Source organism: Pholis gunnellus (assembly GCF_910591455.1).
Source record: "Pholis gunnellus genome assembly, chromosome: 10".
In the NCBI taxonomy this organism is placed as follows: Eukaryota; Metazoa; Chordata; class Actinopteri; order Perciformes; family Pholidae; genus Pholis; species Pholis gunnellus.
Window position 1 is genome coordinate 23,002,625 of NC_136537.1, and position 72,089 is coordinate 23,074,713.

At 42.8% G+C, this 72,089-nt stretch overlaps 1 protein-coding gene across 2 annotated transcripts; it reads right to left on the bottom strand.

Moving 5' to 3' along the window:
- Positions 1 to 13,522: 13,522 nt before the first annotated feature.
- Positions 13,523 to 48,054, bottom strand: ankrd50 (ankyrin repeat domain 50). Of its 2 annotated transcripts, XM_079167720.1 has the most exons (5): positions 47,865 to 48,054; positions 45,374 to 46,499; positions 33,130 to 33,362; positions 15,521 to 19,065; positions 13,523 to 15,258 (listed from the first exon to the last, which is right to left on the bottom strand). In XM_079167720.1, the coding sequence occupies exons 2-4, from the start codon at positions 45,877 to 45,879 to the stop codon at positions 15,524 to 15,526; spliced, it is 4,281 nt and encodes a 1,426-aa protein (XP_079023846.1). In that variant the 5' UTR covers positions 45,880 to 46,499; positions 47,865 to 48,054; the 3' UTR covers positions 13,523 to 15,258; positions 15,521 to 15,523. The 2 variants fall into 2 exon arrangements, with proteins under 2 accessions (XP_079023846.1, XP_079023845.1); XM_079167719.1 differs by having other exon boundaries at positions 13,523 to 19,065.
- Positions 48,055 to 72,089: the final 24,035 nt, after the last annotated feature.

The following is a 72,089-nucleotide window of genomic DNA, read 5'->3' on the forward strand; positions in this document are numbered from 1 at the left end:
CATAGCTTTTTTTACCTTCTGGAGCAAGAAGAGTCCCAAGTCAAAGGTGTTTGTGGTTAGAAAACAGAGAGACATGTGGTAAAACCAAGAAGAGGTGGACTATGGATTACGAGTATGTTGCATGATACTTAGAAGTGTAGTTAACCAAATGAACTACATTGCCCCTCTGCCGGGAAAAGTACAAATGCAATCAAAATCAACTTGAAGTGGTTCAGAACAGCAATAAAAGTCCTGCCCCTTTTCACAGGGAAACATAACTTTTGAAAAATGCAAAAAAAAGGTTGATAAACTTTCACTGGACCTGAATGGTATTCGGTGTCATCATAGTTTAGTGACTTCCTGTGGTAGCTCAAGGCCAATCTGATGCGCTTGTCTCAAAGGATTCAGTACGACATACTTAACTTGCTGTAGAGTCCATATTTTCTTGCACCTGCTGCTGCTGCCAAGGTTCCTCATGCTAGGAAACACAAGGTGCAATGAATCAAACAAGGACACATTGGGCGACGGACATGAAGCTCCTGCACAGGTCATTGAGTTGAATAAATGAGGTGGGTGAGTGATCGCGGTCCAGTGGGTTTTCTATGCACAGCAAGCAAGCCACGATTGAATGAGCGTGATAGTGAGTCGCTTTCTCTATCCATCGGTTACTCTGTAATGTAAAAAATATATATGATAACACTGAAGAGGGTTTGTTTGCTGAAAACGGACTAAATATTAATCAAAATGCCCTTAAAAAATAAATAAATAAATATATACATATCTCAATAAAAGCACATTACTTGCACAAACAACTGCAGATTGATTCATATTAAACATGAGCTGATCAGAGCAGAGAATGTGTAGGTCATTTTCATTTAGCATTTTCCCTCTAAACGTGTAAATACTGGAATTGCAACTGAAATGTACAGCTTCTTTCCCCCTCTATTCATTGTCCAGTGTTGACATTTCATTGACCCATGTCTCATTAAGAATTCTCTGTCTTTCACCATTCATGCAGGCTGAGCAGTAAATTGCTGCAGGGGCGTTGATGTGCAAGAAGAGACGGCCGTCTTAATGGGGGACATGAGTGGGTGGTCTGCTCTCCGAGGGCCTTCTGCAGCCCCTTACCTTGCTGTAATGACTCATTCTGTTCAGCTTAGTCACCCTGCTCTCTGCTGATGTTTGCATGGTATTGAAAACATGTTGCAAAATTGCTTCTCTTTTCTATGCCTTTTATCATCAGTCATTTCTCACTATCAGCCAGGAAGATTATGCCGTCCAGAGATGTTATTCTGGCTTTTTGGTAAAAGTTACACCTGATGTTTGAAGACACAGTTCTCATTACGGTCATTGGCCTTTGATCTGAGAGCTGGTGTCGTCTGAAACCACGGGCCCTATTCACTGAAGAGGCCATGGTATTGGATTTTTCTTCTTGCCATGCCCTGAGTCAGTTCTTCCTCTTTGCAACCGGTCCCTTGACCTTTGTCAGTGTCAGTCCTGTCCAGATGCTGCTCGGTTTACTCCTGTGTTGACAGAGCTTGCAGCCAAAACAACCTAAGAAGGTCTAAATGAGAGGCAACACATAGTACATGTCAGGATGAGGTTGATTGTTTGTGTCTTCCAATTTGAACCACGAGGCTGTGATCAGAAAGATTGCATTTTGCAGGTTGAAAACTCAAGGCTCATCACACTGCCTTTCTTTGTTGAAGACACCCGATCATACATTGGATTCTTTTGTAGTTTATTGCATCTTTTTTTCACTTTTGCTAGACAACCATCGAATAAGGGCTAAGATTAGCTAAACACAAACCAACAAATGAAGCTCTAGCGTAAGTTCAGACAGGAAGACTAAACTCTCGCATGCCTAAGCCCATCACTCCTCATACATGCACACTCATTATTTCCTTGCTGCCGTTGTTTGGGGCTGTCGATCATGATATCAACTGTCTAGATCAGCTGGTCTCTCTAGCCAATCGCACAACGACACAATGACATCGTTAGCCAATCATCTTGCTGCTGTCTCTCTTTAAATACGACTGTCTCTCTACCTTCAGTACGTTCATGCTGCTGTTACGTAACCCTCCACCTCCCCATCTCCGCCCAATCTTCACAGATTCATCAGCTTCATCAACTCATCGTTCTATCAGCCTCATCTATCCACTATGCTGCTGTAATCCTGTAAATGTCCCCACTGCGGGACTAATAAAGGATTATCTTATCTTATCTTATCAGCCACCATCACCACCAGTGTCTGGACTCCACGGGGGGATTTATATTGTTGCCGCTCAGGGCAATCACAACTCGATCACAAATCTCCTCGTCGAGTTCAAGCTCCAAATAATTTCTGTGTAACTCATTAACGCATCATCTGTCATAATAAATGTTAACTTGTCATTCACTTGTCTCTCCTGATTGAACTGTAAGCTAAACAGTTGAATTCATGAGAACCACTTACTCAAAATCTAAAGTACCGCACTAATTTGCCTCCTGCTGTAATGTGTTCAGATCATGGTGACTACGGTTAGTAAAGTCATAAAGCTCTGGTATCCAGGAAAACAAAAAAGATTTGGCGCTCCTGCAAAAAGGCGAGGCGCTCAGCAACGCAAAAGCAGCGAGCAAAACGCTTCACTCTCATTGAAACAATTACAAAAAGCCGCCCCAGGCAACTAAAACGAGCTCTGTCTGATCAGGCCCTCGACTGTCCCAAAAACAACAACGAGTGTTTTCTAACCCTTTTAACCTTTAGACGAGCACGCTGCAATTTTCTTGATCAAATATAGCCTTTTCTAGTTTCATAAAGTCTGATGTTTGTCACGTGTGTTTCACTGTCCTGTGTGTGTTTTTTGTGACCTTACACTGGACTTATTGTGTTTCTGTATCACATGCTGGTCTGTGCCTGCAGCAGACCAACCCTGACAGACAGATGTGTATTTATATGTTTAACAGTTTCATAGATACGGTGTTCCCCATTTTGAATTAAGTTACAGTCAAATACCCGCTATGTCACGAAACCCATGACACTGTTGTTCTATGCAGATAAACACTGTTTACACAGGCGCACTGATGAAAATAGCAACGGCCTCTTTTTGCGTAGCATACAATTATACAGCGACTTTGTTGGATATGCTTGTTGTTTACTACGCTATGTCTGAAGGCCACGACAAACACAGGGTTCAGCAAAGGCTTTGCAGAGCAACAGTTAAAGGGTCATCTTTGGTTGAGGACTGAAGCTTTGTTAGTTTAGAAACTGCCGCTGAGACAAAGTTGATGTGCACCTGTAAAGTGTGTCCATCTCATCCAGACTGTGAACCCATCAGCTCTGTTCTATATTAATACTCTATTAGTATAATATGCACCTGTAAAGTCATTTCTCTTCTCCTTTTTTTCAATAAAGAAGATATATTAAATTGCTCTATACATGGGAGACCTTTTGGTAGACGGTGTGCATGCATCTCCCTCCCTTGCATAATATCTCGAATAGCAAAACTATAATAAAATTAACACCGCCGACAAAATCAGCTTGCAAAGTTTGTGGAGAAATGAAGCCTCAAGCTATTTAATAAAGCTGTGCTGCGTATTAATTATGGGTTTGCTTTTCTCTCAGGAAAACCTCAGCGGTATTTTTAGTAACTCAGTACTATCAACTTAATATATTCTTGACTTGGAAAAAGGAATAAGAGCCTAAAGTATTTCTGTTACTAATTTGCATTCCAGTTTAAAAATACCATATGAGTGGCCACTCTCGCAGGGATGAAGATTTTCAGGCTATTCTTCTGGAGGCGTCCTTCGGTTTTAGGGATACCGGGGCTTGGCATCCATTCCACGGGACACCTTGGTGTCTCCTCTTCCAAAACCGCTCTGACTGCACATCATTGCCATGAACAGATAGGAAATGAAGGGCAGGATCTTGCCTGTAGTTTCATTTATATGTTAATCTTTTTGTGGTCCTTGGTTAGAATTTGAGTGATTCCAGCATATGGTTTGGTAATGTGTTCAGCTGGACACATTCAGACAGCAGTGGAAAGCCTTTACATCCTCGTAGCATAGAGGCAATCTATCATGTGCTAGGTTTGGCAGCGTGTCGGCCCTCCAGACCCCATAACCGTTCCATTTATATAGAAGACTACCTGTAAGATATCTGTAGAATATAGAACGGCCGCGCAGTTGAGGTTAACTTTTGCCATAAATCCAGAAGACAAAGTAGGCATTTGCCTGTGAGTGATTGACTAGACTCTCTCTCCATGCAGTGACTTGAAAACTGTCAATGGCAAATGTGGGGGAGAAAAGAGGAAACAAGAGATTTTTCATGGGCCGTTAATGCAAACGCATGCCTGTTGAAAGCCACGGAGAGAGTGGCTTGATGGATGGAAGCTAATGTGTGACAGGAAGGGAGGAAAAAATGCCTTGGATGTTTGGCTGCTTTGAAAATGTAGCATATTTAACCCCCTTTGATATACAATATAATAATCTAGCACTTAACACTAAAATGTCAATAATTCATGTCATCATGACAATACATTTGTATGAGTCATTGCTGTTATTCTTTTTTTATTGCTTCATCTGTATTTTTAATGCAGTAGCATTTAAAATGCTTTGTTGGTTTATTCATAATATTTCTTTTGATATTCCTTAATATTCTATTTATCTATTGACGTCTGTGTGACAGCTGCTTCAGCATACAAGAAGCAGATTTAAAACACAGACAAAACAACTCTAAGTTAGCCATGCTATTGGCTCTGTGGGGCTGTACTTGTTTTGAGCTAAATGCTAACATCAGCATGCTTACATGGTTAGTGGACTTCTACTTGTACAGCGCTTTATAGTCTTCCGACCACTCAAAGTGCTTTGACACTACATGTCATCATTCACCATTCACACCCATTCATACACTGATGGCAGCTGCACATCCGGACTACCTAATCATTCACACCCATTCATACACTGATGGCACAGGCTACGGGAGTCATTTGGGGTTAAATGTCTTGCCCAAAGGACACAGATCGAATCGAACCGCTGACCCTTTGTTTGAAGGACGATCCACTTTGAGCCGCAGTCACCCCCGCTCACAATGACAATGCTAACATGCTGATGTTTAGCAGGTATAATGTTTACCATGTTCCCTATCTTAGTTTAGCCTGTTAGCATGCTAACATTAGCACGAAACACAAAGTGCATTTGAGGTTGACGGGAATGTCATTCATTTTTGCTGGTATTTGGTAATAAACCAAAGATGAAAAGTCAGAGGATCACCAAAGTAATTACAATTCAGCCCGAGGGGGACATGCATGTCTGGACCGCATTTCATGGCAATCCAATACTTGTTGAGATATTTTAGTCTGCACCAAAGTGCTGGAGTGACTGACATAATGTCATTGCCATTCCTAGAGCCACACCACTAGCATCGCTAAAATGAAATGGAAAATGAATCCGTACAATTCACCCCGAAATATTTCGTACTATTTGTAAGATTGTTTCTGCATATGGAAGCATCCAACAGGGGAGGAACTCTCAGCTCCCCACCTGGCGTGCTAGCAGATCCGTCCATCCTGCTCCCTCACCACTTCTTCTTGGTCAGTCATCGACAGACCCAACCCTGGCTGGCTGCCATGGTTCCTAACGAGGTCAGACTCCTGCCTGCTCGGCTGCCCCTGATCAGCAATATGTGTGTCATTATGTGTGTGTGAGTGTGTGTGTGTGTGTGTTTGTGTCTATGGGAGAGAAAAGGCGGAAAAGCAAGCCGGACAAAGAGAGACTCACAGAAAGACAGAGTGAGTGTGGGAGAGAAAGAAGGGATAAAGAAAGTGTGCAAGAGTGTATGTGTCTGTGCCGGTGGAGCTCTCTCTGTGCCATAGGTATTGACCTGGAATAGAATTAGTGCTAATGAGGAAGGGGAGGGAGGGTGACATATGTGAGGGGATGTGCAGGGTTGCCAGGTCAGGCCTAATTCACATTTAGGGGAGTCCTGATTGGAAAAGTCATGCACTGGTTGTGCTGAATAGCAGCTACTTCCAGGGTTTGGTGGTGCACACAAAAGCTTGGCCAGTGATTTGAATGTTGGTAAGTGAATGTCTACGGCAAAAATGGACAACAAAATGACCTACATGAAATATTAAGGGGTCATCAAAGATGCTGGGCACATGGATATGTGTACTAAATTCCACGGCAATCGCTGGAGGCAGCAAAAAATCAGGTCAGGATTTATAATATGGCGCATGCTAAATTACATCAGAATCCTCTTTTTGTGTAAACTGTTGTCCGGCACTGTAAGCACCAGCTAGCTGCAAGATTTGTCTGCCTTTTAGTCCAGTTGGCATATGGTGGGTTTATCAGAGCTTGTTTGAGGTTGATTAGATCGGTGACATTGAGCCAAATCGGGTCATTTTCGCGCCATAAAATCAACACAATGAGTTGAAAGACACTAAAATGTTCCGTAGAGAGCTGAAGGGAACTGCAGAGTCCGAAAGTGGCGTAAGGTATTTAAAACAAGTCCCGGTGCACACTATTATGACGGGCTCTAGTGCACGCTAGTTACCACACCCCTAGTGTATATATCATACCATCAATGCGTTTGATTTTACAGTTGAATGAGTTACTTATGTAATTGTATTGAGAATAATATATGGGCCCCCTTCACGGGCGCTGCCTGAACTGCCTATGTTTACGCCCCAAGTTTTGACCTGTTGGTGGCGTTAGATGAAAAGACAACCAGAGTCACTAGAGGCACATAATATCTGTGCCATATTTAATCTATATATATATTTAATATTAGTTGAGCTATTTCACACCAAAGTGTTGGAAAGATGATGGGCTGGCCATAGTTACCATCCCCGGAGAAAATGTGCTAGCGTGGCTAATCTCGCTGGCTACAACAACAGTCTTTCCCAGTGCAGGAGATTTTCCCTCACAGTGTGATTTCCTTCTATTTTATTGCATCATTGAAGTGTTAGATAACCAAAATGTGTATATTTTTCCCAAAGCTGCCACCTCGAATCTGATACCGTAAATCCCAGCTCTGTGGTGCTATATTGTGAAAGATGATATCTGCTAAGGACTTGAGACTGCTGATTAACATCTGCTGCAAAAGTCAAATCAGGTCAAATCTGCTAAGCACTCTTGACTAAACAAATTGAAATCCTGGCAGGAGCAAAGAGATTGCAAAATTGAAGCCAATTTCTTTGTGTGCACATGTGCAAAACACTGTTGAACAGCATCCATCTGTGATATAATGTAGCGTCCTATAGTCTTAGCCTGCCGCGTCATTTTAATATTCCTCCCCCTGCTCTGTGCGACAGTGAAACTCTGAGAATGTCTTTGTTACGTTCCCCACGGTTCTCCATCTGTCCCCGGGCCCCGTTACACCCAAGACTTTGATTTGGTCGACGAACGGTGTGTGTGCAACAGCAGCAGCAGCCGAGCAGGGTTTTGTCCTGAGATGAACTCTGCAGCAGCCGTGGTGAGGGCTGCTCGCTGCTGACGGAGGGAAGGAACAGAGGGAGAGGGAGCCAAAGGCAGGGGAGGGCGGAAAACAGACAAAGAGAGAAAAGAGCAACAGAGAAGGCGGACATGACAAATAAGAGCAAAAAGAAAAGTCTAAAAAGAGACGGAGAGAGAGAGAGAGAAAAATGAAAAGACGAAGGGAATAAACCCACTGTAACAGAATGAGTGAGTGGCTTTAAAAGAGAGAGAAAGAGCCACGGAGAGGCAGAGCGAGAGGAAAACGAGCAAAGAGAATGACAGGAAAATGAATAAAATATGGAAAAGGGGGGTCAAAGGGAGGATGACAAAGCCAAGAAAACGGAAAGGGACAGGAAAAGCAAGAGAGGGGAAAAAGGCAAAAAAGGCAAAGAAGCAGAGTGGACGGGCTACGGGAAAAGTCAATGACAGCAGGAAAGAGAGATAAATCAAAACACAGAGATAGAGGATGAGAGGGAAAAAAACAAGATAGAGAGTGAAAAACAAAGACTGTCAACAGGGGAGGCAGAGAGTGACAGGAAGAAACTCAAATAGACTGGAAGCAAGTGAAAAAGACATGAAAAATAAAGGAAACCGAGCCAAAAAGAGAGACGGAGCCAGGTAGCGAGAGAGAGAGAGCAAACCTTTGCCAACCCTGTGAAATTTCCTCAACTCCCGGCTATAATAGCTCTGCATAATAAGCCGATTTAGCAGCTCAGTACCAATAAAACACCCAGGTGGTGCTCACTTTTCTCAGCTTGATGAGCCAACGCTGTGTTGCAAGAGAGTCTGCTCCTCATTGTTCTGTTTGTGCTCAGCTACAGTAAGGACGAAAGGAGCTGTACGGGGGTTCACAAGGCGTCAATGATCATTCCCTCCCGCTTAAATAAAAATTAACATTGTGCTGCTGTGTTTATTGATCTGTCTGGGCGTCTGGTGCTGAAACCACATGTTGGTGGAATTGTGTTATATATGTGATCCATGTAATCATGAATGATGAGGTGTAAATAAAGCAAAAGCCCACACAAGGCGGACGGGAGGTGGACCGGTCCGACAAACAGCGATCTTCCAGTCGGAGACCGCTGTCCGTTCGAATCGAGAAGTCTTGTAATTCTATTTGTCGCGTAAGTGATGTCACTTCCGTAGTTATTTTAACTCAAACGACAATATTTTCCTGATCCTAACCAAGTAGTTGTGTTGCCTAAACCTAAATAAGTTGTGTCCTGTGAAGATGGAAGTTTATTTTGAAAAGACCGTATGCATGTTAACTGAAGTGTTGAAGTGTTAACTCACTCTCTATTTTCGACCATGATACCCATAGAAATATTTTCCAAGTTCTCATCCGTTGTCCCTGCATTGATGTGTTATCTCTGGGTGCAGTATATGTCAAAAATATTTACAAAGAAAGACTAGTGATACATCAAAATGTATCTTTTCTTGTTTTTGCTTGTGGATCATAGTTGCTATTGTTGATTTAAAATATTGAAAGAATGTGGGAGATAGAATTTGCTCATTTTCCCCTCTGCACTAGGTGATCTAAGGACGGAGGTGTGGGTGGAGGCCAACACTCGTAGTGCTGTGAGTCTTTAGAGACTCATGTTCTCTGAGCGACGCCCATTTTTGAACGGTGCCATCAACCAGTCTGATCCAAATCCCTCTCCAAATGTTACCTCGCCCACATATTCTGTTTCACTCAGATATATACGTCACTTTATGGAAGCAGCTACAGATGCTCTGCTGTTTCACTGTCACGAGAAGCAGACGCTGTATCGCGGTGCCTTTCCTGGCGTACCTTGACAAACCATGGAAAATCATGATGGAGAATAACTTGGAACACGATCTCCCTCTGTCATTAAAACATTGACACAGACTGATTGTAACTGTTTTGGTTTTTCAGTTTTCTTCTTCATCTTTCTTTTAATGTTATATATTGAGTACATTTAGTTTGCAATGTTGCTTTTTTTTAATCTTATAACTGCATCTTGTTATATGATGATTATTATTTAAAAAAAACCTAGTAAACAGGACACTTCTTATAAAGAGAGTTTGCTCCCCTGTATATGTTCAAAGCTTGCAATTCCCAGCTGCTTCTCACAGCAAGCCTCATAGCTCCAATAGGGGTTAATGGGAAGATTATATGCTCCATGGGTTGGGAAAGTTCTCTGTGCTCTTGGGATTATAAAACCTTTACAAAAACAGTGAGGGGCTTCAAAACTGGATTGTATTAAAGCTTTAAACAAAGCTGTTTTTCTCAGCATTCTCGAAAATCTTTTTTTTTTGCAGATACAAGGATTGCATCTGAAAGTGACTGTGATGGAAAGAAAGCATGTATACTGAGTTGTCTGGGTCACAGACATGCTGCTTTTGTCTGACACCAGAATATCTCGGGTCTGTGGAGCTACAGCCCTCTCATTGTGCAGAGCTGTAGTCCATTTGTTGTCCTCCGCCTCAGCCATAATGATTAATGATGCAGAATATGATGGTGCGATATATAGCTAACTCACCCACGCTCAAAAGAGCTTTTTTTTCCCAGTGTTGTGTCTCCCCAGAGACGGGCATTTTGACTTTGGATGTTACTGTCGGGTGTTCTCCTGTTCAGTGTTTAGTGAAAGTGGAACACCTGTGTGCATGTCGGGCCACTGTGTTGAACTTCAAAGAAAGAAAACAGGTTTTCCACAGAGAGTCGATGAAAGCTTTTCATCCACGCTGCTTGATGAGTGACTGGGGATTATGTAAACAGGCAACAAAGAGGAATACAGTATGTGTAATCTCTCATTCTCCAGTTTTGTTGGCCATGAGTAAATCCATTGTTGTCGAGCAGAGACTGCTTTCATAGCTGCCTGTTTCCAAGCACTGGCATTGTTTTTCTTACTCAACTTTTGAGTTGATGCTACCCGGCAACAGATAGGAGAGTATGAAAAAAAGACCTTTTCATACAAATTTGGACTCATAAAAGTGCATTCAGTCCTTTTGATGGATCTAAGAGCTGTTTATGAAAACGGATGAGCACAAACAATTCTGTTACGCCATGTTATAAGTGCTTGGTTCCTGAAGGGCTCATGCTGTACTACACGGACACATATGCAGACTAAAATGGCCTTGTTCAACTCAACAATCTCCGTTAGAACTGTTGCCAGTATAGAGTGTACAATTCAGCAGGCTGCTCCGTTACGCCAGCATCTAAAACCAACTTTTTTTATTACTACTTGTTGGCATTGTGGGAGTCCAAAAGTTTATTGGAGCAATAACTAAGATGTATACTGCCCTATAGCATAAAGCAATCATCATGTGTCTGCAGGCGGATGACGGGGCTTCTGATCAATACCAATGACTCAAATGACTTCAGGAGGGTCAGAGATTTCTGGCTTTTAAAATCACTTTGGAGGTTGTTGGAACTGAAGCGAAGGTTATAAATGTAACTGTGGTTCTATGAATTATGTCTGGTGTAGAGATCATCATCGTTTGTTTCGGAAAGAAGTGTGCAGACATGCTTATACAGCCTCTCGTGAATAAGAATCAAGAATCAAGGGTTTACAAAATTTTCATTTTTCATCACCATTCAGTAGTTTGAGTTAGCCAAAGCAAGCTAGTGGGTATTTTCCAAAGCTATGGTATTTTTAGCAGGAAAATTCCTACTGTGTAGTTCTGCACTGTGTTCCCTTACTGAGCTGTGGTGGAGGGATATGACGTAGTAGTGACATTTAGACAAAATGCAAAGATAGCCAACACAGACCACAGTAATCTGTATTAGCATCATAGGACAGTTTAGTCATGAAGGCTTATCATTTCAGCTCTTTGCCCGTTAATACAGAGATTACCTTGATTAATAGTTTTTCTACTTTTTCCGCCAGTAAAAAAGTAATAACAAGTCATAGTATAGCACAGGGGTCCCTAATAGTCGGACCGTGGTCCGGACCCAGACGCCGTTGTATCCGGACCCAGGACCTAAAACCGATAGATAGTTGAGAATTATTACATTTTGACGGAGCGCTTCTATTTTAACCGGCGCAGCTTTTCCAGCCTTTACGGCACTTGTTCAGCGGCGCAGGAAACACACCGACCAATGCGGTGTAAATCACATCACGTGATGCAGCGGTTTTCCCGAAAATCCCCAAAAACAGAGCAACATTTCTGGGGTTGGGGAATGGGGCTTCGGCGTGAAGAAAGCGAAAAAAACACTTACATTTGGGCCCAGATTGACCAATCATACTTTAATCCAGCCCTTATTTTATTTGAAATGAGAAGAACATTTATTTATGTATTTCTATATATTATTTATAATCCATCCAGTTAAATTTGAAAACTGAGAATAATAATTGTTAAAATATAATTGATGTGTACTTTCTTTATTTGATTTGACAGTTGTTGACTACACAGAGACATTGTTACTACTACTAGGCTTCTTGTATATATATATATATATGGCACTAAATACCGCAAGTTAGATATTATTTTCATGTTCCTTTTTTTAATTGAAATTGTTCAATTACTTTTATTTTTCTTGTCTTGCATTTTCCGCCGACTAAAAACAGAATTTGTAGAAAACCTTCACAGAAATCTCACACAGCTCGTTAACAGGGCGGTATCGCTGTCTTGTGACAACATCTGTATTATTGTTATGATCTTAACTGAAACCCAACAGAGAGGGTTGGAAGCAAGACGGCAGGCCCACAGCCTTGCCAAACTGCAGATATCTTTTGAATGTTTGCATTCTTGGAAAGGCCTTTCTTCCCATGGGGAGCTGGGAAAAATGTCCCACACAAGGACACAGCAATCCACAATTTCTTTTCATTTGATTAGTACCGTGAGCCAATTTAGAGCAATGTATATGCATGTTTTAAGTACAACCAAACAAGCAACTGGTTTCACTCACTAGCTCCTGCTAGCTAGACCTAAAAAAGTCCTGAGAAAAATCTTTTGCTAAAGTGTTGTTTTTTCAATGAAAACCTGCACGCACACGGCTGTTGATGGCACATACTGTAGATGAAGGCCATTTTGTTTAAAGTTGTGTCTGGAAGGAGTCGGCCACTACTGTCTCCATGTTGTGTATATTGCGTGGGAGCTTGTTAGCACTGTATCCAAAACAAGGGCATGGGTGGAGAAGAACCAGATGTGGCCATTGGCAGCTGGTTCACGAGGACATCCTCCAAGCTTGGACAGTACATACTACATGACATCAGCACCAGATGGTTTAGTCATTGAACACCCACCCTCTCAAACCATACAGCCGTGCTGAAAGTCTAAAAATCTAAATCTTACACTTTAGATCCTCTTTGGCAGATTTGTTAATGAGGTGTTTGCTGAAGGCAATTAAGCCTAATTTGTCAGTGTAACAACTTTGTCCAATCCTCACTCTTTGGGCCAAAAGCTAGAATGCTGCTCATTCATCATCGTTAAATACATTTAAAATACAGCTGAGGTTTGTTTCTGAAATTCCACGCATTTATTTTGAATTTAAATGACGTACAAGATACGTTTAATAATAAAAGCCAAGGAGTTACAGTAATGGATATAAATCACTTGGCACACGTGTCTGATCCACTTCAGCTTCATCCATGTGTTGTGATGCCTGCGGTGTACATTTTTTGGCCCTCCGCCACCAAATCACCAACAGTGAGGAAAGTATTAACAGCATAGCCTGTGGTTTTGCAGCCAAAAACACAGAGGGGAAAAAAACACTGAAGAAAAAAGGGCCCTTGGATCCATAGAACACAAGAGGTATCTGAGATAGGAATGGATGAGGAAATAATTAGTCACTGCAGATTTGTCAATTTCTTGTCGAGGCATTTCTCCCCTCAATAACACACTTTTGCGGTCCTTTTTATTATCCATCTTCAAAGTGCAATGGCATATCCGTGCTAACACAAGCTCTCCTGTTCCAGACATATCAATAAGTCGGCCTTGAATTTCAGAATATTTGGCACTTTGAGTAGGAAGGACAGTGAGAAGTGGCCTCCAGTATAACTTCAGATACCAGACATTCATTTATGTCTTCCTGAGAATGCTTTACAGGGCCGTAACATGAACTCATTGCATTCCTCAGTCCTGTGTATTTTGTTGAATAAATTAGCAAAAGATTTTTCAGCAGTAAAGCAAATATGTTTATTAAGCACTTTAATATACATCAGAAAATTCCACTTCATATAATACAGGAATTATTTTAAAATGAAAGTTGAATGTACATGTTAAGCTATTTACAATCCAATCACTGACAGTCAAATCAAAAGATGACAGACAACACACAGTCGAGAAAACGAGATAACTGCTCAATAAGACTGTACAGTATGTTTTCCAACACTGTTCCTAGACCCGATCCTGCCTTGAATCCTTCTGTTGACCCTTCATGGCATACGTTTGAGCTATTGTTGCACTGAAGAGCTGAGAGCTTTCACTAGGGCTTAGAAGTGTTTGTGCATGCGATAGGTTTCTACTCCCCCGATCCCAGTTCTCGGCGAAAAATAGCTCACTGTTGACAATATGAAAAGCCTGCAAAAATATGACACAGCCTGTAAACGCTAACACAGCTCCACACAGTTCATGAGAAACAGATGTTTCAGTTCCCTCAGCGTCACAGTCGAGCACCTCCTCCCCTCCGTCTCCCGCGGGGTTAAGTCCTGTTGAACCGATAGTCAGCTTCTCACAGGGAGGAGGTGGGACAGCGGAATGTTTCAACTTTGGCTTCACAACTCTGCATTTCAAACATCATTCACAGCTATGAGTTGTCTTAATGGCGGAACCCTTTTTGAGCCGTATTGTGCCATGCCCCTGAAAATCCAGCAGGAATCACTGGAAATGAACCACATGACCAGAAGGAAACAAAGCTTGGATTTTGTTTCTTGCATTGCAGGAGGTTATACATGTAACTCTGCGGACAGATGCATTTTTTTTTTTTTAAATTACTGCTTAGACTTGAAATCGCTACATTTAGCACCAAACTTTTGCTGACGGTACACAATGGGTTATTTAAATAGTTTTTATGAACACACAAAATAATAACAAGCAACTGAGAAATCCCATAGGGACAAAATGAACTTCTTTTTTTTACATTTTCAATGAACCTCCCTCTTTCTTGGATATTTAGAATAATACACAAATGCACAAAACCAACAAAATTGGAAGTCCAAAATAACTGCAGGCAACTTCTGAACACAGCACCATGGTAGAGCGTAATGCAACACAAAATGCAGCAACAGTGGCTTTTTCCAAAAATAAATATGCTTGTATATACTTGTGAAGTAAATTGCCATAGCTATTAACATATTACACACAACATAGGCTGAGCACATTGATCCAAGGTTAACACAGATTATTTGGGGTCTCTAGAAAGGCAGACTATCAATGCGCTTAAATTCATACCATGGCGTCAGTTACTGTTATGTCCTCTGGTCTTGTGACAATGTACTCAGTGGTGCATTGCTGTCAGTGTGAGAAAGTAGACAGAACAAACATAATATAAAATAATAAAAAAGGCATTGGTATGTTTCTCTCAAACAATGACTTTGATAAAACATGGATGGGATACAAAGTGAATAGAACAAATGCATGTCTGTCATTTTACTCTTTTAAAAGTGCATACACTGTTTATTAAATAGCATAACATTAAATTAAAATGATAGTTTGCATGAATACATGAAGGAGGCTGTAACAGATGTAGGCACATCGATGTATCAGTTCACATAAGCCTTAGGCAGCAATCAACAATCGTCCCTAGGTATTATTTTGAGGTCTCCCACTGATGGAAATAATCTAGTCATTTGTATGCAGATGAAATCAGTTGCTTTGGCACATTCCCTCCACTGTCTGCACGACGAATAGCATTCAAGACATCTGAAACAGGAACAATTTGGATTAATGTGTTGTTTGGGAGGAAAACCGGTCTACTCATCCAGATGGAGGCATTCTTCATGCAAGTCTGACTAAATCCAACTGATGACATTTTGTGTTGAGCGCAGTCAGTATAAGCCACTGTAAATGAAGAGGTCTTGCTTATGTGCCGTCACCCTGACCTGAATTTCAACTTTCAGACAAATGCTTGATGCATTTCAACGAGAGCACACACTGGAGGACTGTTTTGGAACGTATCTCTTACCAGCTATAATGGAGTCTCCTTTTTGTAGTTAAACCCAGGGTCTGATCCTTCAATCTGCAGTTTGAGGGCTTGTTTAAGGCTTAGCTCTGTTTCCCCTATGGGATAGTTCTCTAGCACATCCTGGTGGCCTCTGCTCTGTCCAGTCCGAGGAACTGATACCCTACTCAGGAAAACCTGATTACCCTGTAGATGATAGTTGGGGTTGGTCATAATGCCATTCCTCTTCTTCTCAGCAAGGCTCTGCTGCTGGATGAAGAATTGCTCTTGGCTTTGCCCCCTTTCCTGCTGAATTGAACCACCAATCACAATCTTGCAATGGGGATCCTTCACTGAAATGTTCGCGACTGATTTGTTGAGAGCAATCCTCTTGTCAAACTGTGTCATCTCGTACTCCAGAACTTGACCGTGGGTTGATCCACTGTTCTTGACTTTCTTCTTGTCTCCCAGAACTCCTTTACCATTTGATGTCCCATTTCCGGTCTTACTTCCCTTTGATGACTTGAGACCAGATTTTAACAGAGTCCAGTCAAAGTCATTGGATGGAGATGATGGCTGCTGACTGATAGACTTGGTCGTGGAGGAGGGGGACACAATAGACTGTCTGCTCCGGCTGCGAGGCAATGAGTGCTGCTGGATTTGTTCTGTGAATGTCAGTCCGTGGAAACTGTCGATGGGCACAGTCTGGGCTGTGGCTGTGGATGATGTGGTTCTCAAGGACGAGTTCTTTGAACTCTTGAGGGAATTATTTGAAAGGGAGGACTTCTGTCTGTCAACTGTTGAATCAGGAGACTCTGACGGTGAACTGAAAGCATGGACAGGTCCGTTGGGTAGACCACGTCCAGACGACTGCATATCTCCTGCACCGGTGCTGCCAGAGCTACTGGATTTAATGGTGAGGGACTGCATTTTACCAGTCACTGTCAATGGGTTTTTCTCTTCCATGGTGTGTACTGGGGAGGGATTGCAGCCATTTAAAGTTGTACCCCCATACTTTTCCAGAAGCTTTATGATCATTGAATGGCCACCTTTTGCAGCCACTCGCATTGCTGTGCGTCCAAACTGATCAGCGTGGTTGGGGTCAGCACCGTTTTCAAGAAGTATTTGCACAACATCGATGTGACCCTCTTGTGCAGCTATGCCTAGTGCTGTTGCTCCCTGGTTACACGTATGATCCACATGTGTGCCGTTCTCTATCAGAAACTGCACAACTTTCGTGTGTCCTTGCCACGCAGCAGACTGGAGGGCAGATCGCTTCTCATTGTCACAGGCATTCACATCAGCATGATAGTTGATCAGCAGCCTCACCATTTCAACATGCCCTTGCCAGCAGGACACGTGGAGTGCAGTTCTGCCCTCGGTGTCACAAGATTCCACATTCGCTCCGTTTTCAAGAAAATACTCTGCCATGGCCAGCTGATTTTCAAGTGCCAATATGTAGAGTGTTGGGCGTCCGTCTGCGTCTTTGCAATCTATATCAGCACCGTGGCTCAGCAGCAGCTCAACAATGTCCCTGTGGCCTTCCAGTGCAGCCACCCTGAGAGAATTCCTCCCATCATATCCCCTCTCGTCAATGCATGACTTGTTTTCCAGAAGAATTTGCACACAGTCATAATGTCCCTCTTGTGCAGACAATATCAGCGGTATTCTCCCATCATTATCAACCTCTGTACAACGAGCACCTTGCTCAATAAGGGCGTCGCACACTTGGCGGTGGCCCTCAAAAGAAGCCATGTGTAGCGGGGTCCAGCCTGCATCGTCCCTGTGGTTCTCGTCCAGACCTCTGTCCAGCAGAGTTCTGACCACCTCTACGTTACCCTGAGCAGATGCAATGCTCAGCACAGTTCTTCCCTCGCTGTCGATGCTATCAACAGCAGCCCCCCAAAAGAGTAGTGTGTTGACAACAGAGGCATGGCCCATTGATGCAGCAGCAAGAAGAGGAGTGCGACCATTGTTGTCCGTGTGATCCACGTCAGCCCCACCTTCCAAAAGCAGATCAACTACATCGACATGTCCTTCATAGCCAGCCACAAGGAGAGGAGTCATGCAGTCTTTATCACAGTGGTCCACCTCTGCTCCCCTTTCAATCAGAAGGCTCACGACAGAAGCATGGCCTTTACTTGCAGGGACACAGAGAGCAGCGACTGAGAGGGCAGTCCTTCCATCCACATCTTCATGATTAACTTCGGCCCCGTGGTCCAAGAGGTGCTCAACGATCTCTCTGTGTCCCATGTATGCTGCGGCGATGAGCGCTGTTCTTCCTTCATTGTCTGCTTTGTTGACCTCAGCCCCATGCTGAAGGAGGTTCAACACGATGTCTTCATGACCTCCCCAAGCAGCAGCTCTCAAAGCAGTTCTACCATCAGCATCAGCACAGTCCACTTTGGCACCGGCATAGAGCAGAGCAGATACTACCTCTGAATGTCCACCCCAAGCTGCTGAGCGCAGGGCTGTCCATCCATCATGATCTGTGTGGTTTATGTTGGCCTCACAACCAATTAAGCAGTTGACCACTTTGGTGTGGCCCTGCCTTGCAGCAAGAGTAAGTGCCGTTTGTCCATGGTTGTCTTCTAGCTCCATGTTTGCCCCTCTAGATATGAGCAAGTTGACCACGTCAAGGTTTCCACTGTATGCAGCGTTGGCCAGCAGAGTTCTCACACTGGAGTCACACTGGTTCACAGATGCCCCGTTGTCTAGTAATGTCCTTATTGAGTCCTCTCTTTCCAGGGCCTGTTGTACAATACACGACGCATGGTCGTCCTCATTGTTTACATGAGCTCCAGCTTTGACCAGAAGTTGAAGGACCTCCTGTTCTCTTGGTATGGAGGTGGTCAGAGAGTCTTTAGCAGGAGTTCCATTCCAAACCATCCAAAGAGCCAGATTAAATGGCTCAATCTGCAGATTGGAATTGACAAGGTGCAGTGCAAATTCCTGCACTTCGAGTGGTTTGAGCTGCTTTGCCCGGCAAGTATAACTCATCGCCAACATCCTATGTCCCTCTGCTGCATTGCACAAGTACTTCTGGGTGCAATGCTTGACATCTAGTAGCCACTCTGCAAAACTGTAGTGAAATAGGATTTTAGTACTCCCAAGGCCATCGACCAACAACTTGGAGAGAATGTCCATCTTTTTCTGAAACTCTTCCATAGTCAATGTCATGTTTTTGGTCCAGACTGCATGGTACAGTTCCTTGACCGTAAGCGTCCTGCACGTTGCCAGGATTACATTAAGGATTGGCTGGACTTTGGCAAACTGTTTTCTGACAAATAGTCTCTGGCAGAGCCACAGGTAGAGGCCATTGAGGGTGCCAGGGATGTCACGGATCTCGCGAAGCATGATAAAGTTCTCCACCACGCCATCCAGCACACGCTCCAGGTAGAGGAAGCAGCCACTGCTCTTGATGTGGAGTTGGTTGAGCATCTCGGCGGTCTCCTTGGTCAGGTGCTGCCTCAGGGCCTCCTCCTGGTCCAGCCTGTGGAGGATGTACTGTTGCACATCCTTGACGATGTAGGCCTTGCGCAGATCATCGAGGCTGATTTTGCGGAATCCTGTAAGAGAAGAAATGGACATTAGCTGAGTCTGATAATAAATGGATAATATGTCAGGGTGATCTAGAGGATTTAAAAAGACACTTCGTGGACAGTATTTGAAATGATTTAGTGGCAGCGACAGTGGAAATCATAGTTCACTAGTAGTGTTGCTTTCCCCACAGTGCCGCTTGAGTCATTATATTATTTCTGACCTTGAGATCATACCCAGTATTTATCCACTGATCGTTCACCTTTGGATAATTAGGTTAAGCCTACCCTTAATTCCCTATGGCATAGGATTATTAACAGTAAAGCCATGTTGTTAAAGAAAAACCTTTCGGAGGAATTGAGTGCATAACCCCTCTGGCTGCTGGAAGCAGCCATGATCAGCAGGAGTCCACGATCAGTTAAGTCCTTAAAGAACTAAGGAACAAAAATCATGGACATTAGTGCACCAAATTGTGTCTGATGCAGAGGCCATTGTGGCTGCATAATTTGTGTGCCTGGGTGAGAATAAAAACAGCAATAATGTCAGTAAAAATATGACTGAAATAATGACTACATAATACTAAAATATACCAGTGCTGTTGTTTATCCTTCTACGGCAACAATCAAATGTATTCTTCCCGATCAAAAGAAAAACTTTTAGGGAAAGTACCAGTCTTAGCGGAAAGACTGGTGACTCAAATATTAAATAGTAACTTTGACTAAAAAAACAGTTCTTTCAACACTTATCTTGGGGTGATTGTGATCTAACTCGTTCATTGACTTTTGAGGTTATCAGCACTTCATCAGCAGGAAGTAGGGGCTGAACATGTACAATAATCAAAATGGAGGAGAGCATTGGAGACATTTTCATGCCTGGAGTACATCAGTGGTCTGTAAAACATCTCTCCAGTGCCTCACTTATTATCGTTCTACATGCTCCCAGCACAGACCTTTAGAAATTATCACAGTGGGTGTTAATGAGTGATCTTTAATGGAAATTCCTCTCTGAGACGGGAAGAAATGGCTCCTTAATGGCCTTGGCTAATAGGCATAAAGTGAAGTTTCCTCCATGTTAAAACAATCTGCTCATGATCCGTGCAGCCAGCAGCTAGAGGGCAGGGAGAGCATCTTTGCATACATATATTTACAGTTCCCATGGTTCTTGGGGTTACTGGGACAGGAAAAAAATGTCACCAGAGGCTCCGTCAGTGTTATTGACATACTGTATTTCACAATGACTAACAGGCCTCCTACTGTGGGAAAAGCAGTTGCATTTTTACCCTAAAAAGGTGCACTTTGCTGGGCAGAACATGGACTTATTAACATTAACCTTTTCAAAGTAAGGCAAGTAAATCTCATTACTGATTACATATTTCATGTACTGACAGGAAACTATTCCCAAAAGATTTTGTTGAAAAGAATCTATCAAATTGAGCACCTGCACTTTAATCTTTAACGGTTCACTGTGTTGATTATATAACACAACTTTTCCCCGGATATAATATGAATCAGACTCTGGTCACCAAGCCTGAGGCAGTGCTCTCTTCATCCGACCGCTATTGTATGTGTAGAAAAGACTGTGAAATGCCACTCCACATAGAGCCGATGCAAACCACACCTGGAAGCCAGATAACAGACCTGATGAGTTCAACGAGCGTTCCCAAGCAGGAACTGACAGTTTGGACAACAGACCCTGGTAAACAGAAGGAGCGGTGGGGTCTCTTTATCCTCCGCCTCAGAGTTTGTTTAAGATAAGCACGCCCTCACAAAAATCTTCTTTTACCTTGTCCTTGAGGCCTTTGTTATGTTTCAAACTGGGATAAAGCAGATTCAATTAAAGGCAATGACACCTCAGATACTGACTGTGTATTGAATCCTGTGATACAGGTTAGAAAATAAGAACCAGGGAGGAGATGATTTTGGTTCTCAGATTTTGTTATGGGCACAAATTACCTACCATACAATGTTTTGTGGCAAAGTTGGAACCCCAGACAAGTAGGGAGTAAGTTTATTACTTTATTGTAATTTGGATTATATAGACATACAAGTTTAGCTCTACAAAACTTACTGGAACAAAACCTGAGAGAAATATAAAAACAGTAAAATAAAAGCTTGTCTATAAATGTAATCTAATGTATGACAAGGGGGAAGCTGCGCAAACATTTTTAATTAATGAGGCTGTAAAGAATCATTTTCCAACATTATACCATATAATTGCTCAATCATTACAAAAACTCAATAACCCCAGCCCACTTTCAGCCTGCCTTTGTTTTCAGTGCCTGTGTGAATGTTTCCCACCCTCCCTTCAGCCCGTTGTCTCCGGCTCCATGACCCCGTGTACCAGCTCCCACTCCCGTCCTGGAGAAGTCAAGGACATTACAAGAGACAGACACCCTGCAAGCAGGCTTAGTAGCTATAGGTAAGTAAGAACAGGCAAGCACTTCTACCTATAAGTACTAAAAACCATTAGCAAGTCTTTTGTATATTCAAAGTCTTTGCTCGGAAAAGCTGACCGATTCCTCATTGTGACCGGGCCGTGGGAGGAGCTGTGATGGCTCATTATGAGCCTGGCAATGGAATATTTCACATTTGTATGAAAAGATACAGAAACACTTTAAGGTACCATTTTTTTCAGGATGTGCATTCCTGTTCTCAGTGCACTCGCTACTCCTCTGGCTCCGACTTCAAGCCTTAAAGATCACTTTTCAGCCTATTGTGCAATCATCAGAGGATTTCTCTCGCTTTGTTTCATGTCAGGCTTTTAATGCTCCTTTGTTTAGTTTAAAAGGCCAAACTAGCTGGTGTACATGCATCTTCTTCTGAGGCTAATGCACAATCACAAGTGCCTTAGTCGACAAAGACTCATCGTATCAAATTTGCATTTACAATTCATGTTTAAAGGCATATGGTGCCTGGTATGATGCCCTAGCTATAGTGTGCGACTCTCTGAGGTCACTGACTGGTCCTCCTACTCCTTCTGGACCCGGTCCTTCTTTGGACATTCTGGGTTTGCTCCAGTTAGGACAGGAAACCAACTGGCTGAGAGAGAGCGGGGGAAGAGGCCATTAACGGGGGGGAAAATCAAGAACAAAAAGAAAAACGATTTTTCACTCCAGCAAAGTGTGGCATTTAATATTTTGTCTGGATGTTGATTTGTTCTATTCACAGGGGGGCTAAGAAACACATTGTGTGTGCATTTCAGTCCAATCCTTGAGATGTTACTCAATCATGAATGTTTTCTCAGGGGAACAAAAGAAAAATGCTTCTGTGCTGTAGTTTATGATAAACAGTCTCTCCAACATTCCACGGTCGCTGACACACCAATTATGAAGATACAGTGACTGGGAAAGCTGGAGGAGGAGGAGACAGACGTTCGGCTGCAGCCAGCATGACGAAAAAAAACTATTATTCATTTCTGTAGGCAAGAAGTAAAATAATAGAACAAGCAAGAGCCTCCAGTCAGAACACATGAACAAAAGACATCTTTCAGTTGCTGCATCTGGAAGATGACCTACAATTTCCACTTAAGTCATCAGCAGACAGCACTTCATATGGCTTGGATGTCCGCGTTGAAGTCACGGCGTTATTACCGGCCCACTCCTGCAGATAACGCACTAAAAGAGCCACGGGGGGGAAAAGTCATCTGACCTGCATTTGATGACTGTGGTGTAAAATTAACTACTATCAAGTACTACACAAGAACACAAGAACTTTCATTGACTACAAATGTTCAAAAGCCTTCCCAAGAACCACTTCCTTTCTTTCCAAAAAACCCAACAGCCATGATGGTCTAGGTTTTGCACGCTTATAAGCGGGCTATACAAACTGTAGCTGAGTATTGTGTGTGTTCAGGCTATTTATATGTGTGTGTGTGTGTGTGTGTGACAGAGGATGGTGAAAAGCCTGAACAAAAGCGACTGCTAAACAAGCAACAAATGACACATTCATCGGGGTGAGGGATGCAGCTCCCGAGTACAGGCCTCTGAGCCAGCTGCCGCTCGTTACAGAACTGGAAACCAGTCACAAGAGACAGAGCGCCCGCGTACAAAAGAGCGACTGTTTGCCTCCGAGATTCATTTTTCAGATGACAAACGAGGCAGCGTGTGTGCACGCGCTCTGAGAAATCAAGAGGTCGGAGCTCATCAACCGGGCTTTCTTCGAGACGGCAGCATCTCCGATTAGGCGCGTTCTTTGCGAGACACCATCTTAGGTCATCTGATCCATAAAGAAAACAGAAACCCAAGACTTGCTGCTCTCTCCTCGGGCTCTCCAGTAAACCCAACGCTCGACAAACGTCTGTTCGACAGCTGCAGCGTTCCGGGCTCCAAAAAACATGAGAGCGCCAACCTCCTAAACACAAGTATGTGGATGAGAGTCAGCTCCAACGGTCTGGAAACAACAGTCCTTTGAAAAAAAAACTGCTGCTATTTAATCCAGAAAAAATGCTGTTCCCTGTTTGATTATCTCTCATTTCTGCTCTAACAGCCGAATGGAGATAACACTTTCCAGTTTATCTCGGATAAATGTGGCTCATTCACAAGAGAGGAGAGACAAAGCCAGGCTCTGAGGAGCTGCAAATTATTCAAATATGCAAAGATAACCGTCGCAACCGTTGAAATTAGCAGCTGCATTCTGTGTGTACTGTATATTTCCTGCCACGCTAAACGACCACCAGGCGAGACACTGAAATGATTACACTTTAACAATTTATTCATGTTGCGCTAGAGGCAGAGCACATGAAAACACTCCTGCCCCAACACGCCTCCTGCTACATTTCCAACGGGATGTGAAAAGCGTTTCCAGTCAAACCCGTTGCGGTGCAAATGAACAGTGTTGACGGGGGGGACGGGGGACGGGGGACGGGGGGGGGGGAGGGGCAAACAGGACTACATTTAAACCAGCTTCTTTCAAGTGTGGAATATGCAACACTGCCGGCTTCATGTATCTGTTAAGAGTGACTTTCACTTTTACGTTAATGTTCCTCATGGCTTCATTGGAAACATGACAGAATGAGCTGCATGCTGGCGCAGTATGTCTCACCTGGAGACAGAGAGAGGTGAGTCGAGGGGGGAGAGTGCTTTCTGTTGTCTGTCAGGCTGCACCACTGATGGAAGCTCGGCGTGGCTTATGACAGTGGAACTACCGATACTTTTTCACATCACTTTGATCACCCAATGTTATTTATAGCAAACCCTGCTGCCCGTTTGCACAATGCACAGGCATTGAATGACGGGCCGATATATTGGGACTCCTGCTTTATTACTATTTGCTCAAATGCTTTATGTGAAGAGTTTTGCTCAATGTTCATTCATGCCAACTGCAGAGTATTGTTATGTGGTCAGATTATTTTTGAAGAGACGGGCTGATCTAATATGAGAAGATTGGTTTCTCCAACGCCTTAAAACTTTCAGTGTTTCCTAGTTTAGTGCACAAGAGATGATTGTCTTCACCATAAATGTAATCTCTCTCTTTACAGCATGGCTCTGCTTTCTGATAAACCCATAGAATAAAACATCAATCACGTGATCGTCCATGCACAACACACCAGAAATGATTTAAACAACCAAAAGACTGTACACGGGCTTTTAAATGACAGGAGCTCATTAAGATGATGACAAGAGACTGAGTCATGAGGCCGTGCACCTGGTCACATGTGTGTGTGCCTTCGCTCACTGTATCCCAGAACGGATATCTCTCCGAGGGAGTTGGAACTATATATCATGGAGCTTCTTGCAGCTGCACCGATGACTGGAAATTTCATCCAAGGGAAGAGATTCCAACAGAGAACTGAAATAACACGAGTGTTAAGCTGGAAGTACACAGATCAAACAGGACCAACAGCACACAAATAGCAAGAACCTCATTCAAACTGTCCATTCCCCAATTTCTGTAATCGTGGAAAAACTAGGGCTCGTACAGCCCATAATCACTCTTTAAAATATGACTCATGATCCCAAGTAACATAAAACGTGTTCTATTTAAAACTGGAGTTTAAGAAACACCTGCTTGTCAACCTAAAATAAACAATTTGTTTATGAAGGCACACGGCGGCGGTCAGCCCCTGTAGTGCTCCGAGCTCCCTGCTCCGCACAATATCACATTTCTTCACTCCCTGCCCCGTTCATCATTACACTAGTTGACCTCCAAGTGACCTCATTTTAGTCCCAGCGGCACATGTTTCCGTTCACCTGCACTGGAAACTACTAAGTCAAGCATGTCCGTCAAACAAGCCATTATCTGCTACCAACACACGGTGCCAGGAAGGTCTGGAACCATTTTTGAAGGATTTCACAGGGAAACGATCAGACGATTGGGGGATCGGGTACTTGCAAAGTCATGCTTGGCATGCAGGTCAAGAGGCAGTGTGGTATAAAAAAACAAAAAACAACTTTAAAAAGGAATTTACCCCTGCGGTAACACCAGCCAATAACATGCCAGGAATGCAGGCGGCATTTATTCCATCTCAAGTTAAATCAAGACTGAATTAAGACACCCTTCAATTAAAACTAACAAGTCGTGCTCTGTACTACGGCCTTGAAAAAAAAGCTAAAATCTCAAGTCTATAAAAGTGTGGCAGGGGCATGCCACATACCAAAGGGCATCACCTCGAGAGGAAAGAGGCCAGCCGGTTCGTCGGCCATGTTCAGAGTCATGTTACTGCAGGGGAGCACCCAAGGTGTTAGAGATACAGACACGGTAGACCTGTAATTTGCCCGGCTGTCAGACTGCACTGCGGTAAATTACAGTATTCAGCGAGGATTATGGTCTTCGGCTCATCCAAAGTGAGGCTCGACATGCAGCCTCACAGACGACAACCCATACATGAGTACGGACATAAATCAGCTTGTCTGCGTAAGCCAATTTTAAGAAAGGGGGAGTAAAATAATTAAATATGGAGTCCTTGCTCTCGTTGCCCAGGCATCGAGACGCAGGGACGATCAATACTGAAAACACTAACAAAAGAGGACAGGGGGTTTTATTATGTTATAAACAAAAGGCATTCGTTGAATGCGCTCTTTGGCAATTTTGCCTCTCTGATGAAGGCCGCAGCAAAGCCAAAACGTGTTGGAATTGGTTTTAAAGTATTAAATAAAGGCTTTTTAATTTTCAGTTCAAAGAATGCCCTCGAAGCTTTCAGTCCTGAAAATTGTTCTTGGCATCTACGCTCTCGTAAAACTTTTACAGCAATTTGATTTTCATAGCTCAGTCACAAATTCATCTGTTGCATTCGTACAGCTAAGCGTCCCATCGTGTCAATGATGCTGCAAAAAATGTCATCTACTGGGGTGTCGGTGAGCAGAGCCATCTTTGTCTGCCTTCGGGGAGCGTTCCAAAGCCCAGAAGAAATAAACCGTCCTCGCTGCTTTACGAGCGTGTTTGGGTTGTCAGTCGGCCAGAAGATCCCGCGGCCTCCAGTGAGGTCTCGCATTTGACCGAAAAGAAAGTATACAACAACAACAACAAAAAACACACATCCAGGGAGATGTTGAGAGTTTTGTTGACCTCTTTCTGCAGAGGAACGACGGTACCCTGTGTCGGGTTCGCCCGCAGGCCTCGGGACAAAGGGCTGCTCAGAGAGGTGGAGGAGGGTTGAGCATACTTTTCAAACAGAGCTGCTCTTTTCATTTGTGATCATTGGTGGTGAATCAGGTCTGTCTCTCGGCGGGCTGGGTAAAGAAAGCCCCATTCACGGCGGGCAGAGTGGAGGTGGAAGATGTGGTTCAAGTGCCAGGGTGGGCTTTTCCTCCCTCCCTCCAACGAGACGCAAACACAGGAAACAAAAACACAGGCCCACCCCAGAGTCACAGCATTTCCTGAAAGTCTAGCTTTTATTATACAATAGCTGTGGAATTTTGCAATTACTTATCTACTGTATATACTGTGAGGTATGGAAGAAGACATGCTCAATACTTTTGGGTAAAAAGAAAACCGCATGTGTCATCTTAGAAAGGAAGTGAGTAAACCCGCTTAAAAATGCCTCACAGGACGAGCGTCTTCTTAAAGTGGCCACCGCGCGCTCCTGTGACATTCCTCAGACTGAGCCAAGAATATAACGTCTTAATTACAGCTGTGATTCATAATTAACTGGGGCTTTTATGTGTGTGTGTGTGTGTGTGTGTGTGTGTGGCTGTTTTCCAAGTTCCTTGTCGGCACACACACCAACGCCTGCCAAGTGCCCCCCGTGACCAAGTGGAAGAACCGAGAGTAAAATTGAAAAAGGATGAAAAATAAAATTGTGTTTTATGACAGTGGAAATCAATCTAATTGAAGTTGCTGTAACACTGCAGAGCAGGAATGTGGTTGTTTAAGGGAAGCTATTATCTTTCCCGGCTGCAGCAGCACACTTGATACTATATTATTAGAACTACTGGCAATGCAGTCGACAGATCCATGCCTTCTCCATCCTTCCCCCATCCCTCGCTCACGCTGGCTGTTCCCTCAAAATCACAGCACAGCACGGTTTTTGTTCTGCGTTTCCTTTAAACTCGGCTGCATCGTCGTCATCTACCTCCTCGTGTATTCACCGATAAGTCAGGGAGGGAGGAGAGGCCTGAGTGTTGATACTCTGCTCGCGCTGGGTATCTCAGATCTTAACACATGACTCTTCACCTCTATAGGGCTGCGTTCTGATAGCTTGCAGAATAGCCACATTGAATATAAGATAAAAAATCTTCATCTTGTATCTTCTCTTTAGGTAGTTTATATTAAGCTGCTGAGATAGTAAAACAATGAAGAGATGAGAGGAAATGAGAGGAGAGAGAGATGGGGAATGACGTCCCCTAACAGAATCTGTGAGGTTTAGTTCTTAAATATGAAGTTACTTGGATCTAAAACCTAGACCAGTCCAGTAACTATCAATATCATACTAATATCAGAGTTGAATGTGTGTGGACTTACTGGGCAGTAATGTGCTACAGAACATGCAAAGTCCATCTTCTCTCTAGTCAAAGAAGTATTCATGAGTACATGCTGACTCTTTGATATACTCTCATGTTACTGCAGTACTGCCTGCCACCACCAGGACAGCACCTACACATGCTTAACTACTTGAGAAACAGTGACTTTGACAAGCACGCAGCATAAACAATATTGGGCAGATGGTAGCCATTACAGTTCAGTGATGCCTCCACACCATAAAAGGATCACACACTAGAATGGAGCTGAGGGGATCATGATTCAAACGACTCTGGACGTATTTTAGCGGGACTAGAAGCAAAAGGATTTGGTTTTGTTGGGAGCTTCATAATATACTGAATGAGGCTAATCTAGAATTTGACAAAGTTATAGGAGCATTTCTGACATAACTTCTGTACATTTTTGAAATATCATCACCTGTATCAGTCGTGTGAGGACATTTTTGAGGTATAAGCTGTGAAAAAGAAATACATGTCTGAGAGGCTGCTTCTATTTAAACCCTCCCCACACACACACACTCTGCCCATCTCCCACCTCCACCCTCTCTCTCCCCTTCCCCTTGCTCTCCCTTCTGCCGGAGGCCTTGTTAAATTGGCACAGATTCTGCCCCGGCTCCAAACCAAAATCGCTGCCTAAGTGTTTCCACTCCGCTACCCCCGCTGTGGCCTTACAGTAGCACAGCACAGCAACGGCGAGCTCCTCTCCATAAGTCTGCTGTCACTTGGGGCCGTAAAGAAGTAGCACAGCTACAGATCCACTCCCATGTTAGTTCGCCGCGGTGTTCCTTCACATCTCAAGACGACATTTTTTTTTTTTTTTTTTGTCCATTTCAAAAGATAACATGAAGACTGAGGCGTAATCAAAACTGAATGATCATATAATGCGTGTCAGCCAGCGGGATACTCTGCAAAGATTCCTGTACCGCTCCTCACAAACAGAACGCTCTTTGTTTGTGGGGCTTTAGCCGAGCGGATGCGAGCGCGGCTTTCTGCTGCCGAAGTCAGAAATGCCTCCTTCTTCCTGCTCGGTCTCGGAGGTGTTGAAAACTTCCCAAAGCACATTCCACTCTGAGACAGACACGAGGAATAACAGTTGAGCAAGGAAAGAAGAATTCAAAGCGTTGCTCATGAGGGGGAAACGGCATCTCTTTAAGAAAGAAAAAAGAAAAGACAGCACGTGTCAGACCCCGAGTGAATTCAACTAAAACCAAAGCCGACTAAAATCTCTTCAGAAGGATCCCAAATATTAAAAACCGTCGGAGCAGACTTCTGGTCCAGCAACCCTCTCTGCTAAGCGACCCCTCTGGTTAAAGGTCATTCCTCGAGCTCCATCGACACTACATTCACACAACCACAGCGCTCCCATCACCGCAGACCAGAGCATACTGGGAAACCCACACCAAACAGGCCGCTCATATAAAATAGGAGTTGGCTCTGCACAGAGCGTGAAAGTGGAGTCTTTTGGCAGGTCACTGCCATCTCTGACTCGTCAACAATACAGAGGGTATTTTTAGGGGGACAGTTGGCCTCAATTTGATACTCTACAGCCCTTTGGTCTATTTTAGGTCTAGTGCTGCCGGAATAAGGAGTATTCGCACTGCTGTATTCATAATAAGGCGCCCAAGCTAATGGAGGACCCGGTAAGTGGGTGAATGTGTTTTTCCTGCATGTCTACATCCGTCTTATGTGTGAGGGTGGAAGAAAGAAAAAAGCCAGTGTCGCAGAAGAATGGCCAGAGTTGAACTAAAGGCGGAAGACTGAAAGCTAGACAAAACAAAGAGGCCGCTAAAAGCATCAGCCAAGGAGAGAGAGAGAGGCCGAGACTCGTCGGAGGTCTGTAGGAGCATCTTAATGCGCAAACTCAATGGAACGCATGTAGAACAGCAACATCACAGATGTCCTTCACTCCCTGTTAAATGTGTGACTTTGGTTCCTCTCTTCAAACGGAGACTCGTCTTTTAAATCAAACTGCCGGGCGATTGGAATGAGAAGCCCGACCAAAAAGCTGGGCCGTCATCAAAGAGGGAGCGAAAGAGGAGATGAGAGCCGGTCCAAAGAGAAAGAAAGAAGGAAAAGAAAAGAGATAACTGCTGTTTATCAGATTGTTCCAAGAGGAAATTCCCTTCAAACCGTATCAGAAACAAAAAAAGAACAGACAGCTCATCAGCGGGCAACATCTGGAGAGAAAAGGCAAACAGGCAATCACAGAACTCCCCGAGATACTCTGAAGAAAGTTGGATCAAATTGTCTCATTAGCATTTACATCCGTGGCATATACGGCTATATTCATAGATACAGATATATTCCCCCGGTGTCAACTTTATGTGCAAATGCAAATAGAATCAGCCGATGTAATTCTATGGTTGGGGCGAGACACGGCAGACAGCGCACACACACACCCACAGGATAAAGCAGAAAATACGATTTAATGCAAATTGCTGCTGAAAGGAAATCAAATATAAAACTTTGTCTCTGTCTGTGTTGTCTGTGGGCTCAAAGTTTTTGGAAAATGCTGTGACGATACTTTACGCTACACTCTGATACCAATCCAGAATCTAATCTAGCACCGGCACCTAGGAAGACGCTTTGATGTTGGAGGAGAGCGTGGGTGGGCACGGCTCTGCGATTATGAAGTGGGCAGCTTGCATCGCAGTTGGTTTGTGGAATTAGACGCAGGACACCCCACAGAAGACTGAAAGAGTTCTGGTGTCCTAACGCCCGACTCCTCTCCTCGCTGCCACCGTCAACACTGATCAGATCTAATCTACGCTTTCCACCCGTCTGACGGCCACGCTTCAGATTTCACTTCGTCCCAAAAGCACTGCAGCCGCTCATTGACAACCAAAGTTGTGAACGCATGCCAATCATTCCAATGAGAGACAGGTGCTCCGATAATGGAAAACACACTGAACTACATCATGAAATAGACACAATGAAAACACAACTGACAGCCATGATGAAGGAGGATTCCAGTCTGGACGTAACTGGACCAAAGCAGTTTGAACTGAGTCCTCAGAGCTGCAGTCACTCTGTGCGTTTAATCTGATGATATTTATTCTGTGGTTAAAATGAAAAAATGACAAATCACAGCACTGCAAACCATAACAATGTGATCATCTAAGAATATACAAAGTAGATATGTTTAAGGATATAACACCCAACTTAGAATCAATATTTTGCATGCTCTCTTGGTTTATGTATTTATATATGTATAAGGGCTGTAAATCCATAATTAATGTATTTATATATGTATAAGGGCTGTAAGTCCATAATTAATGTATTTATATATGTATAAGGGCTGTAAGTCCATAATTAATGTATTTATATATGTATAAGGGCTGTAAGTCCATAATTAATGTATTTATATATGTATAAGGGCTGTAAGTCCATAATAAAAGTGGCAATTAGTTTCTTAAATCATTGTTTTGTCAATAAAAGTAGTGAAAATTATCAAAATAATTTCTCACAATCCAAAGTGGCTCCTTTAAATTCTTACGTTCCGGCTATCAGAAAACAGAAAATCAACAAATAACTAATTGATTATCAAGATAGTGGCTGAGGATTTTTCGGGCAGTCAATTATCAATAAATACGGATGCACCGACACCAACATTGGATATCGGGGTGACACTGACTCAAATAGCAGGATTGAGTATTGGTGACAAAGGAGCCGATCCATTCAGTTAGCTTCTATATGAACATAAGATACATTATCCTGGGATTTAATTCCTGTTTAAGTTCTGAACCATTTGTTGCTGCATTAACATATTGTGTTTATAATTCCTGTTCATTTTTACTGGTACAATTTATCATTTTAATAAAGAAGAATTTGTTACTTTTGGTTTTGGTGAAGTCAGTTCCCTTACACATGAAAGACTGATCCCATTCACTGCCACACAGTGAGGCAAACAGCTTATTGATTAAACGCTGGTCTCGGATCAGCAGTCGGTATGGGCCAAAGCCCAGATATCAGGACTGAAGACGGTGGACCGGTGCGTCCCTATCAATCGTTTCAGCTGTTAAAATGTATAATATGAACTTATTCTGTGATAACCCTATAGACAGCCATAGAGAACCAGCTGCTCATTTAAAACTGCAGACAGTAAGCTGGTACTCTAGTATGCACATTACCTGCATTGTTTTCCTTGCTAAAGGGCAGCTGGTCTGGAACAGGCCCACACACACCATACCTGCAGCATGTTCCTGAACATACACCAGGTATTGAATCCTCCACCCACTACAGGCTAAATGCTGGTCAGCCCTGTTGGATATAAAACAAGATGATCCCGGTTCCTCATTGGCTGCTCTATACAGCACACACAGCACGAGCAACGGCAACAAGAAGAAGCCCCAGTCTCTCTTTACCTCGTGTGCATGAACATTAATACTATTACTGTGACATTGTATGGACACCATTAAAGCTGTAAAAGAAGGAAGAACAACATGTAGCTCTTTCAGCCTTGAACCTGACTTCATGCATCTCCCGAGTGGGGAAGTAGCACAGAAACGACCACTCAGACTGATGGGATTTATTACGCAACGGTTTTAAGATGCGAGCCGAGGGCACCGGGAGCTCCCACATTCAGTGCATTTTGAAAAGGTAACACACACAAACACACACACACACACACAGCGGTGCGAGTCTGCGGAGGAGACTTCCTCCCACACACTCAGGTTCTTGATTAATGTTATGCCAGCTCATCACCAGCGTGGAGGCTGCTGGCCTGACAGGGAGATAATAGCAGCTGGTTTGGTGCGGTGTCATAGGACGTGAAGGAAGCGCTGCAACCCTCACAAAAGGTCTGCAGCGGTGACCCTAATCTCTTTAGGCATGTCGCGATGGTAAAAAAAAATGCTTTTTGCATCGGTGCTGTTAAAACGGCCGGGACAGAAGAGGGAACGCCGCCGCCGGCTCCGTATGTAACCGCATTCTCAGGTGAAATGAATCACATCTACGCCGCCGCTGAGCGGAAAACAAACACGGAGCTGTACCGACATCTGCAAATATCGTCTCGTCTCTCAAACTGCTCGACTGACTTGTGAGTAATGGTATCACAATTGTTGTGACAGTGATATATTGATGCAACATGACATCAATTATTTGGATACCACTTAAGAGGAGTGAGACCTTTATTGACCAACCAGTGTAATTTATGAATGAGAGAAGCCGGACTGTTTACCTGTGAAGAGCTTAGTGATGGCCTTATTCTGCCGCCGTGCGGAGCAGATGAGGAGCAGCCAGGAAGGCAGGAACTCGTGGTGACTGGCCAGGAGCTCGGCGATGGTCCTGGGGGAGCCGACGGAGGACCTCTGCTCCCCCTCGCCCAGCTGGCAGCCTTCGTCGATGGAGTCCACCAGCAGGAAGAGAGACTGCTGAGGAGGCTTCACACTCAGCAGAGGCAAGAGGACGCATCTGAGGAAAGAAGGAGAAGAGAAAGAAAGTGGTCATGTTTTCATCTAAACGAATAATATATTACTTTTTGTTAAACATTACTGAGAGACCGTACTTGTCTGAGGGCTGAATATAATCTGCAGTCAAAAAAACCAGCACCATACGCATACAATCTGAGTAAAAACATCTTTTATGCAATTGAAAGAGTAGAACCTGCGCTTGCCGTCCCTGTAACATCCAACATCAGAGACACACTGAGATGCTGCATATCGTTGCAAATGAAATGAAGTCACTCTTTGCATGTAGACGATGAATATTTTATTGATGTCTGATGTTGGATTATGATCTCATTTTCACTCTCACTTGTCGCCAACAAATGCAAGGCTTCTGCTTAAATTACAAAGTAATGTAAAGCGTAATAAAGCCTCAAAAGCAGCAAACTTGTTTTTAAACTCAAAATGATTGCAGTAAATGTCAACTTGCTATTGCAATCATGTGTTTTCACACCGTACGCTCCCTACAAGCTGCACAAAATGATCTTGAGGGAAAGTTGTTCAAATGAGCTCTGTGGTATAAGATTGTCTTTGTATTTTTGAATGTGATTGTATTTTACTTTAAGTTTGTATTTTGTCCACAAGCTGTACAACATGAACATATAATTCATATTCATGCATATTAAAGAGAGACAAAGAGGACATGAGGAGGAAAGGAAGAACTTCAAATGAAACATTTATTTTTTCTCTTTTTATATTCTTTCTGTTTAATTAGAAAAACATTCTTTTATATTATTATTTATATCGTTTTTATATTATAATAGTATTCCAAGTCACATTCGATCATTGTATTTGTACACATAACGTAAATATAACTCGATTGTCATTCATTTACTTTATGGAAGTGTGTTTTCAAATGAACGTAAATGTTTTCTTGCACTTTATTTACATGCTGAGAACAATATGTTGTACAAATGTTGTATTAATAAAGAAAACATTATGTAAAAGGTCTGGTTTGTTGTAATTCATTAGTGCAACATTGTTTCAATATATCAAAATGAACTAAAGCTCAATCGCCGTCAGATTACGGGTGAGTCGGCGCTTAGTCCTGATTGAAAGTCTGGCGTTCGTGAGCGCTTTCAATTTCATTTCAAGTTTGGGCAGCACTGTAGATTCAATACTTCATCTGAGAGATGCTATATTACTGTGGATCAGAGGCGTACCATCCTCAGTTCATCAGTCTCAATTGGTAGAGAGTGTATGCGTTTAAATAGGTCTCCATCCAACCAAAGACTGCATCCATTAACAGGCCCACTGCGAGTGATTTGAGTTTATAAAAAAACATCCAGAGCAGATACAGTCATTTATAATTCAGTGGGCTTTTTTGTTTGACAAAGAACTCTACCGAGAGCTAAATGTTCACAGATTACATCAAAGACGGGGAGAGAAATGTGTTCAGCAACTTTCGTGACAACTTCACAATGTGAGATTTTGTCCGAGTCAAAGCGCTCCACATCTCCCTGCAACATGAACATTAATGTTTGAATGTCAACATCCATTAAAAAGCAGCCCCGTGGCATCCGGCGATAAAGCCGACATGATGTAAAGCATTCTCCACCAAGCATGGCATCAATACTCGGCTGAGCACAGTTTAAACGCTACATTAACCTTTTATTAACGCCGAGCTGCAAGCCAGACGTGGAATCTACTTGCTCCAGCGCGAACGTTTAACTTCACACCTAAACGCTCGCTGGAGCTGGAGCTGGATGGCCAACACATGCACGTTTTGTTCTCTGGAGTTATGTTTGTTCTGGCAAGACCTCTGTTACGTTGTGACGGCCACCAACAGCTTTTGAAACAAAAAAGAAATCAAAAAATGACTCTCAGCTCAACTGTTCGTGATAAAAGGATCCGAGGAATTCATATTAGTGACATTTTAATCTGGCTCTAGGTTCATTTAACATTAAAAAAAAATGGGTCTGAGAAAATCAATTAATCAAAACTTGATTAGAGGGACGGCTTCGGGGCATCCCAGGTTTTCCACGGGTAGCTGCACATAAACATCGGTCACCTTCCAGATGACGGGACTCGTCGCTACTACATATTGAACTGACAGTGGTTGTAAGCTTTGTCATAAAACACTAAAATACCGTTTTTAATGAGACCTCCTCTGGATGCTCAGCAGTCTGTCACTAAGCCTGTGGTTCCAAAGACATTCCCTTTTAAGTATCTTCCGTTTCACCCATAGCTCATTATGCTTAAGCACATAGAGGCAGGGCTGGCTGGGGTGAAGGTCTGTGTGCTTTCAGTCCACAGTACAAGGACATCTTCACAGACACTTCCTCTTCGGTTACTACCGAGTCACAGCCTGACATTACATTAAAGGATTCCCCAAAATGAAGTCAGAAGCGTGATAACACATAATGCTATGTATTAGTTGTAATACATTTTCCCTCACTGCAACAATGTTCACTGTGTCAGAGTAAATACAATATTGTATATATTATATATTAAACTGCACTGAAGTGGAAAGGTTTGCAATGACAATTGGAGTTTTTTAAGACTGCTTTAGATGCATATTTCAAGTCTAATATTTAAGTGAACAGCTTTCTTAATGGTTTCATAAATCACACTTAAGCCATGATCAATAACTTTCATATCATACGAAGAACCAACACTGCAAACTTAAAGCCTCAATCCACTACTTGAACACACATCTTCTGAAAAGGTTCCCATGCTGAAATGAAATTAGTGCTGTATGCCCTCAACCAAAGATTATTTTCATTTATTGAGCTGTCATTATTTTGTATATTTCTAGTAGTAGTAATGTATGAAATAGTCTGAAATTATTTCATATATACTGTTGATAAAATCATTATCCCCGTAGCCAAAGGAAATGTCTTCCATTAGGTTGTTTTGTTGCAAAAAAATAGTCCAAAAACTGTAAAAATAGCCACTTTGTATTGACAAAAGCATCAAATTCTCACATTATAGAAGCTGGAAATCAAATGATTGTTCCTCTATTAATGGAAATCCACCAAACTGTAGCTCCCGCTCAAGTGAACATTAACTGCACAGTTCAACCTGTTTTTGCAAAGCTTCTACAAACTTCAGCTTGTAATGAAAACCTTTTTTTTTTTCTTTTTCGAAGCAGTTTGAAGCCTCAGCAGGAAAGAAATGCGTGCAACGTGCCTCCGACCTTCACGCTCTGTCGTCATGTTGCTCAGCCTTTCAGTAACACAGTCAATTACTCCATCAGATGGCTGCAGCCCACAGAGAACCTGCAGTGCCATCTGGGAGCCTTGCCAAAAGGAATGTCCATCCACGGGGGTGACTGTGTGTGTGTGTGACTGTGTGTGTGTGTGTGCGTGTGTGTGTCTGAGGCCATGTTGCCTACTGAGACAATCAAATCCACAGTGACAGCAAGTGGGCAAAACAAAGGGACATTCTTCTCTCACAATCCAGCTACTCTCGGGCTGTCAAAGAGTCAAAAGACGAGAACCGCGGACAAAGAAAACTCCGCGGGGTGCCGGGGACGGAGAGAAAATGAGCTCAGGAAAAGCTGATTTAGTTTGCCTGCCAGACAAACCTGCAGCATACCTGAGCCAGAGAATTAAAAGTTACTCGGCCACACGCCGTGCTCTTGGACATTTGTACCAACTATTTTCGTTCTGGCTCAAGTGCTCCACATATGACCGAGCTGATGCCAATTTCTATTTAAGACAAGGAAAAAAAAAAGGGGGGGTGGGGGGGGGGATGTGAAATGCATCTAATGCACTCCCCATCTGTCGTGTTGTGTTCGCGGCCGTCGCTCCCACCACAATGTGCAGAGTGAAGCTTTCAGTGTGACGTTTTGGTGAAGATGTCTGGGCCGACGGGGCAGCGCCGGGCACGGAGCCAGCGCCTTGCTCATTTACACGGCTCGTTTTATGGAGCGGGCGCACCGTCTGAAATCCACGCCACATATACCCAAACACCACCACATAAACACTGACAGGGATACAGCAGAAGTATCTGTTAATGAAGGACCGGCCAACTGGTGAGTGGAGCTTCAGACCGACCGCCACAAAGAGCGACACTGACAAAGCTTTACACCACGATCGGTAGAAAACCAGAGACGTCTGTTCATTAGAAGAACCCCCCCCCCCCCCCCCCCATGTCTTCATTTAGTATCGAGTCAGTTTGGAGGAAGCCTGCTCAGCATCTTTGCAAAGTCGGGACAGCTTAGTGGCACGCAGTTGAAAGATAACAGCTGAATCATGCACCGGCTCAGCCGAAGTGAAAGAGGCAACTATCTTCCAGATTCTCCCCTCGTACCTCCTTGTGGAGATTCCTACATTATGCATAACGCTACCGCAATCAACTTGTTCAAAGTAATCAGACTGATGAGGACAATAAGAGCGATGCGAGCGGCGCTGAGAGCAAATGTTCTGAACAGCCCGGCCCAGACTCTTTAGCTGTATTCTCCCCGGTACATCGGCCATATGCTCTCGTTATCCCCCCCGACAATCTATTATCATCTCACTCCAGTTGTATCTGATTGGACATAAACTCCAAATCTGAGGCTTCATTACAGTTTTTGCAGAATGGTTATGCGTTGAATAAAGCTTCTTTTTTCAAAGCGTTTATATAAATCAAGGGTTTGATGCAGAGTGGTTCCGGAGAGTGAGAGAACAGCCGTTATGTAAGCTGCAGACAGACTTATTTACATTCATTTGTGCTGAGAGCCTTTCATTAGATGGATAACCCTCCGAGGACGTCAACCTTGCAGCAGTAAATGAGTTAGTTTTTTGCTTCTAAAATACAGAAATGGCCATTACGATCATGTGTTCACCACGACCGAGTGGAGAATTGGGCAAAGTTTAAAAAAAAAATCCTTCTCAAGCTCGAACGGATGCATCATGGTTAGACACAAACGACCTCAAACCATGCCGACATGGTTTTATTTGTTATTAAGTACACAATTGATCAACATCCCCCCTGACATGAAGCCACTCCGCTAATATTTCATATCTCAGTGAGCTGTTTAGCTATGCGGCTGAAGTTGCAGTTCCGATGAATTTCTCTTTGAATAGTTCATCTCCTCCGTTTTCAGCCCCAGTAGCTGCCGATGGGAGTTTATCTATCCACGCTTTGATCCAGACTTTAACATCTCAACAACTACTGGAAGATGTGTACAGACAGCCAACAAATGATGAAGTCTCAAACAAAAACAAGTGTAAAATATGTCCCGATTTAAATGACTTTGTTCACTCCAGACAAATGTATAAATCAAGGGACACATTTATGGAAATTGTATCATTTAGCAATTGCCACAAAAAGTATGATTTCAGCACCAGTATAACATTCATAAGGATACCCAGCCCCGCTCTTTAACGGCTTGAACTCTCAGCCACGCTCCACAAGCGGTCGACGGCAGATTACCTCACATACTGACATAACATCAGCAAACTCCAATCACTCGCGAATGGTCCTGTAAGTATTTAACAGGAGCTTGTTTCTGCCATTCTTTAAACATGCTGGACAATGAGAGAATCTGATCTCGGCTTAATGGCTTTGCACAATCAATTCTGCGATGCATCCCGAGCAGACAAAATGCCTCCAGCTGTCTGAGAAAAGGCGTCCTGCAGGAAGAGAGGTAGGTGTGTGTGTGTGTGTGTGTGTGTGTGTGTGTGTGTGTGTGTGTGTGTGTGTGTGTGTGTGTGTGTGTGTGTGTGTGTGTGTGTGTGTGTGTGTGTGTGTGTGTGTGTGTGTGTGTGTGTGTGTGTGTGTGTGTGTGTGCCAAATCTGAGTGACTTACACAAAAACAACAGTTTCTTTTAAAAAATAAAGAAGCCCAAACGGTTCCATAATCCACCCTCACTAACGTCCCTAAAATGAAAACTGAAGTGGATATCTGGTGATCAAAGTCTTGTGATGGTTTTGATTGTAAATACCCTCTCATGGGACTGCTCACACACAGTGATCACATTGTTTTGTGTGTGTGTGTGTGTTCAATTACATCACACCTGCCTGCTGGCGTCACAAAGTGTGATTCTCTCTCGACTTGCCATTTTAAGTCAACTCAGCTACCTCGTCAACAGGTTGTTTAATAAAGCATCATATACGACATTCAGAACATTGATATGATAATAATAAGATACACTGGAGAGAATGAAGTCTCTCTTCCTCTGTGTGTGTGTGCGTGTGTGTTGTTATCCAAGCTCCTCCTTGCTTTGTTGACATAGTCGGGCCAGCTTTGATTACTTTTAGTGCATGTTAGTGCACGTGAGCGTGACCCACTGGTTAGCGCACGGCCGCCGCCTTGCACTGCTCTTATACGGCTGTAATAAACACCGTCTTTTGACTTTTGCTGTAGTTTGTACTGTTAGCGCTGTTAGCGCCGTTAGCTACGCCTGCTCGGTCGACGCCATGTTGAGAGCTGCTGAGAGGCAATCGAAATGTCCACAATCTCGTATTATCCACCTTTAAAAAGTTAAAATTCTATAAAATATATATATTTTTTTCCTCATAAGTATTTCTGGACTGTTTATTGGTGGAAGTGGGACAGGTATAACATTTAATTATATTTACGTAATAACCAGTTTTTGTTTTACTTTGATACAGTCAGACATGTCAGGAAGTTGTGGGGAAGAAAAAAGAAAAACAGACCAAAATATGTACAAAATCCTAATGAAAAACTTTTAAATTCAGCCTCATCAATCAGCAGTCAAACGTCTAAACCGTTATAAAGCAGCCTATTAATGATTTGCTAAAGTGTAAACACACTGCACACTTGGTTTGTGGCCAGCACGGCACACATACCTCGGATAACTATTCCAAACCCCCGAGCTCTTCCCAGCCCAGACGAGGTGTGCATTCCTGGCCAGCTATCCAAAGCTGTCAAAGGAATCTGAAATTTCATCCTTTTCAACCCCCCCCCTCCTCTGCTACCCACCACAGTTTGTCTCCGAAACACTCTCTGCTCTCCTCCAGCTCTCCTCACACACCGTCTTTGTGTGCAAAAAAAAAAAAGCCTCAACACATGAATACACACTTTGCACGAGGATTTCAACACGGACAGGTAAACCTACCGCACGGTGTGCAGACTGGCTTTGCATACAGCGATTCAACAGATTTCTGGTGACAAAGGGCCTGAGTGTGAGCCGTCTGGCTCAGACACGTTATAATAACATAGTGCTGATACAACTAGACGACCATCAGAAAACAGTCTTTTTATATTTGATAAAAAGCTCTGGAAACACTTTTTCTCATCTTCTTGATCCAAAACAGACGAATAAATTGTGCCAAAGTCAGAGCAGGACTGAGGTTTGGGCTTTCTGTTTGCTGCATTGCTTCTCTCACTGCTTTCAAGTGGGCGGACTCAGTTGGGGGAAAAAAGGCGATGTCACAAATTGTGTCGACCAATCAGAGTTCAGCAGTATTTGAATCAAAATGTGATGAAAGTTGTCGGGTTGTTTGCTCATGTTGTGATCAAACCACACCCACACAGTCCATATGGAGGAGATTATTAGTGTTTAACTCTTCATTAACAACAACTTAAGAGCTTCAGCTTTAATTGTTGCTTATTTAGTAATGAGTATGATATTATTATGAAATATTAGTCGTGTAAGTGGTTCTCAAACGATTGGATTTGCTTGCTTCCTTCTGTGATTATAAACTGAATACTTTCTGACTTCTGGTCAGAGCAGATAAACATTTTAGAGGCTTAGCCTCCTTTCTCTGATCAGAACATGGGGATTATAGTTTAGAGACAAAGTCACAGCCTCCTTTGCCTTCATGAATGAGTCTAAACTTGCATCATCTCTTCCTCTGCGCGCTATCACCGGAGCCTGGGCGCCATCATACGTGAGCTTCATTTACTGAGTGGGTTAACAACACTGTGAATGAGTTATGTTTGCCCACACAAGCATGTAGGCACATCCACATACAAACAAACCCTCACACACACACACACACACACACAGAGAGAGGCTGGCTTCAGATTGCTGAGTCATCGTTGCAGCCGCACTAGTACTGCTGTTTCTCCTCATCTGCTCGACTGGAGTTGATGCGTCACACTGGGAGCCTTTTTTTTCTAAAACGTGGCCCTAATCTGCAGCGAGTTTTTCCACAGCCGTGCACCACATGAAAGGCGTGAGGCCGCTTTCATTTAGCGTCCCTTAACCCCAATAAGCAGAGTCAAAAAGTCAAAAAGTCAACACAAAAGAAAAAACACAAAGCTCCCCCACACACTATAAAAAATGTCTTGGTTGGCTTTACTTGAAAACTGAAATGTTTCCCACTAAACTCACATTATTAGCAGGCCTCCCTGTTACGGTTAGATCACAAGAGGTCAAGACAAAACATCACTTTTATTTTTATCTCTGGATTTGCACCTCACGATTCCCAACATTTCCAAGATGCTGTAACTGGAATTCACTTGTCAAAATGTACTAAAACAAAAGTTAGCTGGAAGCCGCTAATGCCATGCTACAACTTCTAAAAGCCAAACAACCTCCACGGTCACTCGAGGCTACCACACTAATCAAACTATGGTTTTGATTAATGACCCTACTTATCTCAATTGTCAACAGTTATTTGGAACAAAGCAATACGCAAAGTGTTACAGAGTAATGTTTGATGCAGCTGCCAGAAAATCTTTTCCAAAAAACATTTTTACCCTGTTAAAAAAAAAAGAAATCGGAGCTGCAGCATCAATTTCTTCTGCGGTACCGCTAAGGGAATAAAACACGGCCAAGAACCTTCAAATCTCGTTCACAAATTTAAGCCTCGGTCATTCATCATTTCTGAAGTCCGTGCCCTTTGCAGAGGAATAGAAACTTGTCCAGCTGCAATTCAAGCCAGACTCATGTTCAGTGGAGAACAGCCCAACAACATAAGGTCACACAAAAACTAAAAGGCGGCTTTGTCCCATCAGCAGAAAAAAAGAAAAACCTGTTGCCTTTAGTTTGACCCACATGGCTGGGTTAAATCCACCTATTTGAAGCCAGCTCTTTTGTCCGGGGGGGGGGGGCATGTTGGACGGCTGGCTGGTTGCTCAAAAAGTCACAAATTCATTCAAACTGGAGGACTCCAGTCAAAACAGGGGCAGTGGCCTTTGATACAACTAAGCCAGAGACTAATGAAACAGATGGAACACCACAAGCCAGGTGTCGAGCCCGTCAGAGAGCGATGGAGATGTGAAGCTATCAGCTTGTTCTGGTGGACCAGAAGCAGAAGAAAGGCAAAGTGAAAGGAGAGACCTGCAGAGCTGTGGCCCATGGCCTTTGCTGACGGGCTAATGCATCGCATTACTTTTAGTAATATGTGACATAACAATGCATTCTAGTCAGGCTGGGCGATATGGCTGAACTCAATGTAACAGTATTAGTAGGATGGTTTTATTTTAAATATTAAGGCTGCAACTATTAATCTGTAAATTTTTTAATTAATGAATCAATAAACGGTAAAACAAATTCCAAATCACAGGTTCATGTAGCCCATCTTTAAATTAAAATTTATAACATCAAACAACATGCCAATCACTGATTGTTGGAGCCATTTCACAGCTGGCCAATGAGGGGTGCTGTGGGCGGGACATAGCAGGGAGGACGGGTAGACTCATTTGTTACAGGTGTGCAGCACGGCGAGCTCCATGGGTCAGGGTAGATGGTGGCCTTTTATTTAGGGTAAAACGTACTTTCGTTAAAGCTTATCAATAGATGTGTTTATGCGACTTGAAAGTTTGGGCTTTTATAAAAGAATGTTGGTGACAACAAAGGACAAAGAGGCAATCTAAGCATGTGATCTACACCAGAGCCACGCGCACAATTACTGAGCAAAACTAAACAAGCGTCAACACTCATCACTGAAGACTAAGAACACCTAAAGATATCCACATGTAAGAAGCTGGAACCAGCAGATTCGTTTTAGTGTTTAAGACGTTCAGAGCGGTGATCGCGCTGCACAGAGTGGACGTAGAACCGTGTCTGAACCGGTTTCAATGTATTAACACAAGACTGGTGATTACTATCAACAAACAGACTTGTTTGTCTTTGACCAGGCTGAAGAATTTGACGGGGGCCTCTTGCATTCACTCACTAGCTTACATCTAAAATCACAGCTGGAAGGGGGCTGGGGGGGGGGGGGGGGGGGCAAACATCTGTGTTAAACAAGGCCCTCTTATTGAGTGAAGCACAGGCCACAGTCTGACCAACCCTCTGTGAATGTTTTATCCCTGATGGAAATTAGTGGTCATCATGTTGGAATAATAATAAAGTTTTACAGCCTTCCATTTCTTGCCCCGTTTTTATTTTTTATGTCACCGTCAGACAAAAATCTTGGGCTTCCTGAAGCCAGATAGCATCTAGTGCAACGGGGGAGTCGCTGTGATTATTTGTGTGCTCTGACGGCGCTTGGAACGCTTTTACACCTGAGATGCCGATAAGGCATCCGCACAAGTGCCTATTCGGCCCACAAACAAAACCAGGCTGTGATGATAAGCGTCGTCGTTGTCCCGAGTGCGACAGGATCCTCGCTTCACGAGGCGAGGGTGAGCAAATCGGACTGCTCAAGCTCCACACTGAGCCGAAGTGAGAAGTCCGTCCCACCTGGGTTCGTCTCTGTTTATGTCCCCGCGATAACCTGCTCTTTTTTAATCTGAGAGGGTCAAACCGAAGTCACAGTCATCGGTAGAGGCTGTGTGATTACAAGCAGATGACAAGAGGAGCGCTCACTTCTGAGGGAACGAGTGTGTAAAAGTGCGTGGGCTGAGCTGTTGACTCTGGTGAGCATTTAAAAAAAAAAAAAAAATGATTTACCTTTGCTGAACGTTTGACCTACTTCTTCCCCCCTGTGTGTGATGAGGAGATGGTGGAATAAGCATCACCAGATGGCCAGACAAGACGCATGTGTGTGTGTGTGTGTGTGTGTCAGTGCTGCATTCCAACCGGTGTTGCACAGACTGCGCGACCTATTCGGTGTAGACGAGTCGTGCGAGGAGCCCGCATACACACATGCAGCGCCCTTCAAAGCCGTCTTGCCTACAACAACAGTCCATCTTGCTCGTGTTACATGCCCGGGCAGGCGGCCGGTCCAAGTCCACCGGCTTACTGTACTTCAGTTTCACACGTGCACTTCATCTTTTCTGCAGTGCAGTCACTCGGGTTCAGTCGAGTCAGTCGGCGAGTCCGTCGCAGTTCAAAAGCTCTCCTTCCCTCGAGAGTCTCCGGCCACCTGAGCTCGGCTGCAACTTCAAAACAATCTGACCCGAGCGGGGACAGTCCCACCCGGCATGCCACACACCGGGGGGGGGGGGGGGAGACGACCAACAAAACCGTGACATCAAATAAGTGGAGTGCTGTTGAGGCGGGGCTATGCGACGAGTGTGAGCAGTCAGGGGAGAAACGGGGAGGGGGGGAGGGGTGCATCAGGGTCAGGAGGTGGAGGGGGAAGGGCTGGCTCTGCATTTCACATTTCTAGGCAAATTCCTAGATTTCAAAGTTTACCTGGAACCACCAGAGGATGAAATGTGTTCTTCTTTCAGATGTTACTGACAATCCTGTACAACCAGCGTGTGCCATGGAAAGCAGATTTCACTGCAGGGCTGCAACAATACGTTGTCTGTCTCAGCAATTCACCAGATACTTTGTTTGGCTTTTTCAATTATTCATTCAACCCAGTGTTAGAAAATAAACAGCTTGTTTTGTCCAAACGACAAACCAAAAATCAAAGATATTCAGTTAATAATGATACACAATTGAGAAAAGCACCAAATGCTCATCATTGAAAACCAATTGTGTGGTAATGTTGCTTGATAACTGCATCAAACAACGGATTGCCAAAATTGTTCTCAATCAATCGTCCATTGATTGACTACACATCAGCCAGAACTTCATGTATCAGCTCCTTCTCTGTCTCACAGCGGGCCGATCGGTGAAATAATTCCTCTGTAGTTTATGGTAAGTAGCAGGAAAACAGAAAGAGGGCTGTATTTGTCTATGTGTGTGTGTGTGTGTGTGTGTGTGTGTGTGTGTGTGTGTGCTTGCTTGTCCTTACCTCTTGAAAGCCTCCGTGGGGTTCCTCTCACACTCTCCGGGCTGTAAAGTGCTCTGCACAGCCGGGTCTCGCACCTTCTCCTCGTATCCCGGCACCAGCCCGCTGCGGCAGATCTGAGCCACCAGACCTCGGATGAACCCGCCGATGCACAGCGTGTCCGAGTCGTCCGCCCGGCAGAAGTGGAAAGCCAGGCCCTGCTGCTGCAGGCCCCGGTGCGTTCCCTGGGCCGACGCGGGCCACAGCAGCTCTGTGCACAGTGCGGTTTTCCCGCTTCCCGGCCCCCCCACCAGCAACACTCCCCAGGAGCTACCCGACTTGGTGGATCCCACTGTCAGGGTGCCGGGGTTGGACGCGCCCCCGCCGGGCGTCAGCGGCGGCTGCTTACTGGGAGTGCTGGTCACTCCGCTGAGGCTGTTGGTTTTCTCCTGGAGGCAATGCTGGATCTTGTGGAAGACCCACTCCCGGCAGTAAAAGCGCTTCCCCTGCAGCAAACTGGTTTGGGCCATTTTGATCAGGTGCTGCTGTTCCACCTATTCCTCCTCTTCATAGGGGTCCCTGCGCTCCGACCCTCACATTTTCAACTCCAACAAAGGTCGGCGGTAAATTCGAACATCCATGTTGACGGCTGGAAAAAAACGTGCCTCTCAGAAAGCAGGTTGCAGTCTAGCGGTCCGTGGCGTTGACGTTAAGGAGACGCCAGAGTGAAGTTGGAAGCAGAGCCGCTGCAGATGGCAGGGAAAGCAGCCGAGCTATGACGCGATACAGAGAAATCTGGGTCAAAATAAAAAAAATGGAAATCAAAACTGAGGCTCAAACCATAGATTTTCCACCAACTTTTTCCACAGCTTTCCCACTGGTTGAACTGAGTGCTCCTTGTTATTATGAGTGTGTTGCTTTAGCATGGCGCTGGGCATGGCAGGGCACCCGGCTCTTGAGTGCATCCACTGGCGAACTCGAGCCACCGCCGCTTGATACAATTAGCCATGGGAGTTGCTGATATATTTCCGCTCGTGCATTTCAGATGCTACCGGGGGTGACCAAAGCGTGTTTCCATTACATTAACACGGAGGGGACTTGCCAGCGTAGAGTCAATTTCTCCAATAACATTCTAAGACTGGCTCTTTTCCTGGAAAACAAGAGACAGAAATAAAGGCTAAATTAGGACACATTTCAAACAGAACTTAATGCTTTATGCACAATTACCCATCCTGCCCAAGGAGATTGTTTAGATATGATTTACAGTCTTAGAGGCAAATGTGCACATTTATCAGCTTTAAACGCATATCCCATACAAGCGGCAACAGTTTGCACATTATTGTTATGGATATTTGCCAAACCCACGAAGAAGGGTAAACTCCTCTTCCTGCAGCTACAGAAAGGTAGATGCTGTCAGTTTTTTTTTTCTCTGTGCTTTCATCCTCCTCGGCCCACACCAGCAGGCTGCCTGCCCTGCAACTAAATTCTTGGCAGGGGTTCGTCCAGTTTCTCTAGTCTATCCACTGATCTCCCCCCCCCCCCCCCCCTCCTCCTCCTCCTCCTTCCTTCCTATGTGGCTTTAAATCCCAACACAGTCCACATCCGTCCTGAACTGTAAGGGGTGGTGGTGAGGGACCCCCTCTCCTGCATTTACAGGGGTCGTTTGCATGGAAGGTAACCCCGCCTCAGGCTCTAACAGCAACTAGAAAGCTCCGCTTAAATCCAGAGTGAGAGTCTTGGATTGGGAACGGCGTTAAGTGCCACGATGATGGATCTTTAAAAATAAAAAAAGGAGATGAAATTTAAGCATCCCTTGATTTGATTTCTGATGCTTTTTTTGGGGGGGGGGCTAACTGCAGTTTATTTAGCCCTTCATCACAGTCTACTACTGCTTCTCTACACTGGAGCTAATGCAAAATATTACCCAGCGTCTCCAGCCAAGAAAACACACACACACACACACACACACACACACACACACACACACACGCGCAAGCGCGCACACACACGCACAGGCTTGCTGGTTACTTTGTAACGCTGCCAAATAACAACACGGGCTGCGATATATGTCCACCTTTCTGTGTGTTAGTATTTTCTGAGGCGCTCCCTGCCTCCCAACACAAAGCTCACCACATTAATATGACACACATCAAAAAGGGTCAGTGGTGTTTTGAGGCGAAAAGGCGACACACACACACAAAAAAATCAATGAGAGCAAACGACATGAATTCACTCCGGTGAATAGAAAAGGCAGCACAAGTCTTTTGTATGGCCACACAAACCTCACCCATTTCAGATGGGATACAGTTTACACCTATGGGGGCTTTAAAAAAACGTCCAGACTAGCTAACAGTTGCATGCTTTTAAGAGAAAACCCATCAAAAAATGAACGAATACGACCTGTCGTGTCCAAAACTGTTCCTTAAACTTCAATGTAACCAATTGTGGAACGTTTCACTGTTTTCGCTACAGTTTCAAATGTCTCTCACAGCCCCCCAAACGGTTTTCCTCTCACCTCTTGCCGATTCCTCCTGGTGTTTTTTTTTTTTTTGGGGGGGGGGGGTTGGCTTGCCGTGTCCGTAGTCTACACCCTTTCTGCCCACGTTAAAACCAAACGCTTCACGTGAACCATTCGACCGTTTCCTCCGGTGCAATTCAAAGCCCAAATGTCTGCATTTGAGCGACGCTCGTGTCTTTTCTTTGAGTCGGTCTCTTCTTTCCCGTCGGTGTCGGCTCCTCCTGCTGCCCGACACAAGCTCCACAGCGAGCCGACTGACTCTCCGCCTCCAAACGCTCTACATCCCTCTCCACTGCATGCACACAGCACACGCGCTCCAATGGGCGACGCGGGGTCTTCTGGGACTTGGTGTTTTACCCTCTAGTCGCCATTTATTAAATAGAACAAGGGCGATACAATATTGGGTTGATTAAAAGTGAAGTAAAGATAAATTGCAAATGATTATGTATTCCCATACGTATGTTTATATAGTCACACGTATTCAAATTAATTCAGTTTGGCTTTGCGTTGGCATTTTCGAGAATTTAGTTCATGAATGTAGTCAACTTCAAACAATTTTTGTTTTGTTTTTCATCATAAAAATATGTTATCCATTTTTAAAATGTAATTTCAATTGATAAATACTGCAAACAAAATTTGCTTCCAAAATACATGCGCGGCAGAAGTCTTCTGTTGTACTGGCGGATATGATAAATGATATTTAGGCAGGTGTGCTCTCTAGCGTTATTCCAATTACACCCTATAGTAAAAACACAAGAAAACAATGCAACTAATCTTTTTATGTCTGTTTTTTAAACACATAAAAAAAAAGTCCAAATACAAAACGGAGGATACACATTTTTCAACAAACGGCACTGACTGTTTGATGTGTTATATCAATATTTTTTATTGCTGTTTTTTGTTTGTTTGCCTATTTTACGCAGGTCTCTCTGTAGAGCAGCATCGATACTGAGTAGTTTATCTTGGTGAGATGAAGTATATCGATCAAACTGACTTAAATGTATTATGAGTCTCATAACATTTCTCTGTCCTTGTTCCTCCTCATTCTCAAAGAACATAAAGTCCTGCCACGAAAACACATTTATTAAAAGAAGCATCAAAACAAACTTCTACAGACTTTGAAAAAAAGAAGAAATATAAGGATGAAATCCCAAACATGATTAGTTGGACTCTGTGTTTATGTGACATGGTGGCTCAAATATGTGGTTTGTTTTTCACACACACACACACACACACAGAGGCATATTTTAAGATGTACCACACACACACTCACTCATTTCAACTGCCAGCATTAAAGTAACATGTGCAAATCATGAGATTGTGTTTGGATAAACTATATCGCATCCTTTTCCCTCCGTGAGAACATACAGACACTTGCATGTTGCCGATGGTTTTCTGATGGTACAGGGGAATACATCTTTTAAAGTCTGCATAAGATGCAATAGTTTCGTCTTACAGAACGTGATGTACAAGTTGTTGCCTCCATGTTTTTTTCTTCTGCCCGAGGCTTCTCATTTCGGGACATCCTGTGCATTTGCAACATCTGGCCATGGCTGTTGATGAATGGGCTCAAACAGCAGCAGAGATTGATAATGCAGCAAAGGACAGCCGAGCAAGAGCCGAGACTCCTAATCAATAATATCTTGTAGCCAACAGAATGGTGGCTCACGGAAAGTTATCATTTAAACATTGCCACAGGTAGCATGCACTGCATACAGGAGCAGCATTTACTGCCGATGAATCCTCTTATTCATACTTAGGTATGTACGTTTATGGATCTGATGGAAAATAAGGAATTAAGTATTAATTGGAAGTAAAAACATTTCCACGGGCCAACCGTTAACTGTGTTTCAAGTCCTCGCAGCTGACGAGCCAGATGTTGTCATAGTTCAACGTAAGTGAGCAGCAGACGGCTGTGTGTTTGGGAATTATATTTAGACAATAAATTAAGGAGCCTTTCCACTATTTTGCAGTCTGAATATGAAGGCTGATAATATATGTTTCTATTTGGCAATGTTAATAGACTGGTTTAGATTTATTCTGAAATGAGAAATAAAAGCAAAAACAGAAGCTCATGTCCCTTTTCTTTCTGGTTGTGTTTCATAAGAGCCCGACCTGAAACAAAAACAGCTTGTTTTGTTTTTTAATTCAATGTAAATTCAATGAAATTGTAACACTTTGACCTACGCTTTGTTGTGTTTAAAGGAATACTTCACCCACAAAATGAACATGAGTATGATCATTCACTCACGTTGTGTTACCTTGAATTATTGAAGAAAGCCTTGTTTTTCTTGCACGTCTCCGGTGAATAAAATGAAGAAAAGTCTTGATGAAGTGAATTAAATGGGTGCTGCGTTTAACAACAGCAACACTGTTTCACAACATCCGTTTACAAGCTCTCAGTCAACTCATATATATCTGCGTTAAACGTAACCCCCATTTACCTTAATTCATCAAGACTTCACCCTGTGAAGGAAAAACAACACTTTACTCAAGAATTCAAGGTAACGCATGGATGAGTAATTGATATACAAATGGTCATTGTGCGGGTGAAGTACTCCTTTCTGCTGCAGCACAAAATGTAATTTGTTACATGAGAAACTTTAGAAATGAAATAGTGCAAGTCGTTGCAGAAATGTGAGATTTTTTCCCCCTCTTACCCTGCAGCAGGGATGCACACGGGGCTTACAGGTTGATGTGTTTTGATCTAACGGGAGGCTGCTGATCTTACAACTTATTTATCACTCCCCGAGGAAGGACTTCTGGGACTTTTTCTTTGAGGTGTAGCTGCTGCAGTGGGTTCTAATAACTGACAGTGTTGCCGACTGATGCTGTCGGTGCTTACATGAAGATAACCCACTCTTGTGTTGAAGTCGGTTTTCTCTTCAAACAGTGTTTCCCGTAGTGCTGCCCTCCGTGTTGGTTAGGCTTTTATTCAGGCTAACGTTAAAGGTCATATAGTTAGGAGATGATTTGGTTCGGGTTTATGTGAGGCGAGACACAAATTCATTTGGAAACAGAGTGTGACTCAAGTAATCCCAAGCTCGTAGTGACTGCAGCAGTGCTGCGCTTTTCATGGTTGTGTTTAGGTCCTCAACACTTAAAGTTAACGATCTGGTTAAGGTTTAAGGAATGATCACGGTTCTGGTTTAATCCTGAAAAATGTACAGTTACTTAAATCCAGAGATGCAACATGTTTGGATACATTTGACCAAAAACCGGCAGTGTTTTTCAGCTTAAAACTAACCACAGTGTTGATGCAAAGCCCGGTCTCTGGTGTGAAAGTAGATCCAACACCCACCTCGACCAACTCGCTGTGACTCTGGTCAAACATGCAGCACTTCATTCGTTCAAAACAAATGTTGCCTTTTAACAGGTCATACATGTCCATTTCCAGGAGACAGGGTCGCACAGCCTGCCTCGCTGACAGAGAAAGCAAGTTGTCAAACTGAGAAGTGTGATGACGTTGTCTGATGAAGCACAATGACTCAGTGAGAAGTGTGACTGGGATTTACGCAACTCACCAGCAGGCCAGGGTTGGGTTTGCAGAAGGAAAAGATGAGGAGGCCTCTTTGTGTGGTATCAAGATAATACAGGATCCAAGTGTTTAAAGCCTGTGACAGTTATTTATTATGACCGACAGATGCAGCACGGCTGGAATCCCAACCAGGCAGCTAGGGGCCCCTCTTTGCCGCGAGTTATTTTAGTTTATTATTGTGCTCACGTGGTGCACATTCCTAAATATAGGGACAGCAGGCCCCCCAACTATTTAATCTAGCCATAATATACTGTACACGCACACGAGCACAGTGCACGTTGTCACTAAAACAGTCCATTTTAAATTGCTCCTTCCTTTAAGTTGGCCAAAAAAATGCATTTGCCAATTTTCATCCCTGAAAGATGTGTGAAGTTCTAGAGAAACTGGAAGCCAAACACTATCTGAAAACCCAACAGTAATACACATCGGTTTGATGAAGTCCCTGTAAACACACTCATTACTGAGTTCCACAAACACATTAAAGCCCCCTATTGGAATATTTCAGGACAATTATAATGATCTTTTTGTTAGCTTTATCGAAGAGCAAAATAAGTACTCCTCCGAGATAATAACAGTGTTGGAAAAACACACTATTAGAACAACAGTGGGAAGCCCGCTGATTGCGGGAAACAAAGCTCTCTCTATTCTTACCAGCTGTCAGTTCTGCTACAAATCAAGCATGATTCTCTGCAGTGTTTTATAGAGTTAATACTACACCAAAAACTCCATTACTATGTAAACGTCCCTCACTGAATACTTGTAGACATTGGTGTCCATTTAGTTTCTATTCTGTCGGATAAGTAAGTGTTGGTGTTACCGTGCAGGGCGGGGAGCGTGGAGATGCCCCCCGTGGGTGCAGAGAGGAGATAAACAACGGCCCTCCACTGATCGACCTTACATGATACTTCACCTGCTAATCCCTCCTCCTCCTCAACTCAGCAAGAGACAGGCAGGAGGAAGACGGACTGTCTGGGTCTAGTATTTCACCTCTTAATTCAAGCTAATTAAATGGCTCCAGCTAATGGATATGTTCATCATCGATTAATCTGGCGATAACTTTTTATTGATGCTATTTTCAAGGACAACATTTCATATTGTCCGCTTTGGTTTATGAAAAAACCCTTGCAAAACTAACGGCATTCCCATCAGCTTCAACTTTACTTTTTGTTTGATGCTAATAAGCAATGGTCAACGTGCTAAGATGGTTTTAATGGTTAACATTACATGCTAATGCTACAGTGACCAGACGTCCTGGTTTGTCCCGAGTCCTGACAAATAACTGTAAAACACTGGAATCTACCGGTTTCAACTGGTGTCCATAAGGGCTTACATGTGTGCATAAATGAACGTGTAGTACACTTGAGGGTCCTGATTTGGGAGTTTGAAAAAATGGTCACCCAATATGCTGAACACCAACGTGTTAGCATTTAGCCTCACAGAGCTGCTAGCATGGCTGTAGACTCTCAGTCTCGGTTTACCCAGCACTAGAAGTCGTACTGTTATTTATTTTTAGAGACATCAATCTTCTGTGAACAGGAATGAACCATTTAGTCGTTGGCCTACAGTACAGGCATCAAATTATACCACATTGCGCACAAACAGCGCTCAGCAAGAACACAAGTTTTCTCTCCAATCTGCCTCCCATTCCAGTATCAGCAGGAGACAACTGCAACGGCGCATGCTGCTGTTTAATCCATTTTTTCTCACCATGTCCAATTGTATATCCGCTCCCGCCGCTCTCACCAATCTGCCAAATTCACATAATTGCAGTCAATTTTGACGATTAAATACCAACTGGTGCAAGTCACAGTCCCCGGGACGCTGGATCAGCATGAGCCCGCCATGATTGTTTCCTCTTTTGTGAATATTCAGAAATACTCTCCACCTTGTTATTAACAGCGTGATGACGCACATTTGGTGATTGGGGTTTGGCTCGGGGGACACTAGGTTTGCTTAAGAAAATAAAGTGTGGACCGGTCCATGTCCTCACTGTTTTGTGTCTCTTCTTCTCCCTGACTTGGCTGCAGCTCCAGAGTGGTGTAGTGATGAAGCTATGGAAGGCAGTTATTGTGGTTGTTCTGCATGTTTGAATGAAACTAAGTTGTTGTTCCTATTAATCAGCGTATTAGCATAAAGGGCACTGTGATGTGTAAGAGCTTTGGGGAAGAAGTCTGTGCTTATGTCCGTGAAACAACATCCATGACATTACTTTTGTAATCTAGTCGTGTTCAACATCTCATTGCTTATATTTGCTTCACACAGAAGGATAGTTGTTGACTGTGGTTAACAAGGCTAATGCTGCGTTATAGATAACGGCTCATATTGGGTGTTGCACATTGTTTACAGTGGCAGAGCCCAGTGAGTAGAGGTGGCGAAAGCACAAAGAAAGAAAAGGCTGAAGGAAGCAGCTAAAGGAAGCTTTGTTGTAAAGCTGGTTTCAAAGCAGCAGCCAACCAACAGCTGAATAAAGCAGCCAGTGCTCACACACAACCTCCAAAACTACATTGGTTTCTGTATCTTTTGTAAGAAACCATGCACTTCTGCCATGGAAAACTATATAGCAAATTTTGTGAATTGGGCGGGTTTTTAAAATGCTAACTAATTCGACGCCATCGTTTGGTACCAAAATACTTTTTCCAAACTTTCACTTTGAGATGAAAACATATTTTCTTTCCTTTTTTCCGACATAAGAAGTCAAAGCTCTGTGTTAACACAAGCAGCCATACAAGAAACGTAGTGTATAATTGTCGAAATTATGATTTAATTTAGCAACTGTTTGATAAAAGAGTATGTTAAGAAGAGTATAAAGCAATCAACGTGTTGGGATTGTTCCATACTGGGTGCTAGTCACAGTCACATAACAATAGACTCCCTGCAGAACAGAAGATTCAGGAAAGGAAAAGGCACAAAGAATCCAGACACTACATTACAGCTCCTGAACTTCATAGGAATGAACAAGCAACTCCTCCATCGTATCTGGTCTTAACGGGCCGGTGTGTATGGATTCGGCATCCTAGCAGTGAGGTTGCAGATTGCAACTAACTGAAACTTCTCCCGCACACCAAGCGTGTAGGAGAACTACGGTGGCCGACGCAAAAACAGGAGCAGCTCTCTCCAGAGCAAGTGTTTGGTTTGTCCGTTCTGGGCTACTGTAGAAACATGGCGGCCGGCTCCGTGAAGAGGACTCACTCTGTGTGTAGATATAAACTGCTCATTCTAAGGTAACGAAGACACAACGATTCATATTGCATTTCTGCCCATAGATCCCCTCTAAATGCTACACACTATACCTTTAATGGCTAACTGGGGAAAGGGTAGAGTGAGCTAAATAATAAGCATAATAATAACGCTTTCAGTAAGTCAATTAATTGTCAATAAAAACAAATAGTTGTAAAAGCAGTTATCATAGACACTACAAAAAGACACAAATACAAAAATATTTAAATACAAATAAATAAATGAATAATAATAATAAGATGCACCGCATGATATGACAACATGACATACTTTCATCGTTAATAATATGTTAAAAGGGAGGAAATCTCCCTCCAAAATGGAGAATGTGTAGCTATCACCAAGTACATCAAAATACTAGTAAGTAATAAACCTTTTGCACAGCAGACATTTTGACTTATCGTGACACGACAGTGAGCAAGCATTCTCAAAACCAGCACGCTGGAAGTAGCTCGGCTAAATGGAAAGCACTCGGTATTACATGTGTGCTATTCCTGCTATGAGAAGAAGATCTGTTCAACTACTACAAATGTCCAAAGCCCGGTAAATAACACACCACACCGGAGGACGTAACTGTGTTTGTGCGTGCGTGTGTGTGTGTGAATACATTTGAGAGATCAGTGTGTGTGTGTGTGTGTGTGTGTGTGTCCTGATATGGCATTTCATTTGATGTAGCACGGCTGAGACTTCAACGAGGTGATACGGTTGGGGGAGGGGGGGGAGACATGTTTTTTTTTGGTTTCAGCCGCCACCTTCTCAAAGTGTCCTCACAGGTCCCTGCAGAGCAAATACTGCGTCGTCACATTATGGCAACGACTTCTCCCCGCAATGACAAGCAAAAATCAATATTTCACCTCCCAGAATGATAATGTGCTAATAATGAACAATGGGGATGCTGACGGCGATAACTCATGCAACAGCTCTTCACTCAGTCTCTGAATAGAGGCTGAGTAAAACATAATTGGCAATCATGGAGCCCGAAGCTACAGGCCTGTATATGATAATTTGCAATCACAGGGCGGGGCAAACGCTGGCACTCCAAGATTTGTCTTTGTGAGTGTTCGTGTGCCCCAAGTGTCCATGTATGTATATGTGTGTGTGTGCGCTCGCGAGCCACGGATTGCAGAAATAATTCAGATGCATGATCAATTTCTGTTACTGTGGGCGATGATAAGCTGTGCGAAAACAGATTGAACCTGGCATGTACCTTGGTAGCATTCACAGCTGGTTAGTGTGCCCATTTATTCATGGAGTAATATTTCATCGGAGTGATTCGCGGTGGCACACACTCCCGTCATAAACCAAGTGCTCTGCTCCGCTTCGATGCGATGCTTTCAACGTCTGCGAGCAAGAAAGGCACTGAGAGAATCTCTCTTATCAAATACATTTTTGACAGTAATTGAGTACTTAACATTTGCAACAAGCTCTGCGAGCTCCCTTTCCTTCAGCTCTACGGAGCTTTTGAGTGTCTTTCAGTGTTGTTGTGGTCTTTTCTCTCTCATCAGCCTCGTTTTCAGAAAAAACAAAAAGGTACAAAAATCCACAAAAGGACCACAACATTGTTAAATTCATAATTCGTTATTTCAAATGATGCCTTAATCATGAAATACGTCCCATTTATCTGGAGTTCTTTGCTTCCCTCATGTCAGCTGTTAAGCTCATGATGCCTTTTTCGTGATGGCTGTCGAGCCCAAAGGCCTTTGGAGTAAACAGAGATTTTCTCTTCTCTCTCTGTCAGTTTGGACAACTCTTCTCTGCTCGGCATCCTCGGGCCTGTACACAAACAGTTGACAGGCCAACTGCGTGATTCACATGAGTGACCCCGCGGAAAATGAGGGAGCACACTTGGCAGTTTCAAGGCTACCGAGCTGCAGAAAATGATGCCGCGTTCCTCAGCGCAGCGTTCCTCACATCAGAGAGATACGATGATAAATATGTCCGGAGTTTGGAAGCATATTTAGATATTTACTTTAGGTGGAAAATGACTGATAGGAACTACAATTATAATGTTGTTTTAAGGGGGTTGAATCTCTTCAAATTAGCTTATGATGACAATATGACTAATTGACAAATTGCACTGCAGAAACATCCATCACACTTTCATCATTTTTATGTTGACTCTTAAAATCTTATTTTACTTAATTAAACATGTTGTTCCCCTTCAATTCATATGGACTTTATTTATGAAATATCAGTAGGAAATGCATAATTTTGGATTCTACAGGTCAACACTTCAGCACGTCAATGAAATAAGACTACATTGGAGGAAAAAAAAGCCTTAATTACTTGGCGAGGAACACTTTCTGATTGATCTGTTCAGTCTATAAAGACACCTTCATGAAATGACATGTTGACGTCAGGAAATAGATGAAAGAAGGAACATCTGGTGTTTTCATGAAAATAACTGATTTGATGGGAGTCAAAGGTCAATTTTCAGCACACATTTAAAGAAATTAGACAAAAGAAGATGATCCAAAAGAAGTTGCTACGGAGAGAACACAACCTGTATAGCTGACTTAAACACTTTTATTTATTGTCATTTTTATTTCTCCCCAAAAGACTTCTTCTAGGTGCAGCAAACTATGAAATCATGAATCTAGATTGCTTCCATTGACTATATTTCCTCTACGCGGGTCATGAACTCGTGTCCCTCCTCTCTAGAAACTGGTGTTTGCTGCTTCGCTACGGGCTCGTCCAGCCCAACAGACTGGAACTAACAACCACTCTCTGAAATATTTATGTCCAGAGAGAGGGAGAGAGAGAGAGAGAGAGAGAGAGAGAGAGAGAGAGAGAGAGAGAGAGAGAGAGAGAGAGAGAGAGAGAGTCTGTGTGTGTGTGTGTGTGTAGAAGTGGCACACGCTAATGTGTGCTCTGCATTAAAGCAGAGATTATTCTCCGTGTGCCTGCAGGCTGTTTCTTTCTCTGTCACTAGCAACGATATCTTCACTGGTTGCATATTCCCAAAATGTGGGATTTTCTCAAACTTCAATGTTGATGCAGTGAAATAAGTTTTTATTATAAAGGTCACCATACAAAACACAATAATGTATATTTGTTCAAACTTCAGAAGGATAATTCCAGGATTTTACAACTTTGGTCTTCATATTTGTTCCATAGCTTCTATCAGTTGTGATCACATTTTGAAGTGATGGCTGGAATCTGGGAACAATAATATCAACAGAACAAAGTCAGACAAGAGTCCTCCATTGCACAGGAGAACTACCTGAACGACAGGTACAACGTGTCAAAGTTGAACCAGGGGGGGTCGGTTTGTAAACTGTGATGAACTTTTATTTAAGGGTTTGATAGATTCTTAGGTTTACCTGTAATCTGCTCATTATTAGGCCTTTCTGACAGGGCAGTCAGTTGTCGAAATCAGCTAAATATTCAGCCACGACATTGAAAGTCTTTTAGATAACACCAAGTCGGAGGCAAAAATCAGCACATCTAGTGGACGTACATTGAAGGTGAGAAGTTGCTCCGGGAGATTATAACCTGTTTAGCGGCTGCCATCTTTAATACTGGACCAATTAAGTATATATAAATGTTGTCCCCGTCACAACAATAAAACAACTTCCTGTTTTACTTTCCTCTTTTTATTCTTAGCTGCTCTACTGTTGCTTTGGTTTATCAATAACATGCCCAGCAGGTGGAAGATACCAAATAATGAACAAACAATGAATTATTTTAATAAATGAAATAATTAATCAACAAACCGATGAATGAACGCGCTGAATATATGCTCTTCAGTGAAGCACATCATCTCCTGTAAGCTTCTGGTATCACGACCGTTTCTGTTCTAAAATTCAACACAAACTCCTCATTGTAAATTCATAACCCCTCTGAATAATTTATTCTAAAACAACAGTGAAAAAGGAGTCTTACAGCTACATGTCATCCCCGGAAAAATCTAGGACGTGGCTATCGACTGGTGAACACTGTAAAGCAGTTTGTGCGTCATTAATGAAAAATCTGCTGGAGGAGATGATAGAGGCGAGCGAGGTGTGAGATGTTTGTTCCCCTACCTCTGCACAGGAGTTTAAAAATATCATCCTGTTGTGTTTCTGTTACATAACCACCACAGAACAACTTACAGGCGTCGGTCTTCATTTCTGTTCTCCTGTTTTCCAAAGTTTTCAGGTTTTTGTCGGCTTTTTACTCCAAAGGCGTGACACGCTGACGTGACAATGTGTTAAATTGGCTTAGTTTCTTTCAGGTTTGGATGCACAAATTGAGTTAATGATACTTTCAAGAAGTCATTCATTCATACTGTGTATACATGTTTCCCTCAGGCAGCATTTGGTAGTGTGATTTTCTTGCTCTGAAGCATAGAACTTATTTAAAGCTACGACGAGTACTACGACGAGTACTACGACGAGTCCCTTAAGAAAACCTCGTATTTAGCTGCAGCCGGGTCTGACAGTCTTCCCAGCTCCGTCCTGGTTCTGGTTCTCCCGTGCCTCCCTTTCCTCCCTAAAATACAGAAGCAGAGAGTCTGAATTCCAGGATTGGTTGGTTTATCTGTAATTGCAAACAGACAGCAGTCTGTATGCACCAGAATCGCTCTGAGTCTAAAATACTGTAGCACCAGAATCGGCTGCTTATGACGCTCGGTGGAAAGAATGCGTCAATAAATGGGATTCTGCGAAATGAAAGAAATGAAAGCTTCTCTTTGTTGTCAAACGTTTGTTGACCTCCACTTAACATTTCTTCCAGTGTTTGGAGAGAAGCTTGTCAGAGTGATTTTATGGCCGTGATACTGGCTGTTTAAAGGACACACACTCGCAGCTGAGGCTGCAGTTTGTGTTTGTGGAGGCCATAAAGTCAATTAGAGCGAGGTCTCTCCAGGCTCTCCACTTTATTGCACTTCCTCTTTGAGTCATCTGATGCACTGATGCAAAGACTTGTCGTGGAACACTGTGAGATCTCAATCAATTTGCACGCCGTCATTTTAACAAGTTTGCAACTATGCAGGGTGATACCATCAGTGTCAGAGCGTTTGGGTTATTTGATTGTAGATATCAGATATTCTTCCACTTGATTAAATTAATTTGACATAACAAATATATATATATATAGTATATTGTATCATACACTGCTGCAAATACATATGTATTGAAAATGTTATGAGGATAACACAATGAAGTATAAAGTGTTTTCGTTCTGGTCCACTTTATTAATGTACCGTTTCCCTTGTTTAAAGTAAATGAGTGTCAGCATCGGGAACCAGAATAAGGCAAAATATTACAAGAACAATCTTGAAATTGATTAAATTGTAACAGAAACTGTTTAAAAACATTTTAAGAAACATTTTTCGCAGATTGACAACTAAATCCAAAGTGGGTTGAAGCCGTTTAAAGAGTAACTTTTCTATTTTTCAACCTTTTTTTTTGTGATATTTTTTGTTCCCGTTAGTAAAATACTGAAGTTACTCTGGAAGTTGATGTTAAAGCTTTAGCAAACAGTTGCTTATTTACACACCCAGCAGTTAGATAGTCACATTATCATTTATATGAATTCATGTCTCTGGCCACCCGGCGAATGTACGGCCAATATTCTCTCTCTGTTTTTGGTCTCCACCAACTCCCGAGGGAAATATCTGCCTCTTTAGCCGCTAAACGCTCCACTGTGTTCCCCAGCTGGTCTCTGAATGCGTCTGTCTGCTGTTAGAGCCGGCAGTGTACCACACAACATACTCTACGAGCAGGGAGAGTAAACTTGTGGGCCGGACACTGAGCTCCACAGAGCGGAGCGGAGCTGCAGATTCAGGTGATCGCTCGTATCACTTTCACACTGCCACATGGTTTTCACATCGTCATTTGATACAGTGGGATTATATAAATATTGACTATAAATGCTTTCAGGATTCTCATTCTCATGAATAAGATATCTGGTCTTCTGCTTCTGAGTTGCCATTTGATACAACAGAACAGCGATTTAACAGACACCCAAATAAAGCTTTTCTGCACATGTGCTGTTCTGTCTTTCCAACTAAAAATCCACCAGCGCAAATAAATTCATGCATTTTACGTCTCCTGGTGCACCACCATTGCTATATATCAAAGATGGAGATGGAGAAATGACCAAACCAGGTCCACAGCATGTTCTTACACATTTCCTGATGTTACAAAAGTCTGCTGCTCTGGTCAAGGCTGGTGGTAACACGAGGTTGTTGGAGGGGGGGGGGGGGGGGGGGGGGGGGGGGGTTGCTCTGCAGTGACCTTGCAACAAATGGCTCAATTATCCGAGGTACCAGCAGACTTCATGCATTCTTTGGTTAACCCCTTGCTGTCACACACAGTCACACACACGCTCACTCGAGTGTGCACTGGCCAAGGAGTTCAGAGGTCACCGCACACTGAGCCGAGGCTCTTTACTCTTCCTCTCTCCCTTCCACTTGGACTAATTTGGTGACTTAATGGCCGATGCCTTGCAGGAGGTTACAAGAGGGTTAGTTTAAGTCTCATGCAGTGGAACATTCTCATAAATGCCAGGTAAAGTGTATTGAAGCCATGAAATGCATCATAAAGCCACGTCGACGTTGAAAAAAAGTTGGATTAAACAAGGACCTCTTTATACCGTCGCGGCGGTTTTGGTTGTGTGACAGTCGGGGTCAGTGGAAAACATCGTCTCACTGTGTGAAAATCGAAATCTGTTTCATTAGTGTCGCGTACTGTAAGCAGAGTGTGTGAGATGGAATGTGAAATGAAAATCAATCACTAAGTGCTTCAGCTGTTCCCTCACAGCCTCTCTGCTCAGCTCTGATTTTGTTCACAGCATTTTCCTTCAACATGAGATCATTCTGGGTCGCTGCAGTGTTCCGCCACACACACACACACACACACACACACACACACACACAGCTCCAATAACTACCACAAACTGTGTGCTGCAAAGTCGGTAATAAGCATTTAAGTTTATCCTAAATGTTGTATTCATTGTAAGTTGCTTGAGGGAATCAACTAAATGCTTAAAATGAAAATGTAAAGACTGTCAAATGAGTTGACTAAATCATTTTGTAACATTTGCATAAGAAGGAAAACAATCTGAAGCAAATCGCAAACTGTGCGACTGAAAAAGTGAGATTGATCTCATCCTTTCCTTCACAGAGTTAAAAACTAAAAAGCTGTGTTGTGACCCACCCATGAGCTGTGGGAGTGTTTTAAAGGGCTCAAGAAAAATAATAATTATTAACCAAATGCTAAAATCCACAAATTGTCTCTCTTCCCTGCAAACGCCTGCTGCTTTAACCTCCTGCTTTAAAGATTCTTTAATCATTCTAGATCGTGTTAAAATAAGATATCAGATGTAGAAGCATCATTAAAGTAATAAATCAGCCCGTTTCCATTCCCACAGTGTTGTACTTAGTTCATGAGTTATTTTAAGCATAAGCATGATCATTTTTCTTAAAAGTGGTTTTGTTGCCAAGTTATCGACTGAATCCACAACATGAATTAATGTGTTTGGTCAGAAAAATTACATTTGTGAAAAATATATTTGTTTTTCCTTTTTTCTTTAACTTTGGGTCACCAGAGAAAAGTGAATCACAGCCACCAGGTGGATACAACAACCATCAATATCACTAAACACTTCTTCAGAGAAACTGCCGACAACACATTTCATGTTCAATGTGTGCAGCAGAATTACAATCAGGGATCCAGTGCTGTCATCCAACTTCCTCTTCACTTACTCTGCCTTCATGATTTCCTCATACGTTTTGTTATTAATGTGATGCCACCTACATTACTTTTTTACAAATAATGAAGAAATGTTGTTAATTAGCAGTAAATAGTCGTAAAATGTCAGCGTATCTGCACAACATTCACCATCCTTCATTTGTTTTCCTTCAATATCTGAAGCAGCATAAACCTTTCTTGTAGGTTTGTTAAGGCACTCACAAAGGTTGTGGTCATGGTTGAATATAAAACAACTAAAGGGTGACTTCACGTGTTTGCTGTATCGTTTAACCAGAAACAGTCTCTCCCTCACTGTAACCAACGTTTTGTTAACATGAGCACCCTCGGGCTGTTTGGCTTTGTCCTGCTGAACGTCTTGTTCAGACCACATCCTGTGATTTAAAATGCCGTAATCTAACGATTTGTTAAATTACAGAGGAGCACGGCGAATGCTCATTCATCTCCTCTTCTGTAATGTTAGTCCGGCTAGAAAAAGGGCTTTTGTTTGGTTGAGTCACTTTCTGTGACTATGTCGCTTTGGACCAGAACTTATTTTTTGGAAACTCTTTTGAGGTAATGGGATGCTTTTCAGCCCCATGTTGTCATTTAAATTGGTCTATTTTTATTTCTTAGAAATCTCGCTCAGTGTAGCTTTAAGTCTCGAGTTTCATCCGCTGAATTGATTTGATTCCTTTAAACCCGGCGCGCGGCATGGTTTCTCCGTTCCACTATTAAGAGAGCATGAGGAACTGCTTCACAAAATGTTACCTGGAAGCACAATAGAAAGACAACGTGGGACTCAACGCCTTGAGAAATATACAACTGATCTGCAACATTTGCAAGCTGTTCTCCTCTCTTCCTTCCATCTCTCTGATACTCCTCCCCTGCCTCCCTCTGATCGTGCTTCGGCGCACCTCCGATGCATTTCAGAGAAGATTGCTCTGTCAACCTCTTTAAAGGTGGCGATTCACAGCGTGCCACTTCCTTCCCCTCCACAACCAATATGCAATTATTGCCTAAAGTGGGCTCTGCGCCGTGCCAGGTGCTGGAAAATTGGGTGTTTTGTAGGAATGCTATCCACCCAGGGTATACTGACATTATGGGCCTTTTAGGATAATACACTGTTATTCCTAAGCAGGTCTTTAAAAAAGCCAAAGTTTAAAAAGCATGGTAATGTTGGTGACTTTGGGGGAAAATGCTCTTTTTTTAAATATGAACGTAGCCTGTCTTCCCCCTATTGTTGTTTCTGTGCTGGGACGGGAGAAATATCAAATGGGGAAGATGCAAAACACACACAAAAGACACTGTTTTGGTACAATGCTGGCCCACAGCCGCCCACAACAAAGCTTTTAAAGTTTTTATTCAAAGTGTCACTTGTTTATCTGTTTTTTACCCAAACACAACCCCGAAGTTTCTGTGAGTGTTGCAGGTTTGGTTCCAGTTGAGAAGAGAGAAGAGCGTGGGTGTTTACTACAAAGAGGCAAAACGTATTGACTTTTACTTTGTGTTTGTCTGTCCATCAGCAGTTTGTCTTCAAAGTGGGTTTGTTTCCTATTGTTTTCAGAGATGGAACTTGAGCTAAATACACACACTTTCTAATAAAGAAACCTTCATATGGGGTTTATAAATGATAATGTTGTTAATGGTTGATAAATCGTACACTTAGGCTTCATAGATCAGCTATAAGCTGAGGTTAAGGTTCATTTATTAAGCATTTATAAATGATGCTCCAGCATTCATAACAAACACCACCTAAAGGGATTTTTCACAACCTGGCAACCCAGAATTTATTTTGATTAATGTCTTATAACTGACATATAAACATTACTAAATGATTTACTTGTAAATGAACCATTAATGAAATAATTTGATGATTTCCTTCACTTTCCATTTCTTTTCAAATGTCCATAAAGGATGCCTCAGTACAAGTGTTGGCACTGCCTATACGTGTAGGCCATTCAGTATTGTCTGAAATGTATTACTGAGAATCATGTTGAATGTGGGGCACCATTGTGGTCCAACATACTACTGTAATCTACCTTTTACCCATCTGTGTCTGGGACAATGGCTTTCCTTTGTACACAGACTGAAACAACAACGCTGTATTCAGAAATACGGAGAGTCTGCGGGGCCTTTTTCTATCGCTCGTTTATTTCCTCTTGGACAGTGGCACCAGCCACCAACACTGGCACGCTGGGCAGTGTATACACAGTAGCAGGGAGGCACATATCTCATGTAAAGATTGCTTTTCGATGCATTAAGGAAAGCTGCTTCTTGATAAAGGATAGAAAAGCTTCCCCTCCAAACCTGCAGTGAAGAGAGCTCACAGAGTGCAGATGGCCGAGTGTGATCGAACGCCGAGCGCTGGATGTTCTGAAGCGACTGAGCTATGAAATTGAGCGACGGATGTTTTCCATTATGAGTTCAGCCAGAGTAATGACTAAATATCTTCAAAGTAGAAGGGAAAGGTTAGAGTCATTCCAAGCAGCTGCATTCTTTCCTTTTGGTTCCAGCTCATAATAAGGTTCCATTTGCACATGAAAACTCTCACCTGCCTTTAATGAACTGAAGGCCACACGACTCTAAGTTATTCACCTGTTATACCTAATACGCATTTATTTTCCTTATTTTTTAAAGGCACGACTTTGCAAATAATGCAAATTAAAAGGTGCACTGTGGAGTTTTTGACCACTAGAGGAGCCGTGAAACAATATCTTGATCATGCTGTGAACAGTATACGTGCACAAGCACGAGGTGACATAATAGATATTAATGCAACTGCAGAGGGCGATTATTGTAAAAATATTACTAGTATTTATAAAAGTGTGCAACGAGCTATGAATGGCGAAAGAATGAACAGAGTAGATTCACTGACTCCTTTGCATTCTAATGATGATCCGTAGCTAAAGTTGAAGAATTAAATTTAACACTCAGTTCAAACAGGGCTTTTTTTTAATTATAATAGAAAAATATGATTTAATTTGTTATTTCATAAGGCAGCCCCGTTGCTGGGATTCTTTTTTAGCATTGTGCATTTCTGCAAACCACGGATACAATGAATGTTGCTATGTTTGCATTCAGTCAGAGCTGTGATTCTAGCTGATAGATAGTATATACAGGACTTTTACCCAGAATACCGCTGTTAGGGTCCCACGTAAAACCAAAAGTAAATGTTGACGTTGCGCTCGTGTAAAATTAAGTAAGAAAGTCCGCTAATGGCGGTTGTTATTTATTTATGCTAACATTTGCTACGTTGTCACGCTATGTCGTTAAGTTACTATTTTAACACAAAGCATGACGTTTTATCTAACCTTACCAAGCACTTCAACTTTAATCATTTCACAACGTTAACCAAGTGTCATTTTACGTTTCTGCAAGCGTGATACGAGGCTGATGTGAAACATATTTAGGTTTTGCTGACCTCCAGTGGCATTAATCTTCACCTTTCTGCAGTGATGAAGAAGTGTACTCCCGGGTGTGTGAGTACACCATGACATCACTTTTAGGTGTTGTTAATTAAAGGTGCAATGGAGCAAACTTCTGAAGGTGAAACACACAACCAGACATTTTATGGGCATATATGTTTTGGTAACAAAGTTTGTTTAAAGGCAAACCCCAGAGTGTACCTTTAATCCAAAGTACTTAAACAAATGAACAAAATAAGCAGATAAGCTTAGAAATAAGCAGCAAAATAAGTTTTAAAAACTGTTTATCTCCTACAACTTGCAAATTAATTTAATTCATCCACCATAATGAGTTTCATCCATTTATTTAATTGAATTAACTTAATATTTTGTTCAGCAGAGACACATTAAGCTAGATGAGGGTCTGATACAGTATAATGGAGAAATTAGCTGATTAAATTCCACTTAAGGTAAAAACCTCAGGGGATGAGGCGTCATGTCATTAACGACTGACAGCAGTGCAATGCAAGGCATCATTATGACGAGGAGATTGAGAGCTAATTGTCTTTGCCAACATCCTGACCGCAGAGATGTTGCACCAGTCAATAAGCTCTACTTCAAAAATAAAGACACATTATAGTTTTCCGTGGCTGCACAAGCCCTTTGAAGGAGTCTGTTGCAGGCCTTCCCTGCTTGTAACCTGAGAGCACATTTAATCGATGCTTTACACAAAATAACTTGCCATGCTCGCCACTCACGACTCGGTGGGTCACGTGTGCTCGACTCAATTTGTTAACGATATTCCAGATACATTTTCCCTCAAGTGTCTTTAAATCCAAGACCCTCTTTCCATCTCACATTTCTTTGTGTAATTCCAAAAGACAGTGTTAAAAAATAAAGAAAAACTAAGTTTCAAGGCTCCACAGACCCTGAGCTCATTTAGATCTGATGCAAACTGAAATGAATTTAGAGTAAGCAATCTGGCTCCTGAGGCAAAATCCGCCATGTTCCTGCATCACACCATCTGGTGATGTATTCTGGAGACCTGTGGGTGATATGTATGAGGTGTGTGTGTGTGTGTGTGTGTGTGAATGTGAATTCTATGTGTATTGGGTATGTCAAGTGTGAGTTTATGTGTTTGTGCAGGAAGCAAAAAGCGGGGACATATGGCCTGTGAGCCTTATATCAGAATAGCCGGAGCAGTGACGGGGGAGAGGCTGGCAGCAGCGACGGTGAAGCTGTTGAACTGCTCGCATCGCACATGAGATCGACGAGAGGTTTCACATCTTTCTCACATCTTCTCGCCCCCATTTTTATTCTTTTGTGCTGAAAATTGAGACATTAATACCAAACGTTTTTTGACTTTTATGAATTAAAATGATCTTTTTTTTTAGGTTGACTGCAGCCACAATAAGAAGGCTGTTAGATTAACTGTGCACATTTATAATTTTTACTGTAGAATGAGAGGAAAACTGATACTTTCATAGCTAAATTGTTTGTGTATGTGTGTACAACTGACACACAGTTTCACACATGAAGTGATTGACAGCATTGTATACATTAAACTGCCACAAAATGTAATTTAAGCTCTCGGTTGTCACTTTTCATGCAGATGGGATCATCCACATTTGAGAATGAATGATGCAGTGACAGAGTTGCACTCAACTCCCAATTCCTCCCACGCAATCAAATCAACGCCTCCATAATGCAGCATGTGTGAGTAGGCAAGGAGAAAACCTCAATCTCAAACATGAAAAGGAAACAACACACACGTTTGATTATTCTATTGTTTGCAGAGCTTTTTCACTGAAGCCTGTCAGTTAGACCTCTGTTGTAATCAGCCAGATTACTCGTCTCCTTTTGTGGGAACATGGTGTTATTGTTTATGTCACTTAGAGGCCACCATAACTCAAGAGGACAGGCTATAAAGATTGGGGTTTTTTTGTTTATTGTTGATGTTTCAAAGAGGTAAAGAATTGAGCCAGAAAGGTTTGTCAACTGATCAAACCAACATGAATGAAAACAGGTCGTTTTCTGAATCTGCTTTAATTTGAATTTGCTTAAATTTGATGACATTAATAATTCTTAAATTATTGAATATGTTACTGTGATCAAATAAAGTATAAATAAAAATGATGCGTGAGAATTAATAAATAATGATTGAAATAATAATGAATTAATCAATGCAAAAAAATGATTAAATTAAAATCAAAATAACCTACTACTGTAATACTACTGTAATAGTTTTCTTAAAATTGAGTTTTATTGTTTTTACTGTGATAAATATGTAAAAGCAGCTCCACAGACATTTACTGCCATCCACATGGAGATCCAACATAAACAGTTACAAACCAGATGAGGAATCTGACCCCAGAACTGTTTTTGGCAGAAACAAATTCGGAGACATAAGATCAAAAGCTGATACTGACCGTGTAAATATTATGGCTTTTCCTAAATATTATGTTTCTCTTTGTGTATATACAGTATTTTGCATTTATGTATGTACATAAAGTGGAGAAGGACCAAAGGAAAACTCTCCCAGCTCCGAAACTTTATAAAAATGTAGAAAGAACATGTTAAAATTTCATTTCTGAAGAGGTCTGATCAGCATGAATCTATGTGTTTTTTTTCCTCTTTCCAGCATCACCATGTCACACGAGAACAAATGTGAGAGGTCATCTTTCTGTCCTCCATCACAAGTCCTGAATAGTGATACCAAACAAATGAGGTTTTTGCCAGCGCCCCACCACGTCTCGGTGGCATGTGAGATATGCGGGACGGTCCATAAGGCGCCTATTGTGCGACTGCAGCTCGAGACGCAAAAGACGTCAGCGCTACAGTATGAGTGATCAGCGGTCACAATCTGATTCTCCAAGCTGTTGACAAAGAAAAAGCAAATTTAGCAAATGCAATCCAGCCACCGACACAAAGTTAATTCTAAATGGGGGATTGAATTACACGATATAAGCATGAACACGGGAAAAAAACCTTTAAAGTGTCAACTAATCACTCAAAAGAATAAGGCAGGAAATCAGTTTACAATCAATATTTTAGTACCAGTAGATCATTGTAGCCTTCCAAAAAGCTCACAAAAGACCCCTTTCTGATCGGACCCCTTTTTTATGACTGGGTCACAAGTCTCCTTTGCCGGTATGTGCGCATGCACTGTCTAAGCTAACAGGAGTTAGCATTGCTCTGCAACACTGTAGTGGCCGCAGTGGGCTTAATCTAGACAATGCATGCACAAGGCTGCTCGTTCGTTAGACCGCAAGGACACACAGTGGGTTTTAGTGGGTGGATGTAAACATAACTTTTTCTTTGTTTACAAGAAAACTCTGCAGGGCGCCTTTACGGCGATTGTGGTTCAGGGTTAAAAGAAACCAGTCACTGTTGACTGCTGGAAGGGACTGGGATGCATACCGCGGTCTGGAGGGTTTGAGGCTTCGTTCGGCCAATCAATGACGGCAAACCTCCTGCCTGAAGGGAACCGCAGCGTGAAGACAAAGTCAGGCTGCTGCTGTCAAATGTAGCACTTGAAGCAGTTCAGCACATTTGATGTGCTTGCATGATACTTGTAATTTTTGGGGTTGAATACACTTATTGTTTGTGGCTTCAGCTAAATAACTATAATAAAATTAGCACAACCACAAAAGGTCTCTCGGCAGTTGCAGGGTTGATCTGTACTTCATTGCAAGACTACATTACGTACATTTGCACTTGCTAACATATGATGATATGTAATTTTAACATTCTTACAATGGTTGAATATTTTACTGTGTACTGTAAATAAAATGAGAGGAAAGGGAAAGAAAACAAATATTCATTAAAGAATCATTACGATTAAGCATTTATGTCAATTATCAAGGAAAGATTGCCAAAACTTTGTGAGCATTTTGCTGCTTCTCTTTTTTGTTTTAAATGTTGAACTGACCATCTCCTGACCAAGGCACCAAACCAATGTATGGGTACAGGTGTGTATTTTGGGCCTGTGTGTGTGTGTGTGTGTGTGTGTGTGTATAAAAATAACAGAGTGAAAAAATGTATTTCCATGTCTTCTACTAAAACCTGTTTTTATGTTTATGACCAACGCTGTGGTTTTTCTCCTGCATGCGTCTTCCAGCCCTCTGAAGGCTCTGATGTACTACATGCACTACATACTACCACTAGGTGTCTGCAACTGTCCTTGCGTGTTCCCTGAGTGCAGTCATACATTTTGGGCTGCACATTAATGTCTTTGCAGTCCCTTGCAGACATGAGGTAATGCATTTTTTGTCACACGGACACTCACATAGCTATGCACACAGGGAAAGCATAATTTGAGCTTTACTCAAATGTTGGCATTGTTTGGCTAACATTAAGTTTCAATACCGAGGTAGAAGGTGTTGGGATTACATTTGTTGTTGTTTTGTTGAAATGAACTGCAGGCTTTAGATACTCATAGCGCTGGGTGGGATATGATTATTGGAATAAGACTTATATTCCATGTATGAATGTAAATGCATGCGGTAACGGCATTGTGTGGCATATTGGATGGTTCCAACACTGAAAATGTCTCAGAAAAGTTTTGGAAGTCAAAGAAATAACCAAAACTGTCACCAAAGACCTTCATATTTCACATGACAGTGTGTGTGTGTGTGTGTGTGTTGGTCTCTTTGCTGTGGATTTCCATGAATCAGTCTGTCTTCCACTATTTGGAGGAGGGAGGTTTGACTGAGAATGTGAAGCATTTTGGTGGGAGAACTGGGTGATTGGCAGATAAGAACTGCTGAGAAATGTCGTACCGACTAGTCAGAGGACTTTAGTTAAAAGGGAGGAAAATACATTAGAAACTGTCCTTTTTTTTTTCCGTCAGCCTCATCTGGCTGAGCACATGTACACACACAGACACACACACACACGTACACAACTAAACACACAGAGGTCTCTGCTGTCACAACAAACAGAGAGTCGGGAGGCGTCTCTGGAATCAGCTGTCTTTGTGTGAAAACAGCCTCCTGCTGTTTGAACAATCGGGTTATTTCCAAACTCGGCAGCCTGGGCGGAAACACGTGCAGAGAGCCGTGAACTTCCGCATAACGTCTCCATCCTCTGTGGAGTCTTTTTAAAGTCCTGACAACTAGCAGGAGACAATATGTCCAAAACTAATGTGCTGCACTTACAGTTGTGATACGTGGTTCACCTTTTTTTTTTTTCTCCACACAATGCAGATGGCCAGCGCTGCCCTGAGCAGGCAGAGGAGCTGGCCAGAGACAAGAATCGATCATTTTTTTAAACACTTATTTAACCGGCGCGTTTAACAAAGACCAAATTCTTGTTCACAGAAATGACCTGTCAAAGTAGCTGCAGGGAGACAGAGAGCTCATACAAAACACAGCAGGCCGAAGCACAGCCTTCTGCTGCCGGGTACTGAGCTGCTCCACTGGAGCAGTGAGAGCGTAATAGTTTGCTCAAGGGCAACTGGGCAGGGACATGTTACTCACTGCCTTCCCCTCATCTGATTTTTCTGAGGAAATTCAAACCAGAGACTTTAGAACTTCTTTTCTTGGTTCACAAGTGTGCTACTACATTTTTTCTTTTTTTTTTTTACAACCAAGTGATTATAATTATTCCTTTTAGAAAATCTCCCATTTTACAGCAGCGGGGTTTGACAGTCTGCCCGGTTCAGGTCTAGATCTGGTCCTCCAGTGACTCCCACCTTCGCTTATTTAAGTCTTATAGAGTCACCTGTATTAAACTGAGACAGTTTCATAACCAGTTAGAAGTTCTTTCAAGTAACTTTAATACTTTTTTCTGATATTGATATACTGTATTACAATACGATGGGATCCAAAATCTACAATATCTATGCAATGTAATTATGTTATGGTAAGCGTTAGAGAAAGATCATTGTTATTGAAAAAGTGAGCATTAACTCAGCCATACCCCACCCCGACCATCACACCCTTCATTTCCGTCTAGATATACATTAACGACACACACTTCGGCATATTTCTGACATAAATCAGGAGTATCCGATTCATCTAATAAAAGCAATATTCCTGAGGATGCTATAGGCTGATTATCTAGCTGGCACAAGAAAAATAACTTGCGTTGCATCCCTCCAGCTCCAGACAGAAGAATACAGATAAAAAAGATTAAACAGAGAAGTAGTTTCTAGCTGGCAGTGTGGACCAGGTTGCAGCTTTAATGCACCAAACAGGAGCATCATGGCTGGTAAAGAGCACTACCCCCCCCCCCCCCTGGCCCCTGAGCTTGTGTCCTGCAGATAGCAAGTCAACTGTGTCATTGGCCTGCTAATGGTAGGGATCACGCATGGCTGTATAACAAGAGCAGGACAAGCTGTCAGTGGTCCTCTGACAGGTGCAGCTTT

Bases quoted from the DNA above. Each gene is read 5' to 3' on its own strand.
- ankrd50 (XM_079167720.1), bottom strand. From the start codon at position 45,879: ATGGCCCAAACCAGTTTGCTGCAGGGGAAGCGCTTTTACTGCCGGGAG. The intron at 33,363-45,373 runs GTAAGGACAAGC...TTCTTTCCTCAG, and splicing joins CCCACGGAGGCTTTCAAGAG to ATGCGTCCTCTTGCCTCTGC. The intron at 19,066-33,129 runs GTAAACAGTCCG...CTTCTCTTACAG, and splicing joins CATCACTAAGCTCTTCACAG to GATTCCGCAAAATCAGCCTC.